The 72,089-nt window shown below is 36.1% G+C and overlaps 1 protein-coding gene across 1 annotated transcript; it reads right to left on the bottom strand.

Moving 5' to 3' along the window:
* Positions 1–17,792: 17,792 nt before the first annotated feature.
* On the bottom strand, positions 17,793–41,137 carry LOC129265159 (hemicentin-1-like). Its single transcript, XM_064105413.1, has 11 exons — positions 40,820–41,137; positions 38,966–39,301; positions 36,363–36,659; positions 35,498–35,770; positions 33,298–33,585; positions 32,259–32,336; positions 31,513–31,647; positions 30,596–30,652; positions 25,422–25,523; positions 21,464–21,546; positions 17,793–20,090 (listed from the first exon to the last, which is right to left on the bottom strand). Exons 1-11 carry the CDS (start codon positions 41,130–41,132, stop codon positions 19,806–19,808), a joined length of 2,247 nt encoding a protein of 748 aa, XP_063961483.1. The 5' UTR covers positions 41,133–41,137; the 3' UTR covers positions 17,793–19,805.
* Between the last annotated feature and the right edge of the window lie 30,952 nt (positions 41,138–72,089).

Here is a 72,089-nt window from a genome sequence, read left to right as displayed (position 1 = left end):
CACACTTGCATACAGGGATGAGGTCGAGGCTGATTCTTCCAAGTCATGAGGCAGCTTGAGAGAACTTCCCATAGATTCTGTACAGTGACTCGGACCAAGGCCAGCAAAATGTTGCCTCGAGGTCAGCATTGACTACATCCCTGCTTGGAATTTAAAAGATCCATTGATCTGTGCACAAAAAAGAACACTGCTCAAGACATTCATTATTGATGGACCTTTTCTTTTTATTTTTCATTGTGTCTTGCTCCAAAGGAATTACTTCTGAGATTCAGTTATATCAAGTTGGTCTGAATCTGCAAAATAAATCAACCAAAAAATACCAATCTCTCTTTTTAATTTGGGTGTGAGGAGAACAAGATGGCGACGTAAATATTGCGGCAAGTTTTCATTCTTTTCATAACATTTTCTTGGTTTTTTTTAATGACTTCTCATTTGAAAATGAAATCAGTGAGTATCGACTAATGTCGTAAATAAATTTGTATCGCATTTACAAAATTTAGGGCTAGAACTTTTAAAGTAGAAATCTTGGGGAGGAAAATTTCAGATCGATCATATCAGCGACCGATCGCATACGATGTTTTGAAATCGGCCGTGAATAATACGTGTGAGGAAAAAGAAACTGGCCCAAAATCACCAATTTCGAGGATAACCAGAGGATGGACACGGAGTGAAATACGGGTGTAGATGAGATATTAAGTCATTCATACCCCTCGTTATATTTTTTTCTTTAATTTTTACGATAAACATGATTGCCATCCCACCTTTGTGACTCGGAATATCCGATCGAGTTCACTGTCCCGATGTTCGGGTAGGTGGAGCGTAGTGTAGCGGTAGTGAAGTGGATTGGAGCCTGCACGAACATTGCCTGAGGTAGAGTGCAGTGTGATGTACGGCCCGTGGTCTATAAGCAACATATATTTACTTGTTAGAGTACTTGTTTTTTAGTGATATAAAGCTTAGTTCTAAGCTAGGGCGGCCCAAATGCGCGTGAGTGGAATCCCAGTTTCTTAACACAGGTAAGTATGGGAGTGTCGCCTAGAGTGACAACTGGGTATACTAGTAGTATGGCAGTGTATCATATTACCAGACACATTTATTTCAGTGCTTTAAAAATGACAACAAGAGAAAACACAATCAAGAAAAATTTTCACTTGCTATTCCAAATATTATGAAAATTATGAATATGATAACATTATTTCATATTTACCAACCGTTTTCTTTGCATCGCACTTGTCGCATACCCCTCTACAAAAAACAGTTATTTTCGTGCGTGACAAATTACATCGTGATTCCGGATGCGCGCCAGACGGGTAAAGATATTCTTCATAATAATGATGTAAGAAAGAATTTGTGTGATTTTTTTCTTCATATATCACATCATGCATAAATTCTGAGTTTTTGTTTGCTTTTTCATATCAAATCTGAGCAGATGTTGGTAATAAATTTGTGTTTGATAACTTATTTTATTTTTTCTTGTTAGCTGCATGTTCCATGGCACTTTCCAATATTATACTAGTTCGTATCGTGGCGCTCATCAAGATGCGCTGTCGATCGTCGACGGCTCTACAAATCTCGCACACGGGTACCTTGAGAGAACTAGCCGTCGACGATCACTCACAATAAACCACACCTCAGGCTCAACATTCGATCGAAGGAGCGGATAAGATTGAAATTCGGCAAATCAGGCCCATATTTCTGTCAGAAAATATATTAATTGTTAATGCAAAACTATTTACTTATATGATATTTTAAGCATTTTCGGTCATTTTAGTTCTAATTTAGAGATAAATAAGGTAAATATTGGATTTTTTCGCCTTTTTTTTGCAATCTTGGTCTATGTATTGCTTTGTGAAATTGAATTGCGGAAGTCTAACGGTACGAAATTGTTTTTCGAACGCAGTATATATGCGCGTCTGGAATCATGATAGTGTCCGGTAATACAATAGACCTTATCGCAAATAGCGTCTGTCGCGTGAGGGCGTCCGTCATCGCAGAAGATCACGGGATGCGAAAGGGGGCAAACGCGGAATCGGCTTTCGGGAAGCCATACAATGCCATATGTTTTGTGTAGTGTCACTCAAAATCCAGGCTTTTTTTTAAGTCTGATTTCTTCGTATTTATATTATTTTGGATACTTTAATGTGGATTTATAGAACAATCTTTGTATCATGATTGCCCAGTGAAAGTATGAACTCAATATTCACCATATTTTCGAAGTTTTCTGGGGCTAAACTTGGGAAGATTTTGTGGGAAAAGTGAGACGGTGATTGCAGGTCAATGCCAATCGACTTTAGAAAAGAGCACGTCGGCGATCCGAATTAGATAGCATATTTTTCCATTAAAGAATATTCATGAGAAGCATAATGTAGACCATATATCTCCATTGAAAATTTTTGTTATTTTGGGGGAAATATAGTCCTTTTTTGCAACTCGGGCTGTTTAGTTTGATCATACAAGTTCCAGGCAGGAAAATTGGGTATGAAAAAAAAAGCTGAAAGGGTTTTGGAAATATCGTTGACAAGACGGTGGGCGAAGCCCACCGGGCGAGTGGCTTGCCGCTCGCTGCTAACGGGTGGGGTCCAGGGGCAACGCCCCAGTGGGGGTCCAGGGGGCAACGCCCCCGGAAGCTCCTGGGTTTTATCAATTTTACAACTCCAAAAACCTGTTTGAGTTGAATGATTGTAATGAAGTATTTATATGGATTTTTTGTCCAAAATTCAATAAAAAAATACTAAAAAATACTAAAAAATCAAGTACCGTAAACCGGGGTGACTTTGGACACCGGGGTGACTTTGGACAGTTTTTAAAAAGAAGATTGCTTCAGCTACATTCCTTTCGCCGTTGATTTTTCTGAAAATATTTAGTTATTTTATGATAAAGGATATGTAAATAATGAAACGAGCCATTTAATTATTCACATATCCCCCTATCATCACCTATCTAAACTGTCCAAAGTCACCCCGGTGTCCAAAGTCACCACGGTTTACGGTAATCAACTTAAGTCATTTATCAATTTAATCAGTCTTACCATAATAAGCTACTTGTCATACTTGTACTTGAGCAATTTGCGCTGAAAGTTTTCTGATATGAAAATTCCATGTCACGTCACAAATCTCTGCGAGCACATTCAGCTTCTTTATTGGTCTTCCACCGGTCCGATATGATATGCGCGCCCGGTCGCTGCATGCCCGGCGCGCCGGGTTGCCCCCAGCGATTGCAAGCACACCACCGCTGCACTGCATGCACAGAAACGTAAAACACACCGCGAAATACACGTGTAGAGTTGAGATGTGCTAGATAAGAGATTCCTGCGCAATCGTTGTAAACGCCGAACGTCATATAACACGTAAGATATGCTAAAACATTTTAGCGCTAAAAATCGGAAATTAAAACGCGGATTTTAGGAGTAAAAAAAATGGAAATTCAGCAAACAAAAAAACGCGGAAATCCGCGGAAACGCAGAGGATTTTCATGCCTGAAGTTCTGGTGCATGAGACAAATCTAAAGCCCAAAATAAGCTAAATAGTGTATATATATATATATATATATATATATATATATATATATATATACATATACATAATATTAAGGACATACAAAATAATAGGCCTATGACATGCAGAATAAAGATGAATAAATCCCTCAATTTAAAACATTTTATGATCCCATATAGGCCCTATCCCTCCAATCTCTCTGTAATTTTATTTTGTCTGAAACTTAGCAGATGATGGATATTTAATTCATATAGATGATATATATTCCATTCTTTTGATAAAAAATCTTATTTCAACATTTACATCTTCAATTAATTTCATCACATTCAGTCACTTCTCTTACAAATCACCTTCCTCATTAATTTCTTTTTTTTAGCTTTATCCTCAATATACTTTCATCTATTCTCATTTTTTTCTATTTCATTCATTATTTTGTCTATGCATGCCAATAATAAAACTTCAGAATGTCCGACCACGATCCTGAATAATATGCAATAATATTATGTAGCCTATCTGTGGAGAGAAAAAGAAAACACAGCTCGGTTTATAGGCCTACTCTGAATAAAATCATGATTGAGATAATTATTTATGAAACATGTATTCTTGACTATCGATTGATATTACAAAAAATATATAACTAGACTAAAGTAATCAAATCTACTGCAGAGTTTGTTTTATTGATCATCATTTTATTATTGCTTGGAATTCCGGGACCAGTTTCCTCCACTGCCTCGCCGACGTACCCCTGGGCCGAGAGTGCATGCCCGCTGTCCGTGCATACAAGCACACTTTGCACAGCAGCTGCACAGCTCAAAATACGCACAGACAGTGCGCGAAAATGAAAGAAAATTGCACTTGTCTTCATAAAATCTGTGGTAATTCTTGCAGCTATATACAGCACATCTATCTCTGCCACCCATGATTAAGAAGAAAAGTGATGTTAGACTCTGGAACAAATATGACGAGGCGTTTACTGGAAGTTAGCAAAATGTTGGCTGCCGGCGTCGATCGTATTTTGATACACTATGGAAATCGTACACTTTATTATCGGCTGCTTGCGCTCGCATGGTCGCATCCGGACAACAGCGGCGCTATTGCTCCCTTTGCGATCCCATGATCCTTTGCGTGAATCTATTTGCGATAAGGTCTATAGGCCTACGGCACTCACACAACATGCGAGGTTAGTATACTAACCTCGCACAACGCATGTGATTTCATAGTGCATTTTGACGTTTTCATTCATCACACGAATGTGAGGGACTATGAAACGCCAAATCTTTCAATATTTTTCCACTATGTTAATCTTGATCGTATGATTTAGTTCATTTTAAAAATGAATTAGAAATTATTGATAAAGGTGTTTTTATCGCTTACCTCCAAATCTCAACCAGGATACTTCGCTCGGTCCGTCCTTAGTCATCCTTCATACTGCGGTGGATTTTACGCAAACAAAAATCGAAATGCGAATTTTTCTTATCGAACATTCTCGATTCAAGTCGTCGGCGCATAATATAATAGGAAATTGTACCAAAAATCAACAGGTTGCATCTCATGTATATACTTAAAGAGGGTCCTATTTGGTCAAAGTCGTGAGAATTGAAATATTGTATAATTCGAACAATAAAAGAGAAATAGTGAGTGACATTATTGAATCTCTCATTTAGATATCAATGAATTGTGCATGTAACTGTTTTGTGATAAATAAGCGAAACTTTAATATGTCATAACTTTCTTATTTTACATCCGATTTTGATGAAGTTTTCAGCGTTAGTCTTGTTTCATAATTCTCTATTTATTCAAACATTTTTTTTCTGGGGTGCACTTGACCTTTAAGAGATTTTCCAATGAAAATACTACATGGAACTTGGAAATACAAATCATAATTTGGTTGAACAAAATGTTTTCTGTTAGAGTATAAAACAGAAGAGGAACATTTCCTTCACGTATTTTTATATCCAAAATATGTTGCCTTAGTATGGAATAATCACAATGACATAAAATGAAAATGGGTAAAGTACCTTCCTAATGATCATTGAGATTTCGCCTATGGAATCGTTGTTTATTAATTTTCAAAGCTTTAAATAGATGAAAATATACATATATATATATATATATATATATGAACAAAATGATAATGTCCCGATTGTTTCGCATTACGTGTGTTAGATTGCGGGCGTTTGTGTGTGTGTAGGAAGCAAGATTTTCGTGTTAATGTTTGCACAAAAAAGGAGGGAAAGGGAAAGGAAAAGGGGAGGGGGAAAGGTAGAGGAGAGAGAGGGAAAAGGAGACCATAAAATAGAAAGAAAACAAAGGAAAGGAAGAGGGGAAAGAAGAGGGAAAGGGAGGGGAAAAGAAAAATGGAAAGAGCGAGAAAACAGTAGGGGAGGGAGAAAGGAAAGAAAAGAAGGGAAAGGAAAAGCGAGAAAGGGAATGGAGGGGGCGGGAAAGGGAGAGAGAGAGAGAATGATGAAGGGGATAGGAAAATGTCAAGTTTGAAGATCTGAATATTAACACTAAAACAAAATTAGACTTCCATGTTTTATTTATAAAAATACCATCTTTTTCATGATTATAAAGGTTCAACGTCCCTGTTCTAGGTCTAACTTCAACATAAATCTACTGGCGCTTTGCGCTTGAATTCTGGATGTCATTCCTTTTTTCAAAAGTATAGGTAATCTGTCGGACTTTTCAAATCCCAAATTTAAATCTTAAGCGCAAATGCCCTCGCATTATTTTTCATTTAGATAGTCCTGTCATCAATATCAAAAATTATAAGTGCGAGCTTCGCGCTGGCATCATTTTTGTAAGTGACAGTTATGATGTTGTTCATATTTTAAAAATGCTTAGAATGTCCATTTGTTGAGGTTTAAATGTCCAAAAGTTCAGCGCTCGCATAATTTGTAAGGTAAATAGGCCTACCCTTTTAATTGTTATACAAAGGTGCAGGGGCGTCGATCCATTTTTCAGATTGGGGGGGGGGCAAAATCATGAATCAACTTTCCAAAGGCGCTCGATCACACAAAACAAACAGACTCAAACACACACACACACACATATGCCTATATGTATATATATATAGATTATATATATATATATATATATATATATACACACACACACACACACACCTCACCAACAAATTAAATTTTTTTTTAAATTAAAATAATAGATGCGAGCGCAAATCGCGAGCTGAAAATTTTGATATTTTGATCTAAAAAAAAAAAGAGTTTAATTTACGTTTTTAATAAAGAACAAGAAATATATCCAACAAAAGATTATTACAAATCGAAGTGGGAGTTCTTTTGAGGTATAGAACTGAAAACGGGACATTCTATTCACCTATTCAATCATGAAAAGTATGGGTTTTTGCTACAGAAATGATGCGAGCGTGAAGCGCAAGCTGAAATTTTTTTTAAATTCTAATCTGAAAACCGGACATTTTGAGCACGATTTAGATGAAGAACGAGTTGTGTATCTCAATCTCGCTTGCTGATTTCTGTGTAACATTACAATCTTATCTTATTTTTTGCACATGCGGAATTATTGGGGGGGGGGCAAAACGATATGTTTGCCCCCCCAATATTTTCATTGGTGGGGCGGTTGCCCCCCCTGCCCCCCCATGATCGACGCCTCTGCAAAGGTGCTTATAAATACAACATCCAGAATGCAGTTCGGAATATTGAAAATAACTGTTGGTCCCGCTATTTCTGCCCGTGCGACAAGCATTTATCATTTTGAATCATGAGATTCACCTTTAAAATATGATGAAAAAGTATCGTTAAGACTGAATTAAGAAAAAAAGAAGCTCACGTTTCACGCTCGCATTTTGATCCGTTAGCTTATGATAATAATGGTGCATGACTTCGTTAATATATTTTAACACACAAATAATAATAGAAAACGAACAAGAATAGAATAGATAGTTACCTATCCCACTCATGAATTCTTATTTAACAGTCCCCAAAACGTCTTTTTTTCGTGTTAGCTTATTTCATATACATATATAGGCCTACATATATATATATATATATATATATATAGGTCTCCTCATCATGGTTATAAAAAGTGCTCAGAATGTTTTATTTTCAAGTCCTTGTATCAGAATTTTCAGCTCGGGCAGCTCTATCGCATTTTGATTACTATCCTGTTGATTTATTTATTTGAACAAAATATTTAAAATGTCCAGCTTTTAGAACAGATATCAAAAAAAGGTATTCACCTTTGATCATAGATGAGGAAGAAGAAAAAGAGCAAAAAAAATAGGAAACGAACTAACGAATTAATGTGCCACAATTTTTCTTCATTTCAAGGCGACTCTTTACATTTCATCATTGCTGATGGCGTTACAAAACAATAGAAAACACCGCTTGACAGCAAAAAAAAAACAAAACAAAAACAGAAAGAGGAAAATAATGCGAAGCGTCTAAAATGCAGCTAGCAGTACAAGCTGCAGAACCGTAAACAAATGTCTTTTGAATAATATCGCGCGTCCTCTTTAGGCAAAAGTTGATATCCACGATGATCCGGCGGCATCTACGTGAAGATCACGAGAAAATGCTTTTTTTTTCTTAAAAAAACAGCAAAGAGAAGTCAACAAACGATCCATATGGTTCGGTAAGTGTCATACTCATAGCACAATTAGAAACTTTAGGTAAACTATAATGGCATAGTTATTTTAGTAAAAAGGGTGTGAAAGATTCGCGTGCACCATGTGCATATGAATCCTTCGCACCCGAGATGCATTGAACCCATGAGTGGGGCTACGGCTACGTGACTATATATGTATTGTGTACTGTGTATGGCCAACACAAAATCAAATGACGTGGGACCGAACTACTTCACTAGGCTAAGTAGTAACGTTTTAAACTCAGTTTTATAGCATTTATTTCCTTAACAATTAACTAAAACTATTGAATCGTACTTACCGAGTGTGAATTAGATAAAATATGAAATCTACATAGAGTACCCCGCAATGAATTGGAACAGATTCTCAGGACACTTTCCATTTTCGTAATCGCCCCTTCTGGAAGTTCGTCGTAAGTGGCGCTAAGGTGGATGCCAACGAACGTAGAGGGCAGCAACACACAAGCGTGTTGCATGCTCTAAGGAAGGTCAACTCCGCTCGAATTTTGTGACCACTTTAAAAAATAAGGTGGGGTTTTGGGAAATTTGTCGAGTTGATTTTTTTTCATTTGTTAATTTCAAATATTTTTTAATGAACAATTATTAGATCGGTTATTCTGGGTATAAATATTAAAAATATTACTTTTATTTTTAAAGAAAATATTTAGCTTAAATAATCATGATTTTGACATTTTTTCTCATTTTGGAATATTAAGCCTGTGACGAGGATACCTCGTATCTCTTATTTTCTTCTGCTGAATTTCGCTGCACCACTAATAAATGCATAGACAACCACCGTAATAATCGAGGTCATTTTTCTGGCCTGGGTGCGCCGAGTCTGGGCCGGTCGCGCAGCTAGCTAGTGACGTTGATGATGCGCTGGGGCTTCAGGCGACTCGTCATAGATCTAGCAACTTAGACAATGCCGTCTAATTTGCCTGGCCTGATTTGAAGTGTAATGGCTTCAGGGCTGATGTTTATCAACGATGATTGTTCAAGGTTAGATTTCAAATTTTAAATGTCATTTGACTTTTAAGTCTATAAATCTGAAATAAAGGCGCTGTATCCCCGAAATCCGGGTCTAAATTTCAACTCTGAGTCCGAGACCATGGCATGGACGGCGAAAAAACAACCCATGCATCGGATGCATTGCATTGGCTGCGCGCTGCGCTGCAGCTGCACTGTGATGATGGGTTCAGCGAAGAGCTCAGAGAAAATAAGGTGGTTATATTCAATCCCGAAATGCTTTGCGAGTGGTCACAAAATCGTCTCGACGCAAATCACCTAATACAGCCGTCTGGTGAAATCGCTGATAACAACAATCACCGATTTGGTAATGATTTTAGTTTCCTGAAACTTATATTTGTAAAGTTTTAAATATCAAAGTATGTTTTTATATGTATGTATATTCCTCAACATATTTTTTAAGTTATCTTTGATATTGTTGTAGTCATATTCTTTCATATTCGTTTTTTGATCGCTACTAATTTGTTGTTGTATTAGATCGGCATTTGATTTCGTTGGCATGAACCAACGAACGTAGAGGGCAGCAACACACAAGCGTGTTGCTCTAAGGAAGGTCAACTCCGCTCAAAGTTTGTGACCACTTTAAAAAATAAGGTGGGGTTTTTGGAAATTTGTCGAGTTGATTTTTTTTCATTTGTTAACTTCAAATATTTTTTAATGAACAATTATTAGATCGGTTATTCTGGGTATAAATATTAAAAATATTACTTTTATTTTTAAAGAAAATATTTAGCTTAAATAATCATGATTTTGACATTTTTCCCCATTTTGGAATATAAGCCTGTGACGAGGATACCTCATATCTCTTATTTTCTTCTGCTGAATTTCGCTGCACCACTAATAAATGCATAGACAACCACCGTAATAATCGAGGTAATTTTTCTGGCCTGGGTGCGCCGAGTCTGGGCCGGTCGCGCAGCTAGCTAGTGACGTTGATGATGCGCTGGGGCTTCAGGCGACTCGTCATAGATCTAGCAACTTAGACAATGACGTCTAATTTGCCTGGCCTGATTTGAAGTGTAATGGCTTCAGGGCTGATGTTTATCAACGATGATTGTTCAAGGTTAGATTTCAAATTTTAAATGTCATTTGACTTTTAAGTCTATAAATCTGAAATAAAGGCGCTGTATCCCCGAAATCCGGGTCTAAATTTCAACTCTGAGTCCGAGACCATGGCATGGACGGCGAAAAAACAACCCATGCATCGGATGCATTGCATTGGCTGCGCGCTGCGCTGCAGCTGCACTGTGATGATGGGTTCAGCGAAGAGCTCATAGAAAATAAGGTGGTTATATTCAATCCCGAAATGCTTTGCGAGTGGTCACAAAATCGTCTCGACGCAAATCACCTAATACAGCCGTCTGGTGAAATCGCTGATAACAACAATCACCGATTTGGTAATGATTTTAGTTTCCTGAAACTTATATTTGTAAAGTTTTAAATATCAAAGTATGTTTTTATATGTATGTATATTCCTCAACATATTTTTTAAGTTATCTTTGATATTGTTGTAGTCATATTCTTTCATATTCGTTTTTTGATCGCTACTAATTTGTTGTTGTATTTGATCGGCATTTGATTTCGTTGGCATGAACAATAAAATACGCGCGCAGCTCAGCTGCATGCGCGTATCGAGTTGACCTTCCTTATAGCAACACGCTTGTGTGTTGCTGCCCTCTACGTTCGTTGGCATGAACAATAAAATACGCGCGCAGCTCAGCTGCATGCGCGTATCGAGTTGACCTTCCTTATAGCAACACGCTTGTGTGTTGCTGCCCTCTACGTTCGTTGGTGGATGCAATATAAGTGCGCGAGTCATACGTAAATAAATTGCCCTAGCTTATTATAGTTCTAGTTCATTTGAACACCTAAGCACCAAACTAGGTATGAAATCGGTTTCGATGGCAACCACGTAAGAAATGAGGCTAAACGAGCAGGGTATCAGAGAAATCCCGGGGAGAAAAAAAAAAAAAAAAAGTTTGGCTTATCCAAACTAATTCAATTATGGTCACCAAAATAACCCGGGACAAAATAATATGAAGCTGCAGAAGCAACTCATTGCTAATGAAAACGTTCTAGTCAGAGAGTGATTGAATACTGGAACTGTCTTCCTACTACTGTAAACTCGGCATCCACACGTTAGTCAGTTGTTTTAAAGACCAGTAAAAGTAATCTCGAAGGAATGATCGGAAGCACTCTGATTGGCAGCCGGTACTTAGTGGAACGCCGCAGGGTACTGTACTCGGCCCACATCTGTTTTTGCTCTATATAAACGATATTCACGATAAAGTTAGGAGTACTACTAAATTATTTGCTGATGACTGTTTGCTGTATCGCCCAATTAAATCAACAAATGACCCAGATATTCTTCAGAAGGACATTGATGAAATGGTCAAATGGTCACAAACCTGGGGAATGAATTTCAACCCCCAGAAATGTGAATCAATGCGTGTTACAAGAAAGAAGAAACCAGGTGAAGCTTCATATGATATCCTCGGTGTCACCTTGGACGAATGCAAGCAGACCAAATACCTCGGAGTTGTAATTCAAAATGATCTCCGATGGAACAGCCAAACTCACCTTGCAACAACAAAAGCAATAGGAGTCCTGAGCTTCCTTAGACGAAATTTCCATCATTGCTCAACTTCTGTCAAAGAGAGACTCTATCTTACCCTTGTTCGACCACATCTGGATTATGCAGTCGCTGCCTGGGACCCTTACACATCCAAAAATATCTCTTCCCTTGAACGAGTCCAGAGACAAGCAGCCCGATTTGTAACAAATACATATGAAAGAGAATCAAGTGTTACCCAACTTCTAAATTCACTCAAATGGAATTCTCTCCAAGAGAGACGCGAAGCACATCGTTTAAGCTGTTTCTTCAAAATGTTACATGGCAAACTTGATATAGACGCCCGAGCGAACACTAAACCTAAACCAAATAGGAACAGACGGGGACATTCCTTCCAGTTTGAGGTACCATCTTCCAGGCTCGATGTGTACAAGAACTCCTTCTTTCCCCGCACAATTGCATCGTGGAATGATCTCCACCCTACCCTGGTATGTCAAACTGACCCAGATAAATTTAAAGCTGCGATTCTAAAAACTCCCTAAATCCACCCTCAACCACCACAACCTCCAGTTAAAATTCCATTAGGAGTATTTTGGAGGAACCACAACCAAGAACCAAGAACCAAGAAAATGGGGACACCGTTGCATGAAAATTGTCAGCACTGAACAAGTTGTCTTTCTCCGACAGTTACCATAGTAACAGTCAGAGGCCAGTGCATTTCAACCAATCAAAACCAAGGATTTCACTGAAATTGTCAGCACTGACAATTTAGTCAGTGCTAGCAACTTTCATGAAACACCCACCTGACCGCGGGGGCTTGTTTCATGAAAGGGTCTTTGGTAGAAGCGCTCTGTCATGTCTATAGTCAGAACGTGATATCGCTATCTGTTTCACGAAGCCAATTTAGGGGATAGAAAGAAGACAGCTCCAGACATATGCAAAATGTTCTTTGCCCACCGCCCGCCACCGTCGGCATCTGAACTATAGAGAAAATGCGTTTACCGCAAGCCACCCGAGCTGACATATCACCTTTTCTTTACATTTTTTGTGTGTGTGTGTCATTCGGATCGATTCTGCGCATGATCAGAAGAAGGTCATTCGCACTAAAAGTGACATGGTGGTTTAATAATAATCACCAACTTTGATGTCTTGATTATATATATATTCTTTTGAATTTTGTTTTTCATAAGATCCACACAAAAAACAACAATGCGCGCGTCCACAAGCGCTTGGTATTTTACAGATGGCCAAGTAGGGCCTACATTGTTATAGCAACTTGTTAATGCATTCGAAGTAAAAAATGCAACAAATACTTTCATAGATTAATTAATTGGTATGCTATTCTAGTCACTTGGTCTAAACAATTTCTGCATCCTGCTATGTAAGGCAATTAGCTTACATTATATCTTTCTTTGAAATCTGCCTATCACAATGTAAAAAATGATAGGCCATTTGACCAAAAGCGGCCATGAGGCAGTACCAAACTGGTCTATTGCACGCTGATGCACTTTATCCGGGATGGCGCTAAGTTTTTAATATATTTGTTTGGGGACAAGCATCACTTTCAGGTCGTCTGATTGCCCGCGGCAAGACGACCCAAAACTAATGTCAATTTAACTTCTTCAGGGTAATAGGTCCAAACAATGTTTTTTTGTATGTTTCCATTTATTTTTCTCCTATTTTTCCCCACCCTTTTCCATTTTTTTCATAATGGTTAGTCGCGTGCATTTAAATGTCCGAAAGTCCACACACACAGCTTCAACACAGGGAACAGTGCATGGTTTTCATGAACGTAATATTGCAGAAATCCGGGTATATCTTTATAACTATTAATAATCTCACACCAGATTGATAATAGTGTCAAAATCTTATCCAATTCCATTAATTTGATGTAAATATTATTACAATTAATTCACTATTTACGTCTCGCTGTTTATTTGAAAGTGTCCATGCATGTTCACAACTCTTGCTATGACAAACGGTCTGAAACCACCCATATTTTCGAGACACTGGCACCTTTGTTTTCCCACTGGAATATCCCTAAGGGTAAAAAAGGTCGAGATTGATTGTCATCTCAATCCTAAATAGATTACCTACAGTTTGATGTATAATACTTTATGACTGGTATAATGGTTACATTTCATTTTTCTCCCAAACTTTGAGATCGAGCAGGCAGAACATGCCATATTTCTGTGTACAACGTCACGTGACTAACGTATGTTAGTTTCCGTTCCTAGACCCTTTTCATTTGAAACAATTTACACAGTCCAAACAAACTTAATTAACGCATTTAATGTTGAAAGTATATAACAATATTCTTGTACTATAAAGCTTTGCGTACTGATATTTATAATAGCTACAGTTTGAGGAAGCAAATATCGAGTCCAAAATTGATTTTGATTTGCAATAGGGTCTGCCTAAGTATACTATATACTAGCAGGCTAGCATCGTCTGCTACGTAAACCAAATGAGCGGACATGACCGAAACTAACCATTATGAACCAAACTCAAAATATCGAAATAGGTTTTAACCTCTCTGAAGTGACCGGCATGCTGTGTAATTAGTTAAAGGGATCGTCCGGGCTGAATTTATTTATAGCGTAATAAATAGAGTAGATATGAGCAAAATGCCGAAAATTTCATCAAAATCGGATAACAAATAAGAATGTTATTGAATTTTAAAAATTGGCAATATTTTTTTTAAACAGTCGTCATGAATATTCATTAGGTGGGCTGATGATGTCACATCCCAACTTGTTCTTTTGTATTTTATTATATGAAATTAGGTTTATTCACATTTTTTCCTCCAAGAACTAGAAAATTGGATTGACAACTGATTTAGTGCATTAGATATTTATTGCTGCAACTTATTTCATTATAAGGGAGACATATTGTTCACATAAGTATGAAATAATGAAAAAAATTATGATTTTATGTAATAACATAAGAAAACGGAAAGTGGAGATGTGAAATCATCAGTCCACCTAATGAATATTCATGACGACTGTTTTTACAAAATATTGCTGAACTTTTAACTTCAATAACTTTATTATTTGTTATCCGATTTTGATGAAATTTTCGGCATTTTGCTCAGTGAATTCTACTCTATGTATTAAGATATAAATATTTTCAGCCCGGACCATCCCTTTCAAGGTTATGAAAACGCATTTAAAGAAAAGAAAATCTATGTATGGTAAAAACAACATGCCTTTATTAAGTTCAGCAAAAACAAATGATTAAAAACTAAGATGTTACTAAACACGCTAAATCATTTATGTATTTTCATTTTGTTTAATAAAAAAAAGTTCAGGTGACGACTACGTAATGCTGACGATACTGTCGATATCAAACAATGTCGCGGACTTGGAAGCCAAAATTGCCTTCGTGAAACGGAAAGCGCTGATTTGTCGCCAATCTTCCTCTCTCGGAAGAATGGTCCTTGGATGTTCCTACGTATCGCTCATCTCGTCATGAAACAGGCCCAGGGGTTCAGTTTTCGCGCTCTTCTAAGACAAGCCAGATTTTCACGGGCAAAAAAAATCTAACAAAACAGATGATTCAGTTTTAAACAGTGACACAGCTGGTCACACCCAGTGGTCAAATCGGTACAATTGATAACAAGAAAGGTAAAACTGTAATTATTCCAACCAAGTCAAACCCTTCTTCAATTTGGCCTCTTGCAATAATTATGATCGATATGTCATCAATGGCTATGAAAAGAAATATCAGACCGTTGTTATTTTCTGTTTTAATATACCAGTAAGACAATAAACCAGATGGAGACCTGTGCTGTCTCCAGGAGAAGAAAAAATAATGCTACAAAGGGCCTATTGCATTAAAGGACAAGTCCACCCCCAACAAAAAGTTGATTTGAATAAAAAGAGAAAAATCCAACAAGCATAACACTGAAAATTTCATCAAAATCGGAGGTAAAATAAGAAAGTTATGACATTTTCAAGTTTCGCTTAATTTCACAAAACAGTTAATGCATATCCTGGCTGGTATGCAACTGAGGAGACTATGACATCATCCACTCGTTATTTCTTTTGTATTTTATTATATGAAATATGAAATATTCTAATTTTCTCCTCATTGTCAAGTGATACAAGGATTAATTCCTCAGTGAACATGTGGAATTAGCATTGTTTAATACTATATGATTCAGTCAAGTTGGTCCTTGTTGTCAAATCTATAAAAAATGAAATATTGTATAATTCAAACAATAAAAAACAAAATAAATAGTGAGTGATGGACATCTTCGACTGACTCACCTAGTTCGCGGCATATCACTGTTTTGTGAAAAATAAGCGAAACTTTAAAATGTCATAACTTTCTTATTCTACATCCGATTTTGATGAAATTTTCAGTACTATGCTAGTTTGATTTTTCTCTATTTATTCAAGTCAGCATTTTCCTGGGATGGACTTGACCTTTGACGTCTCCCCAATCATTTTGAACGCCTTTGATTCCTTTGAAACTTGAATCAACTCTTTTTTCAGGAGAGGCCACTTTGATAGAGGAAAGGGACAAGATCGACCAAGACAACCGCTTAAGGCCTTCCATCTTGTTCTACAGTGCGTATCAAAAAAAAAGTTTACACTTTGAAAAAGCCCTGGGAATTAAAAAATATACAACATGTGGGTAATTTTTTCACATATAATCTTAGGTTTGGGTCTCATCTATCCAATGAAAGTAAAAGTTTTGACAGAATGTTATTACACTTGAGTGAGCACTGTCCATTTTTGTAAAGCTCGCAGAAATCTGTTTGCGCAGAAATGCTCGTTTTCACGCTGTGTCAAGGGGAAAAGGCGAAATCAAATTTACCCTGCGAAACATTTCTCATACATTTCCCTTGCATTTTTAGTCAATTGAAATACAACAGATACATTCAAGCATTTTGTAACAATTTTGCCACCCAAATTGAAATTTCAACACTTAGTAAGCACAACCTTTACCCTTTTTGTGCCAGCTGGATCTGAGGACATAACTAAATCTGAACAAAAGTTTATAATAGACATCTCAAGCATTTTTCAATAAGTTTTTATCATTTAAAGTGGGTTTACATTTCATTTTTCATTTAATACTTGTTTCTCCACCCCTTTTCCAAGCTTGACAATGATTAACAAAATGAAAATCAAGCCTAAGCCATTTCATGTAAATCACAGCTCAGTGTAAAGCAAATATCGCCACGATGGCCTCGGTGTGTGGGGGAGTGGGGTGGGGCGCAATGCACTCTTTGAAGTGTTTTGGGCAAGAAAACAAGTTAAAAAGGTAAAAGATATTTTCAAACCAATTTTACTAGCTAAATTCAACGTGTTCTTCATGATTAAGGTCTACTTTTATTCCCATAACTATTTCAAAGTTCTGCGCAAATAATTTTTCACTAACTTTTCAAAAGTAAGTGGTGCTCACTCAAGCGGAAATATTTTTCGACAGTTATATCGTCACTTGCTTAAATGGATCTGTACCAATGTTAAAATGTGGAAAAATCGTCAGGATATTACAAATGTATAATTTTAAAGGATTTTTTCTAAGTGTAAACTTTTTTTTTGATACGCACTGTATAAAATAAGCATAAGGCAAGGGATATTTCTTCTTCTTTATTCCTTTCCACAAGTCCATTCTCTCTCTCTCATTTTATTAATATCTTTCCTCTGCAAACGCTCACTTAGGGTAAAAAAATACCTTGTTCGATACACACAAGCATTATATATTTTTACACAGAAATTAGTCAATAAGTCTGGTGTAGTCCACACTTCGACTAGATAATTTTGACTTCGACAAAATCTTATGGACAGGTAAAGAAATTACGCATTTTTTGTTGTTAGATATTAAACTTTCTACCTTATTCTCCTTTTTACTTCTTATATCACTCTAAATCCTTTTCTCCTTCTTTTCCCCATCTTTTTTTTTTCTTTTCTTTTCTTCTTCTTCAACAATGATTCTTCTTCCCTAATTCCTCTTGTCAAAGTGAAAATCTAATTAAAATATTTTTTTGAAGGTTTTCATCTTAATCCATTACAGCAAAGGCAATAAGAACTACAAGGTCATGCAAATCTTTTCTTTTCTTTCTATTTAACCTATTTCAAAAATATATATCTATTTTATCTGTACTATTGCGGACATTGATAAATCTGACGGTATGCAAAATATACACAGAATATGTATACAATATATACAAAACCAGACATTTTCAAACAGTTATCTATATGTCTCATTCATTTCCCTCACTGTGTTACCGACATTGCGAACGTATGCAAAATATACACGACTATACATGTACAATATATACAAAATCGAATATTTTTTTCATAACATTTATGTACTTTCTTCACCCCGCTCACTCTTGAACGATGATACTTGTGATAAAACCTTGATATATCACTTTTGGTACTTAAAAGTATTAAGAACAAATTTTGAAGTACCTTAAATGTTTACATAATATTACATAATAACATCGACATGGAATTGCATAGGAAACGTCAATGTCCTCCATTGAATTTTTTTGGTTAAAAAAATTATATTTCACTTCACATTTTCAACAATAAAATTGTTAGTATTGCCTTGGAATTTTCAATGCAAAGACTCTTTAAAACAAAGTTATTTCTTTGGCCTGGGATGTCGGTTACACTGGCGCACAGATGGGGGGGGGGTCGACACCAGTGCCATACGCCTTGTCTGCCCCCCCCCCCCCCAATAAAAAGTTTTAGCTCATTATGAGGACATTTGCTCCTGCGACTATTGCTCCTGGCTTCATTTCGTCTACGTCAACTATTGAAAGGGTTATGGTTAGGGTTGCAAAAGCGTGTTAGGTTAAGTTTAGGGTTATGTTTAGAGTAGGGTATAGTATTAAATCCTGGACTGAAGTAAGTTATTCGAATGGTATTAAGAATTTATAGCGCAACTGGATAAAATGTAAACGAATCCATATGATGTCTGTGTCTAAAAGACCGCTCCTACCTTCTGAAAAACGCGGAAAATATATCAATAATTTAGTAAGAATTACTTACTAATACTTACTAAATGAGCCAGTATTTTCCACAGAGATAAATTATTTCATCGCTTCTGTTATTTTATTATACATTACTAGCTCAAGACTTCAAAGATCCTCATCCATGAGTGTCTGATCATGTAGCCTTATTATATAGCCATAAAATTGCAACAAAAACAACATTTTCAACTACCATTTACAACATTTTCACAACAACATTGGCCAAAAAAAAAACCATATTTGTGTTTTACCTTGCTTCCTGATAATCATATCTTTAAAAAAAATTAAAAACTTATTCCTGCTATAATGGTATGTATACGTCAATTGTGGACGGAGTGCTATAGTTCCATGGGTTAAGTTTTCCTTTAAGAGTGTTTCTTCATAAGAAATCTTCGGTCATGCTTTTACAATGACAGCATATTGCCAGCATTATTATATCTGAAGACTGAACACTCTAAAAATAGTTATGTAAAGAAAGCGGCAGGTTGCAATGGTTGCTTACGTGACTTCAGCAACTGCAGTTGCCAGGGTCCCCTGGGAACGATTTTTAACAGGGGTACTGGTTTAAATTTGACAAGCAAAAAAAAAACAGTTTTCACTACAAACTACAAAATGAAGGCCATTTTGTTCATGAGAAATTTAACAAGCCCAGAAAAGGGTTTTCACATCAAAATGTAGGTCATTTTGGTTACATTTATCATACCAGATTTCCAGGGAGTGCTATACCTATGGAGAATAACACAAGCAGCACCCCTGGTAAATCTTGGAGGTGCTTCAGCACCCCCGCTTCACCGCTGGCAGCTGCTATAACTTCACCCATTAATAAACCTGACATTTTTACACAACCTTTTGTTCAAGAATGAAGCTTATTGAAGGGTGACGTAGATGACTACAGGTTGTTTTACCCCAAAGTTTTCCAGAAATGACAGCGCGCTTTGGAAGAATATCCTCTGCTTCTTGATATATTGTAATACTGTCAAAATATACACTAGCTGATAAATCTACGTCTACACCACGTCGGCCGTTCTTATCTAGAGTCCGGCTAACCTTCTTGAGGGCGGGCTTGAGGGTTGACGAAGATGGCCTCAGATTAAATGTTTTACAGAGAAAGAACCCTCCGGAGTTGACTCTTCTTGAAAAGCTGGACCTCTTCTCTAATGATCGTCTCCGAGCGTCCACCGGGCTGTTGCTCCAGCGTCAACGAGGGCCTCTCCCTCTCACCCGCGTCTCGGCTAAGACTTCTTAGAACAGCCTGCATGGTTTCAGGAGGAACAAACACAGTGGGTATGGTGGGTAATTGTCTGGACTGCACTCGGCGGATGGTGTCGAACCCTCGGGGTGGGGGAGGCACGTCGTAGTAATACCCATCATCTGAATGTACCCTCTGAAATTAAGATTGTGTCAAGATATTAGCGATTACAGAGGGGACAGGCGAGGATCTCCCCCTTCTAAGTTTTTCAATTACTAAACAGATACAATACAAAAATGAGGAGAAAAAGATCGGAAGAGATGAAGAAAAATGCATGAAAGAATACAGGAGAGTTTCAAAAAGAGAGTTCCGTGTCTTATATTGTATTACCCCTGTTATTTAGTTGAGAAAGGTTATGTCCCTTTGGGCTCTCTTTCCCTCGAGCGAGCCGCGCCCCTGAGTAACATTTAACTCGGTTTAACCCAAGTGACATTCGAAAGTATAGACCCACTCCTGTAGATGCACTTTGTTAGTGTCTAAAATCGAAGAAACAGTTTATATCTTAATTCATAGCACTAAATTCTTTCACGAAATAACCTATGTGTGTTTTCAAATAGCCGCTATGAAATGGTTTTCAATTTTTTCTTACTTCATAATATACGTCTACAAATAATGAAGGATGTTTGAGAAAACAGATGCCGAATGTATGGACATGACAATAGAAAGGTGATATCACATGATATAACGAGAGAGTAAATATACTTAATAGTTTTACAGTTGTATCACCCAACCAGAAAGTAATTCCATAATTATTTACTTACTCATATAATTAACTTATTGGATGGTTCAACCAATTTAAAAGGCGTAATTTATTACAATCGCTTATACTAAATGCAAAATAGCACTCCTCTTTTTGGGGGTAAACTGTACATCTGGAGTGAATTGTGCATCTTTCTTCTTTAACATTTTCACTCCAAAATAGGTCAAATTTCACTTTCCAAAGAAGCAAATCTCACTCCAAAATGAGTGAGAATGTCTCACTCCGATCGACCGAGAAGTGTGATCAGGATACAGATCAACTCTTTTGCATTTAGGGAGTAAAGCTTCCTCACTCGATTACTGTTTGTTCACTCTATCCAATACGGCAAAGAGAAATCAACCTTCTGATTGGCCGAAACTATTTTTTGGTCATATGCAAACAACCAATGGAATGGTGACACATTGCGACTCGACGTACTAATATTCTGTTGATACCATGGCACTTAGAGAGTGTTTCATGAAAGGATATGTAGGAAATTTTATCCCAAAAGCCTCATTTCACGAGGACCCCGCCTCGGTAGACCAGCAGCACCATCGGATTGATGCTGCTGAGTAGGGCCATCCTCCCGTTTTCATTTGTCAATTCACATGTATCATTTTATAGCTATTTTTATTTGTTTTTAATGGAAATGAATTAAATTCAATTCAATCCGATTACCGTAGTAACAGCGCTTCTAAGCCAATCAAAATCAAGGATTTTTTTTTCAGATGTGACAACTTGTCGGACAAAAATGTTGATGAAGTCTTACCCTTCTTCTTGGTTGCAATGCATTTGGTATAGCAGTTGGCATTGCACTGACTACCGGTATCGAGTCATATGTGTTCTCTACGCCTGTGATAGATGAAATAAACGTGAAATAATATAAATATTGATAAGATAGTGAATAATTTCACAGTATTAATAACTGAAGTTATAATGCTGGGGGTGACGGAAATTCTTACCCCCCCCCCCCCTCCTCTTGGAAAACATTGATGTTTAGTTTCATATGTAAAGTCTATGACGGATTCTAAGCTTCTTTGAAAAATGTTATTTCGTGAAGACGAACATTTTGTGGAAACATTATCATCAACGTGAAAAAACATGTTAAGGCTGCAATATTAGGATGATCGTTTATATAGGGGAGTGGGTAGAACAACACAGAGAGAGGCAGACAGACAATGTGATACTTTTGATATTCATTTAATTGAGTTGAATATTTTTTAATTCATTACTTTTCCATACTCTTTATTTCACACTAGTCACAGGTTACACGGTGACATTTACATGAATAAAAAAGCCCTATATATCTTTCATGATGACATTTCAATTCTTTTGTATCAGACATATATAGGCTTCATGATGCGTTGAACATTGCGCTGGTTGTGTATATACTTGTATAATATACACACTTAATGTTGGGCAACATACTTAATTAAATCTTAATTTAATTTCTATTGAAAAATAGTATATATATTTAAAGCCTACAATGTGTTGCCCGAATCGTCTAAGTGTTTTTTTTTCACTACATATGTATAATTAATTTTGTTTGCAACGGATACAAATATTTATGTTTTATATATGGTATACAATTTGTTTTTGTTTGATGGAAGTGAAATAAATGAAATGAAATGAATACTGTCCACCGTGTTGGGTAATGTATGTTGGTAAAAAAAATATGTATATTCAAGGTAATTATTATCCAATTGAACAAATTTATTACCCAATTATCAGTTTTTATTACCCAATTTGGACACATTTTAACCGAAAGTTGTGTGGGCAGTATGTTGCCCAGCGATGGTTAAAAATTGGGCCCCTTTTTTGCCCAAACTTTTAAAGAGTGTATCGCATCCTGATAAGGTAACATCATATTCCGATTAAACTTAATTTTGTATATCCTAGTCGTTGTCCGTACGTGCACCCTGTTAAATTTTCTAGGTTATTGCGTGCGGGGGTCCGTTGCAGAAAGTGTTGCAATCAAACGCAACTCTAAAAATCAGGCGCAATTTCATTTGTAACCAATCAACAGCGCCCATTTTGGACTTGCAATTTATTTTTTGACTTGCGTTTAAACGCAACTCTTTCTGCAACGGGCTCCAGATCCGAAAATAGTCCCTGCGTCAAACACTTGGCAATTTTAAAGAACTTACTTACCATCTTCAACATCCCCAATATCTCACAAACAAATGAAATATGGGAATGATTAGCAGTAAGCACTAAGACATTTCTTTCTGAGCACCTCGTCAAATACTAAATCATTATTATTGCTATCATTACACAATACATTATAGACAAAGGGGAAGAGGGGGGGGGGTGAGATATTCAATTAACATCAACGAAATAGTTACATAACTTCAAATCCATATTCTTCATATTACCAGCTAAGAATTAGGTTAATGATTTCATAAAATCCACTTCATGCTATTTATGACATCATTTTCAGTAGATATAAAGTAATAACATTCACGTGAATACAACGTGGAACATCGTCACACCTCTCTTAACATTAATTACATTTTTCATTACGCTGTAATCACGGTAAATTGCAACTTTCGAAATACCAGCATGGGTGTGATGCGAGCCCCAGCATTCATCGAGTAATTTCATGTTCGATGTTGACATTTTCAAGATATTTCCAATATTTACATCAGCGCAGCTTGAAACTCTCATTATTTCCATCATGATTTTTAGCAAAATAGATACATAGATTTCACATTTCAAAATCATCATGCGAAATGCAATTCAAATTAACAAACCAATTCAATACAATGTATATAATCACCCTAACAAAATGTTTGTTGTAAAAGGCAACAACAACAAAATAACTAAAAAAAAATATTGGTGAAGGTTTGAGAAAAAAAATGCATCTAAGATTAAAAAAGAACATATTAGAATTTTAAGTTTTTGATTTCATTTGATTTCATGCGAGTCAGCATATTCTAATTGTTTCAGCCCAAAAACATCGCTTCTTTTGACGAAATATTAAGAAAATGAGGAGCGGCGCAGGTATTTTGGTGTGGGTGGGGGGGGGGGCAAGTCGATCTGTGCTCCTCTTTACCCTCTCTATCTTTTCCTTCCTCTTTATCTTCTTTATTTCCTATTTTTGTAACTTCTTGAAAATGGGGGGGGGGGGGGACAAGCCGACCTTAAAGTTATTAATTAAATTACAGGAATAATATAGCCTTTCATGGGTAATTAATCCATATTTATGCTCCTTTTTCTTCCATCTTCCTCTTATTTCTTTCTTCTTCTTTCATTTCATTTTTTTAATAAGTTGAGCTCTAATAAAAAAACATACAGTCATGGGAGGGGGACCTAAATCTGAACTACAGTGTATAGGGGTAATATATAGTTTTATTACAAATAAATCTATATATGCCCTTCTTTCTGTTTTTTTTCTTTTTATTCCTCTTTTCTTCTCTTATCTTCTGTTTGATAATTTTGTATTCTGATCAATACCTCAGAATTAGTACAGTCATGGGGAGGCGGTCGCCCCCTTCCCCCACCTAGTCTGCAAGCACAGACTCATATTTGATACTTTAACCGATTATACCATGTCTAGAGTGAAGACTATAAATGCCAAAGTCAATGTCAGTACATAGTGAATCTAGTCTCACTATTTCAGACTCTGCATTATGCACTATGTAAAATGCGAAAACAAAGGGTCTGTGCCTGCAGACTATGACCCACCCTGCAACCCCGCCCTGGTTATTAATGCTAAATATAAACGATATAAAAACTTATGATAGTAAAATAAAATAATAATAAAAAAAAAATGGTTCTTGTTACATGTACATGCGCTGACGTACGCATGACGTTAATGAGTCAATGACCTGTCGAATCGAATGGGAATCCGGAAAACATGGATTCCTTCATAAATGGAATTATTTCAGCTGTACCTCAAACGAGACTTTAGAATATCGGAAAAGTATGCAGTTGGATTGGTTTATTCGGACTTCAAATGCTACTTCATACCATTATCATGATTATCACTCCGGGGAGGAAATTGGAAATGTCGAAATGTAACAAAGGCAAAGTCTTATCCTCAGGCTATTTCGCAGTGCTTTTTCACGAGGCTTAGAGATGAATGTGCGCACAGAACAAAAAAAATGTAATTCGCAGTTTGGTCAAATGGAATCGTTATTTAATGTTGATTTTACACCATTCATATATGATTCAATAAACAAGGCATGGTTTTTCCTGATCTCCTCTCATTTCTCGCATGCATTTTTCCCCATTCTCGCATATATGTAATATCAAGTTGATATGAAATATATCCAATATACTGTACATGTAAATTGTCATGATATTGGGTGGAGAGGGGCTTTGTTTTTCTTTTTACACTGAAACATGATAACATTTATTCCAAAGTTTATTGAATAAGTAAAACTAAGTGAGATTATATCAAACTCAGATAACTCTGAAATCATTTGAACTAAACGTAATTTAATCAAACCATGCAAACTTGAACTGAACCAAACCAAAGTCAAATCCGAAACCAACACCAGATCAGAATAGATAAGACTATAGACTAGACGACTAGACTTGATAATAATACACAAGACTAAAAAAAACTGACCTAACCCGAATACACTAACTACAACCCTTTACAATATACACTCTACATTGTATGTACCCTCTACACTATACGCTACACTGCGTTACTCTAAATATTACAACTCAATTTAGGCTTCAACTCAACTCAACTACTACTGTTAATCAAAACTTACTTTGCTGTGAGACGAACTCAAACCGAATAGATGCACCCGATGAAGGGGTAAGTCGTGGACTAGTCGTGTTACTCACTATTTCTTCATTCACAGTTGATATTCCTGCAAAACAACGTAAAACAATGAATGCTTCGATGATACCACGGGCGTACAGCAGGGCATGGTGGGGGGCAATGGACCCCTCAAATTTGTCACGACCAAGACAGAAGGTAAAATGTGATAACATTTCCCGAATATTATGTCAAATCTATCACAAACTTAGATATTTATAAAAAAATATCAATATCAATATTCTTGCTCGCTCGCAGCCTTTTCTGTTCCTTTTTTAAAGACATTTAGCCTCATACGCCATTTTTGGGCAATATTTTTTGGGCTCATTTCATATGGTGTCTTAATAGTTATTCAAGTCGGATATAACAATGATAACAAAATATGCTTGAATAAAAGAAATAGTCATGATAAATTATACGACATCTTTCTTTTATCTGGAAAAGGATAATTTTTCATTTTCATCGCTTCCTTTGTTGAAAATCTGTAAGCCATGCAGAAAGAATTTACATGAAACAGCCACATTCCACTGTCATACTCTTGGTACGGCAATGGCGTACAGAGGGAGGGGAAAAAATAAATAAAATAATAATAATAATAATAATAAAAATTACGACCAAGAAAAAAAAAGACAAGGAAAGGGATAAGGATGTAATATGATATTATTTTCTGAATATTATGTCAAAATAGAGCTCCCTCAATTTTTTGGCTCATTACGCCACAGTGGTACGGTATTGTTTTCCATTCCATAAAATGAAAATGAATTATGCGCTAAAATTCATGGTTATTTGCCAAAACTGTTGACAAATATATTTTTATGATAGCATTTCCATAGAGAGTAAGAGTTCTGATACTCCATATAATCATTATAAAAATGTATAGATTTCTTCGTATTGGGATTAATAATCCAGCGCTTCTTGTGAATGTGTAATAGGTATTGTGACACATTATATACTTGAAACTTATTTTAAGTCAGTTCAGGTTTGTATTATTAATTCCTTATTAACAGTTTCTGCAAGACAGTGTAAAGCAATGTAAAACAAGGAATGCGCCGGTAGTAAAATTCTTACATAATACTTATACTGCCTACCAGTTTACATTTCACTATATAACTGTCTCCATTACAACGAAATTCATTTCAGAGATAACACAACCGAGTGAAAGAAACCACAATTCCTTCGACCTATCAAAAAATATAAATTTTACAATAAAAAGATAAACACAATAAGAATTGTTTAACCTCTAGGTTCGCTTATGAAAATAATTTCATGAGACTGTTATTCAAACTTGACGCAATAACCTCGGATGAAATAAAGATATGATTTGACAATTCTTTTACCAAATCGATTGCGAAGTGAAACTACATTATGACCAATGTGTATTAAGATATGAAGTATCCAGTAAACCATCAGGAATGATATTGTAAAGTTTGTAATGTTAATAAGTACACAGGACAGAACAAAAACAAAAACAAAACAAAAACCAAATACAGGGCAAAGTTTAGGGATTTCAAACCCGAACTTCTCATATGATATGATTCCTTTCCCACCCCACCCCACCCTTTCATGCGACTCACTGTGGCTCACCTTCTCTTCCATGGCGTCTCCTCTGTTTTTATTATAAATCTTTTCAATTTCCAGCTTAAAAATAACTGTTATTATTACATTAATAGATCCCTTGTGTAATTTTCGAACAATCTTTTCTTCCTGAATGAAAATTTGACAAATATGATTGCACATCAACATTATCAATGATTGATAAACAACATTCGGAAATGAATAGTAAGAATAAACATTATTTTGATTGATATGCCAGATTAGGAAGTTTCAGGACCGATATCTTATTTCTTTACTTTCCTCCGTCTTTTCTAATCCCTCCTTTCTTTCACACTTCCTAATGGGACATCGGGAATTAGAAAAGTGGCTAACATCAAGTAAACGGACATTAATCATAACGATATATTTGCCAAGATATAAAAGTTAACGATAATGGCGTTTCTTAATGACCTTGTGACTATTCCCCCCTGGTCACGTACATCACACTATGACCCAGTTACTGGTCATTAGGTCAATAGATGAGTGCTGCCCCCTGAGGTAAAAGATGGAATGATAAATTGCTCACATCTAGGACTCTTAACTTGTAGCCCCGCGATGACGGTTCTTGTCCAAGGTTCATAAATAATCATTAGGGTGTCGTCATAACGTTGGACTTTAAATTTTACCCATGAGGCATCGGGTTTTCTTAGGATATTCTGTCGATTTGCTTCTCTCAAATGGATTAAAATTTTGTGTAGAACGATCTGCATAAAAGTGGCATCCCCGAGATGACGGTTCTTGTCCAAGGTTCATAAATAATCATTCGGGTGTCGTCATGGCGTTGGACTTTAAATTTTACCCATGAGGCATCAGGTTTTCGTAGGATATACTGCCGATTTGCTTCTCTCAAATGGATTAACATTTTGTGTAGAACGATCTGCATAAAAGTGGCATCCCCGAGATGACGGTTCTTGTCCGAGGTTCATATATAATCATTAGGGTGTCGTCATAACGTTGGACTTTAAATTTTACCCATGAGGCATCGGGTTTTCTTAGGATATTCTGTCGATTTGCTTCTCTCAAATGGATTAAAATTTTGTGTAGAACGATCTGCATAAAAGTGGCATCCCCGAGATGACGGTTCTTGTCCAAGGTTCATAAATAATCATTCGGGTGTCGTCATGGCGTTGGACTTTAAATTTTACCCATGAGGCATCAGGTTTTCGTAGGATATACTGCCGATTTGCTTCTCTCAAATGGATTAACATTTTGTGTAGAACGATCTGCATAAAATTGGCATGTGATATCTATTCGCTTCTAGTACGTCAAATGTCTGTTTATCTACTCTCCCACCTTCCCAGTCAATCATTTTCATGTGAAATTATGTAACACTTTATGGGTTTCTTCGAAATAGAATCATGAAAATAAAATCTACTAGTTCCCCACCCCCCACATTTCCTCCTCTGCATTTCCGCTTGTCACTGGCTCTCTGCCCGATCCGTTGATTAATTATATAAATTGTTATATTGTGGACATGGGATCATGCTTTCAGTATTTCCGCGAAGTAGACGTCATTATCATGTTTTGATTGCTAGATATAGCTTCTAAGTGGAGCTCCCTTTGAGGTGACGTTTTCTTGCTCTAGAAACATCCCCGACTGATTAAATGCTCCTTTATCATGTTTATTCGACGCACAAGGGGCGGATGGGGGGTATATTCTAGGTGTCATTCGGATAGGAAAGGTTCATGTGGCTGTTAATGTTGACAGATGTTTATTTGATGTGATTATCTTGATTGTAATGTACATATATATATATATATATATATATATATATAAATATTGTTTTATTTGTTATATAAACATATATCAAAATTTATGGAAGAAAACATATTGTAAATGTTGGAAATGGAAATAAATGAAAAGAAATTAAATGAAATTAAATGTGGAAATGTTTTATAATGACCATGATGACGACGTATTTCATGGTGTACACTCGAGAAAGGGTTTACCTATTATTGGGTAAAATGGGAACATGCATATTGGTTGGGTAAAAAGATACCAAATATTTTGTAAATTTTACGCTAAATTGCTTAAAACATGCATTTAGTCCAATATAAGGTAAAAAAAATACCCAGCAAACATGCACGTTCCCTTTCTACCCAAAATTGGGTGAAATTTTACTCAGTGTTTTTAGAGTGTATCAAAGAGCAGCAAATGATGTAAATGAGAACTTGGACACAAGCGCTCTGTGTCAAAACTACGGTGTCAAAAACTGGCACCAGTTGGTGTCCCTAGAGGATAACACCATAAGTGTTAAATTCATTACCCACAGAGTAAGAACATTACACCGAAGAGTGTTAAAATAACAACCGAATGTATTGGGTCAGATGCATAAAAAAGTAGCAATTGCTTTTTCTATAGGCTTTTGCTTGGCTTTTGCTTAATTCCGTATGCATAAAGCGAGCAAATGCTTTTGCTAGTAAGTTGCGGCAAGGGGTATCGTAGCCTACACGTATATTTTCATCCTCATAAGTACAAATCAAATGTCAAGTATATGAATTTATCAAAAAGAAACAAGTTAGTTTGATCACGTCTCAGGAAAAGATGTTATATTATGAAAGAAGCAGTAATATGTACTGCCACCACACCTTTGCGTTCGAGTCCCGCCTTTTCTGTGAGTCGTGTTCGCGCCAGCGTGACGTCGCTATTCACCGCTAGCAATTGCTTTTTGAAGGAAAGAAAAGGGTTCAAGCACTAGCAAAGGGCATATGAAATAAAGGCTTTAAAGCAATTGCTTGCCAGCAAATTGCTACTTTTTATGCATCTGACCAATGTAGTAACACTATGTAACGACTGGTGCATGGTCTCTCCACTGCTTTTGCAAGCCTATACTATACCAAAAAGCTAGGGAACGAAAATTTGAGCAGTCATTAATTTCAAGATGTATTTTTGTTTCTTTAATATTTATCTTATTGTGCTTTGGGGAGGGGGTATGAAAGATATCCGTTTCAATTATTTGGAGCTGTTAAAGTAATGCGCTGATTGAACTAAACTTTAAACAGTTTAGCTTTCTGACAGGCAAATCATTATTATGTAGAAAATTATTCAGAAGACTCATTCTACTTGTGGGATTTACCATTTTTCATATTTAATTGCATTTTCTATATATAAAAATATACAAGAACTAATTCAAGTCGAAAAATATTGCACAAATATACCAGGCTTTGAGGAAATATATAGCGGGAATTATTATTCCGAGCTTGGGCTAGCGAAATAGTAATGGTCAGTCGGACCTAGGATGAATTATCTCCCTACGTTCAAAATAAACATATGGGGTTTGTTGCAAAAATATTTGCCATAAAAAACTCTGGCAAAAAAGTGTCCAGAGTTTTTCTTTAATGCAGCCGGCTTATGGTATATTCGATTTATATTCCACTTTTAATAATGATACATCTCGATGATCTAATTCTATTTGTTCGTTAGTTCTTTGTTATCCTTCTTGTCATGTCATGATTGCCGCCCCTATCAAAATATCCTCACACCGCCCCTGGTCGTCAGATAATTTATTGTGGAGTTAAAATGTTCCCTACCTGGTACCCCAGCACGTCGTCTTGTCATATCAACGTAGAAACCGTCTCTTCGAACAACTGCATGGGTCAGAAAAAAGAAAAGAAATACCATAATAGCTGAATAAATTAAGTTGTTGCAAACTCAAATATAGTTGAGAGTGGTAATTGATTTGCCATCTCGGTTTGATATTCGAAAATTCTTTTCGAAGCTTTTTTCTCTTCCTGATTCTCCATGCGCCGAAAGTACTATAGAGAGTGGATTCGGCGTTTTATGAATCACATTATCGCAATTATTATTATTTATGATAATATTACAGGCCAAAAACTTAATTAATTCTGCTCGATTGAGTAGGGTAAGAAAAATGTAACACCCTTCCATTTCCTTTTAGGATAGTAATACTTTAAGACAATTCACACGTTTGTGTAAACGAAACCTGATTACTTTATTGATTGATGCAGATTTAATTAACGTACCGTATGTTTCCTCTTTCCTTCTTTCTTTTGTTCTTGCCATGCTTTATTTTTGCATTATAAATTGTAATCGTTTGGGTTTTTTATCTTTGTATGTTTACTTATAATACCGTAAGGGGTCATTTTAATAAGCCATTATGTGCTTTATAATGATCCCCCACTGTTGAATTGAAATGGATTAGGATGATGAAGAAGAAAGGAAGAAGAAAAACTGATAACCGAAAAAGCGATAGAAGAGGGATTAAGAATGAATGAAAGAAAAGAGGGAATCCTTAAAAACGAATGGAGGTAGAGAGACAATCATCTATCTTATTCATGATTTCACACTACCCAGACTCTCAAAATATCATGTTGCGATTCGCCTGAGAAAATACATTCTACCCTATCGTAAATATATCAAGAAAGTGGAGTCATTCAGGTACGAATCTAGGCTAGATATTTGTCTGCTCCGTTTCCCTTTCACTCACGCCAAAATTCGTCCATTTTTAATCGCCTTCTTGTGTACCATAAGACAGCAACAAGCAGGAAGAGGAAACAGGCTGATATCGTGGCAATCAGTAGAGGGCGCTCTATGGGTACTTTTTTACTATCATCTGGATGACCTAGTTCAGAAAAAAGAATGAATTATAATCAAAAACTAATTTGCAAAACAATTACGTTACATATACGTACTGTAGGTCATTTACAAATATTTTGGAAGGACAAGACTTAAATGATGAAGCGAGTAAATTACTTGCATTGTGGGAACTTTTCTATCCCTTAAACCTCTGTGTAATATAGGTAAAATTGTAAAATACGAACTATCAAAGAGCATGGCTTCTATTTGATTTAGTATTCTAACATTGAAATCTAACATCGGTGTATTCAAATCTACGGTTGTATAGCAAAATAATGAGTTTGCCCAAGGATAATTATAAAGTGTGTGTAATGTGGGTTTGTTGAGAGGGTTTTCAGTGTGTGTATGTGCATGGGTGCGGGTGTGAGGGTGGGGGTGTGTTTGTGTTAGGGGGAGAAGGGGTCAATTGTCAGGAGCTAATATGCCTTTTAATTCAATTTCAAACATTTTATTTTCACACTTACCCATAATGATCTAAGGTGGCATATTTCTTTTCAAATTATAATCATTCATTTTATCTGACAAGGAATTCAGACTTCGAATTTGTTAACCAAAAGTTTACTGATATTCCTGCGGGAAATATGATAAGAATATCACCTCCACAAAGTGTAGGTAGGTCCTCTGTCGAAGCGGTAGGCACACTGGAGATTTCTCCATCGTCATCTGAAACTTGCTCTAGATTTAATCAAGGAAAGGATAATTTTATATGTTTAAATAGGCCTACGTCAAAATGGCGTTTGAACGTTATACGAGTTTACATGTCGACTGCTTTCCCCTTACATCCTAAAACGTTCACAGAACTAGCAAGAAATGTTATGTTACCAAAAGCGACACTATGTCAGTTCAAAATTATCAGCGAGGATAAAATATCATAATTTCACTAAAAATCCACTCACTACCGAAAGAACGGAGTCGATGATTTTCGCGTGAACCTATGCACAGATATAGATCTAGTATTCTAAAATAAATGAATGGGAGGAGGTGGGACAGAAAATGAACACGATTTCTTCATAATAAAGGAAATCTAAAAGTTACAATGTGAGGCACAAGGCACAATTCCAACTTTAGGAAGAGTGAGAGTGGTGGGATAAACATTTTGACTCGAATTATATTACGGCTAAAGGATTTCTTTGTTAACATACTTTTTGTTTTAGGACTCATCCATTATTGGAGTTATTAGTTCTATCTTGGCCATGTTGACATGTTTATTTTTCCTTTTGCAATCCTTTATTCCCTCCCTACCACTATCTCGCTATGACGCTTCCTGCCTATTTGCTCTCTCCTTTCGAATTCTACTGTTAATCCGCAATCTGTGTTTTTTACAACTTCGTATGTTGCTTTCATCCTAAACGATTAAGCAAATTACATTTTTATAATAATAATAATGATGTTGATGATGATGATGATAACGATAATAGTGATAATATTAATAATAATGATAATAATAATAATAATAACAATATGTTTATTCATAAGGCGCTAAAGACATACATTGTAGTGTTTAAGCGCTAACAGGTATATTATCTCCCCGTCATCGAATTGAAAAAAATCGTTCCCGCTCACAATATCATCAATAGTTTTTCCCCCATTGATATCAACATAATGAGTTCTTGATTCAGAATTTGTTTGAATTTACCATATCTTATTTCTGTTGTCCATGACGTTCTTCCAACAATATTACTTGCTGAACACATGACGTGGAATGTGAAAGGCAGATCGCCTCGATTTCCAGGTATCTCTAGGATACCTATTATCACAGTCCCAGAAATCAATGTTATTGGTCGAGAGAGATTGGTGACGTAATATTGACTAGTCCATTTGATCACAGGGGGTGGAATTGCCTCTGCAACACACGTTATGTTGACAGATCTCCTCTGTTGGGGAATAATCACGGTTCGCAGTTTAGTTAAAATCACTGGTTCATCTGGAATAGAAAAAAAAATCGATTAAATTGCCGGTAGATTATTTTATGTCATGTGATATTCTTATCCGAAATCATCATTATTATCAGGTACATTGAGATAATAACAGTTTCCATGTCATTGGAAAAAAATGTATTCCGCTTTACAGTCTGATATGAAATGAAAGAGTTTCTTTTTGGATCATCAGATTAGAAAAGAACAATATGTCTAATCTAATCTAGATCTGAAATTCTTACAACTTAGAATTCATGTAAGAAATGAAGGGAAAGAGAAACGAAATAAAACAATTAATAAAAAATATGATTAAGCAGTCAATGGGCAGTTCGACCAACAATACCAAAAACGTCGATCTCGTGCAAAGCCTCCCGCGTCATCTCTTAAACTTAAAGGGGAATTAAACCTTTGGAAGAAGTGGGCTTGTGTGGAAAGAGACAAATCAAAGAAAATTTGATAAAAATCGGACAAATAATGAGAAAGTTATGAGCATTTCAATATTGCGATAACTAATGCTATGGATATCCTTCTCATGGCAATGCGACAAAGATGTATGACGTCACATGTGAGCAACTTTCCCTGTGATGGACTATAAAATACCCCCATAATGTCTTCTTTTCTTCTTTTCTTTATTTTGCTCTTTCTTATGGTGATAAAAATTCTTTATCCACAATGTATTTTTTTTTCAAATCTGTATTACATGCCCTCCTATAGAAAGAATACATGATCTACGATAATAGATGTGATAAAACAGGCAGTTTAAGTGAAATATGTAGAAAAGTAATGGGAAAGTTGCTCGCATGTGACATCACACATCTTGTTGAATTGCCAATTGGAGGATCTACATTATGATAATGATCTAAACTTCAAATTCTCATAACTTTCTTATTATTTATTCCATTTTCTCAAACTATCGTTGATCTATTTGTTTGATTTTTCTGTTTTCACACAAGCTATCTTGGTTCAAAGGTTTAATTTTCCTTTAATGAGTTTGCAAGTGGCACTTACATCTATTCTTAAAGGGATGGTACAGGCTTTAATATATATATATATATATCTAAATAAATAGAGTAAAATGCTGAAAATGTCATCAAAATCGGATAACAAATAACGAAGTTATTGAATTTTAAAGTTTATCAATATGTTATGAAAACAGTTATATGCTCATCGTAATGAATATTCATTAGGTGGGCTGATGATGTCACATCTCCACTTTCCTTTTTCTTATGGTATTACATGAAATCATAAATGTTTCATTTTTTCATACATGTGTAAATGATGTGTCTCCATCATAATGAAATAAGTTGGGGCAATGAATAACTAATGCACTAAATCAATTGTCAATCCAATTGTTTTAGTTTTTGGTAGAACAATTTTGAATAAACCTAATTTCATATAATAAAATACAAAAGAACAAGTGGGGATATGACATCATCAGCCCACATAATGAATATTCATAAAGACATGCCTAGAACTGTTTCACCAGAATAATACAAATCTTTAAAATTCAATAACTTTATTTGTTATCCGATTTTGATCAAATTTTCAGCATTTTGCTCTATGAATTTTACTCTCTTTATTGAGATATAAATATTTCCAGCCTGGACCATCCCTTTAAAAATTACACTTATGAATGAGTCCATGAAAATTACCTGTCTGTTGGTTATCACTCATTTCTTCATCAGTTTTACAAAAGGTTTCAAGATTTCCGGGAAAACTGAAGTAGGATTCAATTACTTCAACAGTCATGACTGTGTATCGTCCTTCACATTATACATGTACTATATGCAAGTATTCATAACGGTATTGGTATTCTACCCTAATCCGGTAAGTTCTAAAGGGTTAACAAGAGTAGGCCTATTGATGTAGGCCTCATTTTCACAGGAATACAGTATTTGTAATTTTTACTTTTGTCCTTACAGAATATGAGAAGTGTAAAACTGCTAATGGAAGGAGCAGAGGAGATCTGGTTTTCAGCAAGGCAACTGTAGCGGCCCGCGTCTTTTCTGGTCGCGTGAGATAGGTGGAGCAAACTCTCATTTTGCTGAAGGGTGTCCTTGATTCTGTGTGTTGGCCTTTCCCAGTAGACATGTGGCGCTGGATTGGCGCCGTGTGCAGTACAGAGAACCGTCAGCGATTCGCCTTCTGTCACAGGGCTCTCCGTCCAATTGACAGTCAGGCTCAGGGGAGGGGCTGCAGTTAGTTGTGATAATGATAGTGATATGATAATAATCATAATAACGTTTTATTTGCCAAGAGCAGCCACTTCAGTTACAAAGCATCTCTACCTGCGCGCTGCAGCGGGTCCTGCATAATTTTATCATAACATATTACAATTTCCCCTCATAGGCCCTTCCAAATGCTGAGCGCCATGCTAGTAGGCAGAAGGTTCCAACTTAAAACGTGTTTGATACGACTCGGCCGTTCATACTCTCAAATAGCTTTAGATAGATTTTTAATTACAATTTCCAGATGAAAAAATAAATCGTACTGGAAACAATATAATTTCGATTGAACAAACGCGATAATCTTTATTCATTATAATTGGTAATGAACTCGTGTCATCATTCTAGTCGCATGAAACATATCTCATGCCATACCTTGGGGAAGATTGGAGAAAGGTTTAACCACAATCTTGATAATAGAACCGAACACGTACATGTAATTGCATACACATTTCTACCAAAAAAATATGGTAATGAGAAAAAACGTCATAAACTACTTTAAATGGTCTTTTTGCATTACGGTAGGTCTGCATGAGATAAAGATATGATGATTAACATACCAAAAACAGTCAATTTAACTGCCTTCTCGACAGTCTTCAATGGCGACGATACTTTGCAGATAATCCCAAGGCCATCGTCCTCTCCATCTACTACCAGCTCAAGGTAACTCGTCACATCGAAACGCCCATGTCTCTCCCGATGATGACTGGTACCAGGATGCTCCATCCCTCCAACATACCATCGGATGACGGCCACAGGGTAGGAGTTTATGGTGGAGCAGGTTAAGATGACGGATCGACGGATGGTAGCGAGGGTAATGTTTGTACCTCCAGTGATCGTTGGAGGGGTAAGAGGAGCTATTCGATCAGAGTTGATGAAAACACAAATATATGTATGATTTAAGACATCACTCCGTAAAATAGAGTGCTTATATATTCTTATGAACATATAGGAGGGATGTTTGTTCTCTTGCTAGTACAACGGTTAATTATTTCGGTTCCGTCACCTTTGCTCCGGCTACAGTTGCTCCAATGCAAATTTCACACATGAATTGATTGATCAACTTCAACCCTGGATTTAACACTACACCTTATCCTAAACCTTACATGAAACCCTATTGCAACCCTAACTAACCATATATTTTAGAGAAAATAAAACCCGTCGTCGAAGCAAATGTCGTGTCACTGTCGGAGTTTATTTTGAACACAAAGTATTGAATGATTCTATTTGATTTCAAAGTGCTTTACTAATTATCGCCCAATATCGGTTCTACCTTGTATTTCAAAAATATTAGAGAAATTGGTTTTTAACAGATTATATAATTTTTTACTTAAACATAATATTTTATATGAAAGTCAATATGGATTTCGCAAGAATTTTTCAACAGATATGGCAGTTATCGAAATACAAGACAGAATAATTAGTGAATTAAATAAAGATAAAAAGGTTATTGGTATTTTCATGGACTTGTCAAAGGCGTTTGACTCCCTCTCACATGATATTCTATTGGACAAACTGAAATACTATGGTATAAGAGGTGTACCTTTTAATTGGTTTAGGTCGTATTTATTGAATAGAGAACAATTTACTGTATATAATACAACTAAATCATCTTTTAGAAATGTAAATACGGGTGTGCCCCAAGGATCCATTCTAGGACCCTTATTATTCTTATTATACATAAATGATATTGTTAATTCTTGCCATGACTCTCATTTTATATTATATGCAGATGACACGTCTGTTCTTCTTGCCTCTCATGAAAATATTGATATCTTAACTGAAATTCTGAATAGAAATCTTGCCCGAATATCTTCTTGGTTCAAATGCAATAAGCTTTCATTAAATAAAAGTAAAACGCAGTGTGTGATTTTTAGAAAGAGGGGTGTGCAATATAATACTTCCAACATTGTTTTAAAAGTAGACGGAACCCGTCTTCAATTATATGACTCTGTGCAATTTCTAGGTGTTATATTGAGTAACACACTCTGTTGGGATGTTCACATTAATTTTATTTGTAATAAGGTTTCTCGTTTTATTGGAGTTCTAAATCGACTCAAATATGACTTGCCAAAACACATTTTATTTACTCTTTATAACGCTTTCATTTTATCACATTTGACCTATTGTAACTCAATATGGGGAAATACATATTCTTGCCATCTACACAAACTGTTTTTATTACAGAAAAAAGCTATACGTATTTGCATGGGATCAGATTATAGAGCACCTACTTCGAAACTATTTAAGTCGTTAAGAACCCTTAAATTACAAGATATTAATAAACTACAGATTGCTTCTTTAATGCAGCGGTATCATACTGGAACCCTTTCTCCTCAATTAATGAATATGTTTTCTTTCAATTGTAATATACATAATCACTATACAAGGTCTTCAAGAAAACTTCACAGATGGAATTACAAGAATGACTTATCTAAATTTTCACTGCGTCACACTGGTCCCACAATATGGAATAGTCTGAATCTTGAACAATTTAATATTACTTTTCATAATATTTTAAAAAGCAATATAAAAATAAACTGATCCAAATTTACTAAGATCCTCATCGTACTATAATTTCCATTAGTTTTGCCTTATGTTTGTTTTTTATGTTTCTGTTTTTGTTTTATTTGTTTTGTTCTTTTGCTACTTGCCGCATCCATATATTACAATTATTTTAAGAATTTATTTATTTTGGGTGTGTGCGTTTTAACAAGCCTTCTCATGGCTTTTTAGTACACTCCTGTTTCCCATTTATTTATCTCTCGTCTTGTTTTTATATTGTTTCAATGATTTGGCAATAATACTTTATCACTTTCGTCTGTATATATTTATGTTTCAATGATATGTTTTAATTGTTATTGTCTCTTTGTTTGTACATTGTATTTTTAATGAATTGGAAATAAATGCTGAATTGAATTGAATTGAATTTCCTTTGATGTTACCTTTCCTTTGATCTCACCACTTCTACATTGACTCCTTTCTTCATCTCGTGCTTTACATTCTAATCTCATGCTTCACATTCCCTCTTCATTGCCATCCTTTCATCTCCTGCTTTGCATTCCTTATACTATAATGTATTTTAAAACTATATCAAAGGGATTGAAATAATGTTTTGTCTAGTATGTGTAAGTTAAGAATAAACAAACATCACTGAATTCACCTACAGTACGAAGGATGACCGAAGAGTTGGCCATTGAGGAACCAGTCCCACGACCACAACATGTCAAGCGTAGATACCCAAGCACAGAAATCCGCCTTATTTTCAGTGTACTGATAGAATCAAAACGACCTCTGTATGTGTGACTGCTGAACGAAACACGCGAAACCTCGAATGTGATTGGTCGACGAGAGAATGACCACGTGATGTTTGCAGCTGGTTTGGCGCCAAACGAGTAACACTTGACAAAAGCGAGGTTGTGTTCCTCAATTGTCACGACATCACCATCTTTAAGGAATTGCCCTCTGTTAAAAGTTATCAAGACCTTTGAAACGGGCACTGGAGGAAATAAAACATAGACACAAATAGTAAGATTTAAAGATTTGATATGGATATATTTCTTAAACCTTTAAGCTTAGTCTTATGAGGAGAAAAAACACTTTTGGGGTAAACTTATTGGAATTAGCTTCCGTCGGAATTAATAAAAGGGCTCGCGTATTGATGAACCATTTTATGGCCACTTAATTGGCATACGCCCTTTTAATGGTGGTCAAAAATACACAAATTATCCTAAAACGAACTATCGACATAATCCCTAATTATCATCAATATGATCGAGGCTCAAAATCCACGAAGCAAACAAAATCAATATCGGAAAGAATATAGTCGCTCATGATATCTTTTAATACGAAACTGGATAGATGATCCCTTTTGATGTCACAATATTAATCATTTTTAAATACCCCGTATTAGTTTCGAACTAAGATAAAGTTGTCACGAGATGTCATTAGTATACCCGAAAGCCCATGAAGATATATTTTCTTTTTATTTGATCAACTTCTTCAGCTAATTTATCAAAGGAAATTTCTATTGGTTTATTAATGGTAGCAAGGATTTCGTATAGCGACCAATCCGATAGGAAGTCATCTTCAAAACTTTGAGCCATTAGTATTTAACAAGTGGACGTAAGATGATAAAAGGTTGGTACCTACAAAAAGTTTCAGATTATTTTGTTTTGCGAGTTACTAAGCAAGGATGGGAAAATCGTCTCGTCGCAACTGCATTTTTGTAACGGGTAGTATTAATAACTTTGTATCTTGTGTTTTGCAAAGTGAAGATCTTTGTAGACTTTTAAAATGATATTTTGGGCTCAAAACTGGCCATTGGACTTTTTTCCCAGGAGCCGTGGAACCGGGGGTGGGGGTCTAGGAGGCTTCAGCCCCCCCCCCCCCATTTTTTTTTCCAAAACCGTGTACAAAAGCGTAAAATTACCCCCTGATTGTGAGCTTTTGCATGGCTAGAATCCCCCTTTAAACCGTTCCGTGGCCCCTGTCTCCACCTGAAGACTTCAGTTGTTCTGAAAGTTTTTTTATGTTTGACCCCTGACACATATTTTTAGTTAAAAAGTTTCGGATCTATTCATAAATTGTATAAATAAATAAATCCACACACGCGCACACAACACACTCGAACACCCTCTCACACTAATCAGACAATACTTACGCGCACATACACACATTATTTTTTGTGTTGTTTGTTTGTTTTGTTTTGTTATTGCTTGATGTCTCTGGATGCCTCATGCCTGTGAAAAATTCGTCATATGTTTGAAAGACCATTTAGACATCCATGATTCTTTTTTTCTCGAATACCAGTTCGTTTTCCTTTGAAAATGATGGGTTTTTTTCTTTTCTCAGTATAGTATCCTACATTAAGAATGGACAACGTGAAAATGAAGAAGCTAGCAAACGTTATGCTTATTAAAAATAAGTTGTTAAATGACATTGAATACACTTTTATTTTTGTGAAATGCAAATTTATCAATTTACTTTGATATACTTGGGAATTGAGTTATCTTACCATTTATATCAAGTGAAACAGTACACCGTTCCACGATCTCACATGTATAGATCCCTTGATCTGCAAGCGAGGCGTAGTAGACTACAAGGTCACCTTGGTACCAATAAGATGTTACCATGTGATATTTCGTGGTCGATACATATGATACGTCATTCTTGTCAACCCCATTCCAATGGGCGACGCGGAGTGGTCCGCCAGATCGTGACGTAAATGTCCATGTGATCGGGGATTTGACGGAAGTTTGGTTGGACCTGGATTTGGCACATGCGCACGAGAGTCTTACACTGGAACCAATCAATGTTGTGACCGTCATTCGTTGCTGAACTGCAAAGGGTACGAAAGAGTACTTTATTGCACTTAAAAAGAAAATATACATAATATCAGCATGGTTTTGATAAATAGAGTAAAACAAAACAACCATAAAATATGAAATTATATACTTTTTTTAATGTTAGAGGTCCTTGAGTTTTAGATCCTGGCAAACTTTCCTGGGATTGTTATAGAAATATAAAGCTATCCCATCAGCCAGGGGCAGTATTCTTAAGACATGATGGACACCACAATTGTCTCAAAGAGCAATGAAGGACACATTTCAAGTGTTAATGAAAATATAAAAACGGTCTTTTTGGTCTTTGTTCTAAAATATTAGAGAGGATTCGATAAGAATGTGAATGGTGGTGAATTGACAGGAAATGAAATAAAATGAAATGAAATGAAAGAGAAATCACGCAATGGAGATTAAATAAAAGGAATAACTTCCTTTTTGACTGACAATGCCCCTTGATCGTGTTGATTTCTTGTGTGACTTTTCATTTAAACAAGTGCCATTAGTCTTTAGTATTTCTCAAGTTTTGAACCGCAATGCCTTGAAGCCTATACTTCAGTTCTATGAAACTGTAATGAAAAACTGAAGGACGAATGTCAAATAAGTGTTATACCTGGCTATGGTTGGTATAATAATGATAAATGTAATAGCGAAAGTAGTAGTAGTAGTAGTAGTAGTAGTAGTAGTAGTAGTAGTAGTAGTAGTAGTAGTAGTAGTAGTAGTAGTAATAATATTAATAATAATAATAATAATAATACTAATGATAATAATAATAATAATAATAATAATAATAATAATAATAATAATGTGCAAAATTAACATAGCGTTTCATACAAATATTTCTAAGCTATCCACATTATGCAGATAATTATTCGAGGCATGGCTACCTCTGAACATATTAAGCATATTTGATTTTTCCCCTGCAATGTTTTATGCTTTGACTATTTTCATAGCATTTATGTAGCAAACCAAGCGGTTGCCTTTACAGTCATAACCTTTAGTTGCTATGGAAAATATGTTGCTGAGCAACTGTTGCTGTAGATGGTCGGTTGGAAACGTTGATTTGGATGGTGTGATTTTATAATCATTGTTTGGAAAGTCAAAACAACTATGGTATATAAGATTAGACAAGACCATAGCCTATACAACCTGGTTGCTATATCAGTAAATTGTCTTCAGAATATTCTATTTGTAAGTGGGATAACACTCTAAATTCAAAATCTTTGCAAAGAAATTCATAAAGAGGCTGATTGATTAACACATGTTTTGTTTGTTCATCTTTTCTATTAGCCTCTTCATTAGTGGCAAATCGGGAAGGCATATCCAGCCGGTGCCCCGCTTTCGAGAGTCAAAAAAAAATTGTGAAAAGTGTCGTGCATATTCAAGTGAAGATTTTTTTTTTTTTTTTTTGCTTGTCAATTTTTTTTTCTGGAAAGAATGCCCATTTTGAAAATCCTGGATCTGCCCCTGATCCTCATGATGAAAACTTTATATAAACACATTTCTCAAATTATCTGGTTAAGTATTTATACAAAAGGTCTACCTTCTCCGGGTTTAATAAACCACAATTTTGTGGTAATGAAATATAAGGTAATTTATTTAAATGTACATTATGTGTGCATTATGATAATATTCAAAAATCGTGTATTATGACAATTGTTGGATGTAATTTATTGTTAATGATAGTTGAAAACGATTGTTCATGCGTTGCAGCCGTGTCCCATTTTTGTTACCTTGTTTAGTTTTAAGAAATGTGTTATGACAGCATTTTAATACCTTCATTAGTATAATTATACAAGTCAATTCATACAAGTATTTCTGTTAGCATTATTACATTACTCTTTAGCCTTAATTGATTATGCAGTAAATAACCATGTGTTATCAGAGGGACAATCCCTCTGATATTCGTTCGGTCATGTTGTTGAAAAAAAAAACAGGAACATCATATGCCTATCATAAGAGGTATACTTACTAGAGAAGAAGGCCATATTAAGGAGAAGCAATGCATATAATCCCATATATCCCATTCTATGTAGTTTTATTCCAATGTAAATACAACTTATGGACACGCTAAATCCAAGCCTAAATCCTTCAGTGACCAGTGTTGCATATACGTGGCAAGCGATATTTAATCCGTAAAATGGCCATTTCCCTTGAAACCAATCCTACATGCGAAACAAACGCACAATGTTTACATTAACTTCCACTTGAAAATGTATTTTATTTTACTTTTACTTCCTTGTATACATGAGCTTTCATATCCAGCAGAGGCGTATACAAGCCAAACAAATTAAGAGGGATGAAGTTGTGAGTGAAGTTGACAATTTCTGAAGTTTCCTCTCGAGAGAGGCTAGGGAACGACATCAAATATCGATTTTTAATACAGAATTGGGAAGGAATTCACATTGGTATATAAAGATGCCTAATGTAGGGAAGGAGCAGTTGGTTAATCATATAATACTGCTAATCAAATACATGATCTTTGTTTATAGTAGGAATAGAAATAAACTTCCCTCACCTCAAGAAATAAAACAAACATTATAGAAAATGAACATGAGGAGAAAAACTAGCAGAAGAGAGGGGGACTTTAGTGCACCATCTCAGAAAATTGGAAATTATCACCAATAGAGATGGCGAGGCAGGCACGGATGTCATGGATTGATGATAGTACAGGGGAATGTGTACTTCGGAGGGTGTGTGTGTGTGGGGGGTTGTGCGGGTGTGGGTGGTGTGTGTGAGGATGTACGTGTTTCGAAGACAGATTAAACTTCTCTCAGACCTTTAGTTAAATTATGTTGCATGTTCATTATGTTTAAACAATTATCAATGATGTATTTCTTTTTATATGAAAAATTAAAATGTTTTGTTTATTGTATCATAATATATGTTTGTTTGTTTCTTGGAGAGAAATAAAATATTACTTAAAAAAAGAATGTTATACTCTGTGCTAAACTTAATCGATATTGCCCCTTTTCTTAAAAAAAAGAACGATATCAGATAAGTAACACTGAGCAAGTTCAGTATTTCAGGTATAAAAAAAAATGATAAAAATTCTAATTAATTTTTTTTAAATCAATGTAGAGGTACCCATTTCTCAGAGTTCGAGGAAATTTCAGCGCCGGATGGATAGATGGATGGATGGATAGATTAATGAATGAATTAATGTATGAATAGAAAAATACATACAAGAATGAACGAATAATTCATTTATCAGTGTTGTGGGCCGCAAAATCGTCCTCGACCTCGTCCTCGAGAACTGAGGTTAATTCTTGACCTTGTCCTCGGCCTAGGACGAAATCATCGGGTCAAGGCCGGTCGAGGCCGGGAGAATTTTAGGTTGTGCAAATGCCAAACCCTGGACGAATATACTCGTCAAACTGCTCGTCATCGCAAAACAAAAGAGTTCAACATCATTAAATTTCAAACGTAACATTTCTCTGGCTGTATTACAATATATTCAAAAGCAAATTGCAGTAATTTGGACAAGTTCTTGAGGATAAGCAGGGGCAATACCATGAATACATTTGAATGTTAATATGAGAAGCTTATATTTGATCCTTGATCGAATGGGTAGCCAATGAAGGTCAGATAAGATAGGGGTGATGTGTTTAAACTTTCCTTTTCGAGTTATAAGTCTTGCAGCAGAATTTTGGATATGTTGTAATCTATTGAGAAGTGATTCCTGTATTCCCAATAATAAACTATTATTATTATCTAAGTGACTTAAGATGAAGGCATGTACTAACTTTTCTGTTGTTTTCCTATCAAGATATTTTCTAATTTTCCAAATTTTGTGTAACCAAATTGCAGCAGCCCTACAAATATTGTTAACATGAAGCCTACATTAAACCAAACAAGGCAAATCGAATAAAGTAACTGAATGGACATTATGTCGGCTTATTTACTTTTCGAAATTCGATACACACGATTTATTTAAAGTCGAAGAATATATCCTCTCAGTCATATTTTTTAATAATTAATTTAGCCTCGGACGAAGGTCTTAATAATCATTAAATATGACAATTTTTGTCAATTATAAATTTTTACTTGAAACCTAGCTCTAGTTTCCATTCTAATGTACTCACTATTTGGAAACAATTAATGATGCTAATGAGGACAGTGATCATCTTTTATTTCTCGTTCGAAGTCATAGGCCTACTATCACAAAAAGCTGTAATAAGAAGAATTATTATTTAGTGCTTTGTTTGTACATGTTTAGGGTTCCCACAGAAATTTGAAAACAGAATTCCATGACTTTTCAATGACTAAATTGATGCTTTCCATGACTCCCCGTGACGTCCCGGGAGTTATTCAGAATTCGGGATGTCACAGAACTGGGAAAAATGGAAATCATGAACACCAATTATAAAAGCGGAGTATGATCACAGTATGAGAGTTGCAAGACGCGACAAACTGGAAAGCTGCCATAGCCAAGAGGTAAATGCAATTCCATGACTTTTCACAAATTTTCCAAGTTCCCTGATTTTTCTCTGACTTTCCATGACCACAAATTTTTCCAGGATTTTCCATGACTCTGGGAACCATGATGTTTGATTCAGCGTATGATAAAAACGGGTTTCGGGTTTGAATTGATTTTGGTGAGCATCTTTCGATGTAAATAACCCTTAGTGCATTCAACAACAGGACCAATGCTTGCGTTTTGAACAACTCAATAGCACTTCGATAGCATCGTTATTATTTTTGGCCTTATATCCATATTTTGTGATATATCATATTGATAACTTATCATTGTCATCATCACCACCACGTTCACCATTATTATGAGCAGAAACAGCAACACCAGCATCATCATCATCATTATAACCATCATCGTAAGCATCATTATCAGCAGCAGCAGCATCGACAACAAATCATTATCATAATCAACATATCCTTTCTCAAATACCTAATGATTGATATAATCATTATCATCATTATTATCACTTTCATCATCGTTATCATTATCATCATCGTCACCAGCACCATTATCATCAACGATCAACATCCTCAAAAACAGCAACAACACCATCGACAACAACATCATAACCATAATAAAATCCTTTTTCTTAGATCTATTGACTGATTTCATCACTATCATCATTATATCCTTTCTACTATCACCATATCACCTTCATAATAAAACCCGATACCGAAACATCTTTGATGGATATTGTTGACCACCAATTAATCACTGAGCTGTCTTATCTCTCTTAGGTCTTGTGCTCCATAATAATGGGGATATGTTTTTGGTTTATTATATTTATCACTCCATGCAGATAATGCCATAACATTTTAAGCGAAGTATCAGGCTTCATAATCGTACGACACTTTTTTATATACGGCGAAGGCCCAAGTTCTCTCATCAAAATATCATTTACATCCTTGTAATAAGCTTGGGTAAAGGGTTGACATGACATTACCACCGTGAGTTCACAATTACCCCCCCCCCCCTCCTAAAGTCTGACGAGGCAAAATAATATGGATTGAAGACTTAATCAGAATAAATTCTTAAAGGTCACACACAACATAGGGAAAATGGTTGCATGTGCTCACTGTACCCCGTACCCCTTATTCCGAAGTCCGATTTGAATCAGACCCGGTCTAACTTTGTGCTAAATTAATTGGAAGCCCCAAATCCCAATATTTGTTAATATCATGTTATATTATGTGTACTATTTTGTTTCCTCTTGCTTTCATGGTGAATTCAAATACTTCAGTTACCAATCACAGAAAATGATAAATTATTTGATTGTCAAATGAGTTCATAAATTGGACATTTTTTTACAGAGATTTTTTGCCACAATTGGCTCGCCATAGTTAAGCCACAACTTTAGACCAAAGTCAAAATTAAATCCGAGTTCAGGAAACGGGCCCTTGGGTAGACATCTTCTGCTCATTACCCTCAATCCCGTCATCAAAGCGCCATTTTTTTAGATGAGTTCCTGTAAGGAAACAGTTATCACGATCAAGTAAAATGAAATGAGTTTCGCACATGAAATTGATTGATAGCATGGTCAGTAGTCAGGAATAAATTCTCACCTCCCCATCCCTAATAGTTGCAGAGTACTATCTGATATTGGATATTTGATATATTTGTTCCGTTTTGATGTCAGAAAGTCATACATCAAAATGGTAACTTTGAATACATAGAAAGCATAAACGATGTAGCACGGTGTTCGAAGAGTACACCCCGGTAGATAACAACATAGAACAGACCTGAAAAGAGAAAGTCAGAGGTAAGATTAAACCGTAAGACTACTATCTAATCCAGGCCTGCCTCGAGGCTAAGGATCTGTACTTGACCTGTGGTCCGTTGCAGAAATAGTTGCGTTTAAACGCAAGTCAAATAATCAATCGCAAGTCCCAAATGCGCGCAGTTGATTGGTTGAAAATAAAGTTATGTATGATTTTTAGAGTTGCGAATGATTGCAACTCTTTCTGCAACGGGCCCCAGGCCTTAATTCAGGAGGTTTGAGGTCCTTGGTCTCGGACACTTGATCTTGCTGCCTTGGCCCCATGAAGTCAGTCTTGGGCCTTGTCCCCGACCTCTGACTGTCAGACTTCAGCCTTTACTCATGACCTCGGACATCAAATCCTTGGTCTACGGTCTGAAATCGTGTACGGTCGTGGGTTCGAATCCCAGCCATGGCGTAATTTCCTTCAGCAAGAAATTTATCAAAATTGTGCTGCACTCGACCCAGGTGAGGTGAAATGGGAACCCGGCAGGATTAATTCCTTGAATGCATGAGCGCTGAGAGGCAGCTCGAGCTAAAGCCGGGGTAATAATAATAATAACAACGCACCTCGGAATAGAATATTTCTAGATAGATGGCGCTATAAATGCCTATTATTATTATTATTATTATTAAATCCTTTGCCTTTGACCTTGGCCTCAGGAAGCAGTAGCGTAATGAACCAAACATTTTGAGGGGCCAGATTTGGCCAATGGAGCAAAATGTTTAGATCCTTTAGATCATTTTAGCGAGAGATCAAAATTTGTTGACCCTTTTAATACAAAAACCTCTTTATTCGTATATATGTTGTCATAATAATCAGACAATAGTAAAATATTTCACCGTTTCCCAGTCCTTCCCTTTTCTCCCTTTCTTCGTTTCATCAAACTTTTTTTTGGGGAGGAGGTATGGTCCCCAAGCCCAGATTCGAACATCGGTTGACGGGAATAAGAATGATTGGGATTGGGATACCCAAGAACATGTCCAAACCTTGCGTCCTTTACGAAAAGCTTTACGTCACATAACTCAAAACTGTATTCAGTGGCCCGTATTCTGAAGTCGGGTTTAACTTAAACTCAGGTTTAAAGTTTTGGTTTAAGTATGGGAAGCCAAAAGTATCAACATTTTTATTAAGTTGTTTGTTTCTTATGTTTACTGTGCTCTTTCCTGATACATAGATGGTGAAGACGATCATCTATTTATACTTCCTACACAATTATGAATGATTTGAGAGCCGAATAAGCTGAAAGTATGATTATGTAATAATTGGCTGTCCATACTTAAACCACAACTTTAAACCTGAGTTTAAGTTAAACCCGACTTCAGAATACGGCCAATGTCGGCTGCTAGACTAGAAAGACCAGAAAGTGAAAATTAGACAATTCGCAAAAATATGAACTGTACAATAAAACACTTGAATAAATCATGCCGGTGTGTCGTTAACAAAGTTGCCAGGGGCAAGTTCTAGTGAATAGTTATTCTTTAATAGGCCATGTTTATAACAGGATAATTGCCAACATCTATACAGTGGAATTTAGAAAGGAAATTTTTGTTCAGACACCAGGGTGGTAGTATGAAAGCTTTATACCACATAGGAACGGTATACGGTGGTTTTACTATTTCTCTAGATCAAGAGTGGTACGTTAGGGGTGTACTTTGTCACCATGTATGTTCAAGCTATGCAAACAATTTTGAGGTATGAAGTGAGTTGAAATTTTGCGTATGATTGATAATTACTAACATTCCACTAAAAGTTTAAAAATTCAACCTAAATTCTGTATTAATCCAGACGGACAGATAGTAGAAATTAGTAGAAATATCTTCCCAGGTCAGAGAATCACAAGTAATGCCAGATACGAAACAGAAATATAAATTGGGCTAAATTTGAAATTGAAAATATGTCATTTATACGTTGCATCCGATTGCATACAGCAGGAATATCTGAAGGACAAAATGCCATAATACTACATGATTAAAATATCAGGGGCGGCGATCCTGGGGGGCGGGGGACAGTTCCCCCTCCACTTTTTGAAGCACTAAAAAGTTCCCTTTTACGCAATGAAAATGCCCCCTCATGAACGTGTACTGTGCCCTTGTCACCTGAGGGGGAATCGTTTTAGGTGTTACCAAGTGCCATTTCTTGTATAAGTGCCAATTTTTAAACAAAAATTTCCCCTCTCGAACGTGTTCTGTGCCCTTTTCACCTGAGAAGAACCCGTTTTATGCCGTTACCAAGTGCCATTTCTCGTATTATTGCCAATCTTTAACAAAAAAATTCCCCCTCTCGAACGTGTTCTGTGCACCCTTTCATAACTAAGAAGGACCCGTTTTATGCCGTTAGCAAGTGCCCTTTCGCCTTCCTATAGGTACCCTTTCACGTATCAGTGCCCGTTTTTACCCAATAAAAGTGCCCCTCTTGAGCTAGTTCTGTATCCCTTTTTCCTAAAAAGGACCCGTTTTATGAGTTAACAAGTGCCCCTTTCAAACAAGAAAACAATATTCTCATTTTTAGATGGTACTATTTATGAAGGAAAACAATTGTAAGAATAATCCTACGTGCCTGAAGTTTCATGAGTCTTGTGAGTGAGGTAGATAAGCAGCTTAATTTTTTTTATACGAAAAGCTAAATATGAAACAAGAGAATCCCTTATTTCTGGTTTTAATCGTTTAAATCTGTTGCAAGCAATTTTAGATCGCAGTAAGGGGTTTCCTGGAAAAAAACATACGGAATTTCTTATTACATCACTCCCTGATGAGAATAAAAATCATTGATCAGTCGAGTTTATATGTCATCATTGGAACGAAAATATACAAAAAAGTAAAGTCCCCTATTGCTCTGAAAGAGAAAAGAGGTCATTGATCACTGGGATGAATTATTACAATTATCAAAGGCAAATAAACATAGATAACGTTCGATCACTTTCTGACTCAGACAAACTAAATCTTTGGAAATATGAATCAAGTGGAATTAGAATAAATCGCTGGGGATAGATTGATAATAATCCCCATAGGATGCAATTATTGCTGTAAATCTTTTTAACGACTGTGTTGGGGGAGTATTGACGACAATGCCGCTCTATTATTTGGATTTTTTTTTCTTTGTGAAGTCGCCCTTCATATATATTTGTCAGAGCCTAATTTGAAACTAATGACTTACGTAAGGATTACAATAATGTGATTGACAACAAATTAACAGTGACTCCACTCGATATTGAACAAAAATAATGAAATCGGATTTTTTTTTATACTGACTCTACATGCTCTTAGCTTCATCTTCTCCTTGAGCTCTTTCATTTTCACTGGAGATTCCCATACCCTCCCCCTTCTCCCCCCCCCCCCCCTCTGCCTCTCTTTCTCTATATCATTGCTCTCTTCCTTTTATATAGCGCATTAATGAAGTTGTTGGAAAATTGTGACTATTTTACAATTACTCATTCATGACCAATCATTTTATTCTAATATTCATAAATCTAGGCCTATTGCTGATGAAGATGTTTTCCTTAAAATTTCTGTCCTATATCTGCATGACATTTTTGCTTTCACAAGATATGATCTCTTTATTATCATCACATGAATTCTAAAGTCATGTTACTATCATTCACCAAACATTGAATAATATCTAGAATTTATAAATGAAGTAGGCCTATAACCTCTAAACTCATGGTAATTATTCCTGAATCTAAGTACCTGTATTACTAAGTTAAATAAAGCAATGGAGTAGAAAACCCGGGCCCAGTTTCACATAAATTTACAATCGATTCCATCACTCTCAACTATGAAAAGTCAACTACATCACTTCAAATAGTTCTCTGAATATGGTGATCGCTCGTGCTTGCACCATTGACATTGTTTCCGATAATCGGGACGTTATTTTGTGTCCCGGTTTTGTGTTCCGTAGTCGAAGTTCATATTTCTCTTAGATTATAATCATGAAGTCGATGGCTTTCTATAGTATAGCTTTCTGTAGGGGAAGGCGGGGTAAGTTGTGACACTTTTTGCTTTTTGCATGTTTGAATTGATATGATTAATAATCTTGTAGAAATAAGTACCTTGCCTTAAAATTTAATTCTTCTGAAATATTTTTCACCTTTATATAACTTTCTACCCCCACACTGAAAGTCATTGTCACCTTTGAAAAAAGAGATGTCAAATGGCTCAACTCGCCCCATCTGTGGGGTAAGTTGAGCCACCTTCTGGGGTAAGTTGAGGCACAAAAAACTTTGTACAAAATGTATGGGGGAAGAACCGGCATGTCAAATTTTTATTTTAAGTCTTTTCACTTGCCAATTCTCTATAAATACAAACATCCTCTAAAAGGAAAAGATCAGTTATGTAAATTTGCTCCATTATGCCTGCATATCGATGGCCTTTTAAGGTTTGTTTTTTATGAAAATAACCATAATAAATACCATGGCTCAACATGACCCATGTTGTCTGGCTCAACTTACCCCATTCCGAACTTAATGCGATAATTTCGCACCCACACATTTCTTACGCATCCATCATGTAGAAGACTATGACAAGAATGAAGATCCATACCTGGGGCCCGTAACACAAAGCTTAGCAATGATCGTAGAACGTTTTTCTACGATTGATTCCATTGACTACAATGTACAATCAATCGTGAAAATCAAGCGTACGATTAATTTCTAACCATTGTGTTATGGGACCCTGGACTAACAACGTATTTCTTTATTATATTTAAAGACGTATGTGTGTAAAAAGCACCTATCTATTTCACACCCTTTTTTACTTTTTTGGCTGAAATCTGTATTTTTCCCTCTAAAAAAGTACTTTTTGTTTCAAAGTTGAAAACGATGTGGTGGTGTAGAATGGGTCATCAATACATGACACCACCACAATGTCTAACTCATTCATTATCGGACTGGGGGTGGTGGCTCAACTTGCCCCTATGCTCAACTTACCCCGCCTTCCCCTATATATATATATATATATGTATAGCACTATTACATGAATACTAATTTATATGTTTATATATGTTTATATTTTTCTTTCTTACCATTTACACTGCTTATTTATCCTTAGAATAAGAGAAGTTCCTGCAGCAGAGTCTCGAGACACCTGTGATCTGACCAGATTGCGTAATCTTACAGGAAATTGGTATTTGGTGTATGGAATCTTACAAATTTCCTTTAATAAAACACACTTTTCCCCTTTTAAACAGACCTATTCTGTTAAATTGCAGAAAAATTCATGTTTTATGAATTTACAGAATGATTCTGTTATCGTTTCCTTCAAAATCTTCTTTTTTCTGTAAAATCGTTTTTTTAACAGTGTAGATAAGAGAGGTATTCCGCCCTTTAGACTAGTAAATGGGAAGGTTGTAACGGGGAAGGGGATGGGTAGAGGGCAGGGGGGGGCACTAACATACAATGGGTTTGATACAGGGGCCTTTGTGTTTTTTGTCTTGCTTCTGGGTTTTGTTTTTTCTTAGGTTTACTTTTGTGTTTTGGTTATGTTTTCTTCTTTGTTATTTTTTTTAACTTCCCCAAATATATATACATGTATATATTTCTATATGTTTGTAGGAATATGTATATACAGTGCGTCCCAGAAAAAACGAAACCGAGATTAAGCGATGATTTATCATAACTTAATCACAAATACAATAGACAAATGACCTATCAATGTAAAGCTTAGAATCTCCTCTTTCATCTGATATTAATTAGATTATTCCCCATTCACGCATGAGTGAGCAAAAACAATTTGAAGAAAGGATACCAAAAACAATAAAAAAGACAATAAAAACATGATGTAAAAAAAATAGCTGACATGATTTGGATGGATTACAAGTAATCGAAAGACCAAATTTCATGAGAATTTGTTGAAAATTGATGAAGTAATTAAAACTGAAAGTTTGTTATCCTGTTATCCAATTGTTGGCATATAATATGCCGTTACCATGGCAACATGATTTCTGACACACAAAATAGGTTTTGGAGCTGGGGGAAGCAATCCAAATTCCGACACCAACGCCAACACCGGACTTGAAATCACCCAATGTGTGTACCAAATTTCTTGTTTAATCACATCTAAAGGCCTGGTCACACCGCCCGAGCGTTTTTGGAGCGGTCGTGGAGCGGAGAGAAAAAATCATCACCGCTCGCTAAGTATTTTTTTAATCTAATGATCATTTTGATCCCATGAAATTATTTTCAGGATCTCATACACACTTTTTAGGCATGTGAGAAGCATAAACCAACATTCACTCTGATCAATCTTAAAGTAACACATAACACAAAGTTTGTATACTTCACATTGTTTAGCGTAATTTTTCTTTTCACAGATAGGTTTTAAGCAGCCAATCAAAATTTGGTATCAAAGTGATGTCATGTGGGCTTTAAATTATGTTCAGTCGATTCTTCGCCCAAAATTACTCTTAATCTACATGTTAAAGTAAATATATAACACGGAAAATAATTTTGGCGCACTTTCAACTCATTCTGGCCCACTGTGCGACGCCCGCATGCGCAGAACTCCGCTCTATCAACGCTCGAGTCACCACTAAACCAACGCTCGCGACCGCTCGCCACCGTTAAACCAACGCTAAAGCTACGCTGGCTTCAGCGGTGCACCGCTAAGGCAACGCCCATGTTTTAGATTTTTCCCCAATTTTGTGAGCGGTGACGAGCGTTGTCGAAATTCGACCCTCTCTCGCTACCGCTCCACGACCGCTCCAACAACGCTCGGGCGGTGCGACCAGGCCTTAAATTAAGCATGGGGCGATTCTAGACTGAAAGTCAAAGTTATTATCACTGTTTGGGGAGGGAGGGGTGGTGCTTGAAAAATATGTACGTTGATATCAATTATAATATCCTATCCTCAAATAAGCAAGGACACTAACTATTATGCTTAGGCCTAGCTCTGCTTATTTCTTAATATAAATATTTACGAGTATTATATTTTTCAAATATTAAAGAATAAACTATAGGCTATCCAATGACACAAAAATTATTTCGAAACTCGATAGCCAAACTCAAAATATCATCAAATTACAAAGGGCATAATTAAAAATATCATCGTAAAAGTACCCTTTTAATAAGTCCCTTCTTGCGGAAAGCCGCCGTTTATGTCGTGATTTATGACATAAAGCTTTATGCAACGGGATTTATGTCAATATTTCTGTTTACGTCATGATTTATGCTATATGACATAAATCGTGACATAAAGCATGACATAAATCAAGACATAATTTTCTATGCAACAGGGCCCAGGACCACGATAATCATTTACCTTTGAACCAAAGATCTTTTCCGGTATGTACTTAAAAAGAAGGGGCCGCGAAAACAGAGGGCTGTGTGGGCTTCAGCACCAGCACCTTTTTTCTGAATTTGAATACGAAAACGTGAATGACCATCTGATTATGATTTGTTTGCATGGTCAGCCGCCCCCTTTCAAAACCGTTCCGCGGTCCCTGAAAAGGAGAGGAAAAAGAAGAAGGAAGCTAGTTCTTATTAAAAGAGTGGAGGGGTCAGGGGGTTTCGAGGGGATGGTGGACCCATCCCAACTGGTATTTTTATCGTTTTTGTTTTCAAGTGCCATTTCTCGTATCATTGCCAATCTTTAACAAAAAATGCCCCCTCTCGAACGTGTTCTGTGCCCCTTTTACCCGAGAAGGACCCGTTTTATATGTGAGCAAGTGCCCCTTTGCCTTCTTGTATAAAGTGCACTGTCTCGAATCAGTGCCCCTTTTTTACCCAAGAAAAGTGCCCCTCACGAACGTGTTCTGTGTCCCTTTTTTCCTGAAAAACGTCCCCTTTTTATGTGTTAACAAGTGCCTCTTTGAAACAAGACAATATTCTATTTTTTAGATGTTACTACTTATGAAGGAAAAAAGCTTGTAAGAATAATCCTACGTGCCTTAAGTTTCATAAGTCATGTGAGTGGGATAGATAGGCAGTGGCGTACAGATGAGGGGCTTGGGGACTGTACCCCCCCCCCAAACAAAAAGAAAATAATAATAATAATAACATAATAAAAATTCACGACCAAAAAAAGAAAAGGAAAGAGAAAAGGTGAAATATGATATTATGTCAATTTTATGTCGTGATCTATGACATAAAGCTTTATTCAACGGGATTTATGTCAATATTTCTGTTTACGTCATGATTTATGCTATATGACATAAATCGTGACATAAATCATGACATAAATCAATACATAATTTTCTATGCAACAGGGCCCAGGACCACGATAATCATTTACCTTTGAACCAAAGATCTTTTCCGGTATGTACTTAAAAAGCAGGGGCCGCGAAAACGGAGGGATGCGGCGGCTTCAGCACCAGCACCTTTTTTCCAAAACCGTGTACGAAAACGTGAATGACCATCTGATTATTATTTTTTGCATGGTCAGCCGCCCCCCCCCCCCTCTTTCAAAACCGTTCCGCGGCCCCTGAAAAGGAAAGGAAAAACAAGAAGGAGGCTAGTTTTGATTAAGAGAGTGGAGGGGTCAGGGGGTTTCGAGGGGATGGTGGACCCATCCCAACTGGTATTTTTATCGTTTTTGTTTTCAAGTGCCATTTGTCGTATCATTGCCAATCTTTAACAAAAATGCCCCCTCTCGAACGTGTTCTGTGCCCCTTTTACCTGAAAAGGACCCGTTTTATATGTGAGCAAGTGCCCCTTTGCCTTCTTGTATAAAGTGCACTGTCTCGAATCAGTGCCCCTTTTTTACCCAAGAAAAGTGCCCCTCACGAACGTGTTCTGTGTCCCTTTTTTCCTGAAAAACGTCCCCTTTTTATGTGTTAACAAGTGCCTCTTTGAAACAAGACAATATTCTATTTTTTAGATGTTACTACTTATGAAGGAAAAAAGCTTGTAAGAATAATCCTACGTGCCTTAAGTTTCATAAGTCATGTGAGTGGGATAGATAGGCAGTGGCGTACAGATGAGGGGCTTGGGGACTGTACCCCCCCCCCCCCGCCACAAACAAAAAGAAAATAATAATAATAATAATAAAATAAAAATTCACGACCAAAAAAGAAAAGGAAAGAGAAAAGGTGAAATATGATATTATGTCAATTTTATGTCGTGATCTATGACATAAAGCTTTATGCAACGGGATTTATGTCAATATTTCTGTTTACGTCATGATTTATGCTATATGACATAAATCATGACATAAATCAATACATAATTTTCTATGCAACAGGGCCCAGGACAACGATAATCATTTACCTTTGAACCAAAGATCTTTTCTGGTATGTACTTAAAAAGCAGGGGCCGCGAAAACGGAGGGATGCGGCGGCTTCAGCACCAGCACCTTTTTTCCAAAACCGTGTACGAAAACGTGAATGACCATCTGATTATTATTTTTTGCATGGTCAGCCGCCCCCCCCCTCTTTCAAAACCGTTCCGCGGCCCCTGAAAAGGAAAGGGAAAGGAAGAAGGAGGCTAGTTTTGATTAAGAGTGGAGGGGTTAGGGTCTCGAGGGGATGGTGGACCCATCCCAACTGGTATTTTTATCGTTTTTGTTTTCTTTATTATTTCAGTTTCTTTTGAATTTCAATTTGTTTTGAAAAAAAGGTTCGTAATTATCATTATCACTTTGTTTTTCATTCTCAATGATCCTTGTACAATTTTGTAATTCTGTGATGATACTTCTTTCAGTGATTGTATGATTAGCTTATGAGACTTATATTGTTGTTTTATATTCTATTTGAGAGAAGACAATAAAACACGTTATAAAACAAAAGATAACAATGAACTTACATTGTTGTTTTATATCTTAATTGAGAGAAGACGATAAAAACATGTTATAAAAGGGGAAAATGTTTTAATAATGCCACCGAAGATCATCAAATAATGTGTCGGCAGAACCTCAAAGACTACTTATATTAAGAAGGGATGATGATTAAGAACAAGACACTACGAAGAAAAGCTTTCTTAAGAGAATATTGTTGTAAACATAAATATTATCGTTTCCACTTCAATGTTTCAATGGCTTCTTGTCGACTTAGCTCCAATGATGTAATTGTAGACCTGAAAGTCATTTTCATAAACCCCACGCTTATAAAATCCTCACACACAATAAAACACACGCAAATACACACCCCCCCCCCCCCCCCTGCACGTAATCATACCCACTCTCGTAAACACGCGTCTACGCGCGCGCACACACACACACACAAGGTACGTATTTAACTCTATGGTCTCAGCATAGAGTTAAATACGTGTTTAGGTTTTAAATAGTGTGGTTCGCTGTCACGATTTATTTAAAAAAAAAAAGATACTTATATTACCAGATGCTTTGATGTCATCCGATAAAACCCTGAGCTTAAATAAGAGAGAGGGGTTTCACACGCTCGCATTTCGCGTCATTTGAATGCTTGATTGTAATGCTGAATTGTAATGACGCTAGAATCATCTTCCGTTCACACAGCTCAGGAGGATTCGGGAATTATGCGGCTTTCCGTTTCGCACCATAAGAAAAGGTGTGATTTCTGTTTGGTACCCCGTCAATCACTCGTGCATTGCTAAAATTTGCCAACAGAGGAGAAAATAGCGGGTTTTCTGCGGAAGTGGTTGAAAGGTCACCCTAATTAGCCTCCGCCCCCAGAATTGAGTTTTGGAGGTCAAAGCATTCACACGGCTGTTTCGCTCCGTCATTCTGGAATATCGTCACTGGAAAACACCTCGAAATCATTTGAATTGCGCACTTCGAATTACGCTATTTTGCATTCACGCGCTCAAACTGCGTCATTCGAATGATCATTCGAATGACGCGATTTGAGCGTGTAAATGCAAAATGGCATAATTTGAATGACGCAGTTTGAGTGTGTGAATACAAAATAGCATTATTTGAAATGCGCAATTCAAATGACGGTATCAAGGTGTTTTCCAGGGATGATATTCGGGAATGACGGAGCGAAACAGCCGTGTGAATGCTTTGACATCCAAAACGTAATTTTGGGGCGGAGCTTACGATGACCTTTCAACCACTTCCGCAGAAAAAAGCGCTGTTTTCTGCTCTGCCGGCCAATTTTGGCTATGCATGAGTACGGAAGCTTGAATTGCCACCTACAAGGCGACTTGTGTAACTCCCCAAGTCGCCTTAATTGTCCTAGCCAGATAACCCGGAAGGCGGCTCGTCAAGGCGCCTTGTCTGAGACGAGAAGGCGAGATGGCGACTTGTACAAAGTCGCCAAGGCGCCTTGTCTGAGACGAGAAGGCGAGATGGCGACTTGTACAAAGTCGCCAAGGCGCCTTGTCTAAGACGAACAGGTGAGAAGGCGACTTGTACAAACTGTCAAAGGCGCCTTGTTTAAGACGAGAAGGCGTGAAGGCGACATGTATAAACTCGCCAAGGCGCCTTGTTTAAGACGAGAAGGCGACTTATACATACTCGCCAAGGTGCACGTGACGCACTATAGGCTATTAAAGCGAGCTACCGCGTTCGACTGCACGTACGGTACTCATAGTCCAGGATAGAAGAGGCAAAACCTTGCTTTCCATATATATTTATTTATTTATTTACCCATGGTAGCCCCATCAGTGGACTAAGCACTGTAAACAAGGAAAAAAAATATGTTTAAAGAGACAAGCAACCTGCAGGACATACACACAGACATACTGAAATACATGTGTGTATGTAGAACAAAAGTCAACATATATATTGCGCAGAAGCAAATCCAGATAAGTTTATATTCCCTATGATCATATGATTATTGATTAATTTTGTGTTTACTTGATTGCTTGTCCCTGGAACCAATCAGATAGGGGTAGTTATTTTTAATTTAGTAGTAGTGTCTCGCTCTCCAATAAGACGTAGCAAAGGATTGCCTCGAGACTGCACTACGGGTAACACTATCCAGCTGATTCCAAAGAATGGCATCACTATGAGACAAGGCATTTTTTCCAGCCTGCGTGCGTACAAGCGGTACCACTACACCATTGTGCACTGAGTTTCTAGTTCTGTACAATATCTACAATGTAAATGGGGACATGTAATTTTGTAAGAATTTGGATTTACTTGACTATGAAATCCATAAAATCATTTTGTATGATAAAGAATTATTTGAAAACATGATTTTTATGAAATATAGCATTTCTTCTGCCAAGTAAGTGATAAATACTGTATTTTGACATTCCAAATAGATGATACAAGCCCTAACTAGATTATGTTACATGCGTATAGGGAATCTATTTTTTTACAAGAGTGAGAATCATAAAATGCATGTAACTGTGATGTATGAGTAAAAATATTGTCTTAAACAAGATCTCTGAATAAATGCATCACATATTGGTCATGGAGGTAATAAGTGTTGTACTTTGAAATTCAAAATGGCTAGAAGTACTATGTACATTGTAATTTGGAACATATAATTTTGACAGAATTTGGCTTTGCTTGACTATAAGTATTGCATATAATTGTGATGTAAGAGTGAAATATTGTCTAAAACCATGGCTCCTAACGAGGTACATCATGTCTGGTGCATTTAAGGTGATAAATGCTGCATTCTGAAATGGAAAATTGCCGCCATGGGCCTTTATTGTATTATGTACAATTTGAATGAGGACAGATAATTTTCACAAAAGGGCATATGGCGGCCATTTTGAATTTTGAAATATAACATTTATCACCTAAATTTTAGATGCTATGATATATTTCGTTAGTAATCATGTTTTCAGACAATATTTCACACACCATTTAGTCAAGCAAAGCCAAAATCTATTAAAATCATTTGTCCCCATTCACATGGTACATAATACTGTTGGTCCTGTAGCGGCCATTTTGACTTTCAAAATACAGTATTTATCACCTACCCGGCAGAAGAACTGGTATATCTTGTTAGAAATTATGCTTTCAGACAATATTTTTATCATAGATCACAATTACGTGCATTTATGGTGCTCACTCGTGTGAAAATTTATTTCCTAGTTCGCATTGTACATAATACAATCAATGTCTATGGCGTCCATTTTGAAAGTCAAAATACAGTATTAAACACAAACTTTAAACCTGAATGATATATTTCGTTGAAAATATGTTTTTAGACAGTATCCACTTATCCATCACAAATAAATGCATTTCAGTGCTCACTCTTGTGATTTCTTTGGTCCTCTTTCTCATTGTACATAATACTGTTGGGGCCTTTGGCAGCCACTTTGAATATCAAAATACAGCATTTATCACATACATGGCATATTAAAAATATATTTCGTTAGCAATTGTGTTTTTAGTCAGTATTCCACTCGTTTTTTTCTTAATAATATGCATTTTAGTGCTCACTCTTGCGATTTTTGTTGGCCCCTTTGCCATAGAAAATAATACTATTTAGGCCAGTGGCAGCTATTTTGAATATTGAATACAACAATTTTCCTATACATGACATGATAAATGATATATCATGTTAGCATTGATGATTATTACTTCGTTCATAGATGACAATTACTTGTAGTTTAGTGATCAATTTTGTGAAAACTTAATTTTCCCTATTCATATTGTACATAATAGGGTATACAGCGGTCTGTGGCGGCCATTTTGAATATCAAGAAATAAATATTTTTTCAAAAAAAAATTCAGAGTATTTCACTCCTGCAACACAATTACATACATTTTATAACAAATTTTTTGGCAATTTTATGATTTTCATGGGTAATATGAATATTTTGGCGGCCATATTGGATTCTGCCAATTTCCGGAAAATGCTCAATGTTACACGAGTGGCATCATTCAGATTCGTAATCAGCACCCTCGCGACGAGAAACCATTAAAAAATATTGTATAAATAAAAAATAAGGTTATGCCTCTTCTATCCTGGACTATGAGTACCTTGCGTGCAGTCGAACGCGGTAGCTCGCTTCAATAGCCTATATTGTGTCACGTGCACCTTGGCGAGTATGTATTAGTCGCCTTCTCGTCTTATACAAGGCGCCTTGGCGAGTTTGTACAACTCGCCTTCTAACCTTTTCGTCTTAAACAAGGCGCCTTGGCAAGTTTGTACAAGTCGCCTTCACGCCTTCTCGTCTTAGACAAGGCGCCTTGGCGACTTTGTACAAGTCGCCATCACGCCTTCACGTCTCAGACAAGGCGCCTTGGCGAGTTTGTACAAGTCACCTTTTCGTCTTAAACAAGGCGCCTTGGCAAGTTTGTACAAGTCGCCTTCACGCCTTCTCGTCTTAGACAAGGTGCCTTGGCGACTTTGTACAAGTCGCCATCTCGCCTTCTCGTCTCAGACAAGGCGCCTTGGCGAGCCGCCTTACGGGCTTTTTGGCTAGAACAAGGCGCCTTGGCGAGTTACACAAGTCGCCTTGTAGGTGGCACTTTTTAGCTTCCGTACATGAGTGATTGATGGGGGTACCAAAAAGAAGCCACACCTCTTCTTATCGGTGCCAAACAAAAAAAATGCAGAATTCGCGAAGCCTGCCTCCCCGCGAAGCCTGCCTCCCCAGAAGAAAATTCACTTTTGAATTCAGCATTCAAATAAATAGCGAGTGTGTTACCTCTTTGTTACATCTTCATGTAATTTCATGAGAGTTTAAAGATATTTTTGTTTATCATGTATGCACAAATGCCAGTAATTCGGTACTGCCAATGTAACCCCCAAAATTGTATTATCTGTATCACATTTATATTTATTTCATATTCATTTATGGAATGATTCACAGTATCGTAGGGTGAATGGGCTAGAGAGTCATTGTTAACAATCGAAAATCTAGCTCACCTTTTCAACCTGATCTCTGTACACATATCCAATATATCACAGTTTACCACCACGTCACATTGTATATTTTTACGCGAAAGTCTGCTTGTATCAACGATAAAAGGCTTTCAATCACCAGACAGAGAATGATCGAGGTGAAAGTAGTCAAGACATCGCCTCACCGAAAGTCCATTATTGTTCTTGTGCTCGCTTATCCCCATGCTAATTACATCTATCCATTTATTTAATCCGGCATATATGAAACTGTTTTCTTTTAATTAAGAAAAACTCGATAACGTCCTAACATTTTTTTTAACGCTTTTTGATGAATTTTTTCAGGGTCATGTTAATTTTTTTTTTCTTTTCATCGAAATGATCCTTCTGCCGGAGTTGATACGACTTTTAACGTTTTCCTTCAAGTATGATTTTATATCAGAGGTTACATCTGATTTCATTAATTATCTTCTAGCGCCGGGAAAAGGAAATGCTATTTAAATTTAAAGTTTCTTAAAGCTCATCTTCAATTTTCAATATCAAAACAATGTCTGAAAAGAAGAATACTTTTTAAAAAAAGGTGATGATAGATGATTGAAAAAATAAATCCGTGTGCGTATGTTTCACGAAGAGTAAACTTAAACGAATTATGTTCAAATTCTCTTGAGAATATATAGATGTGAGAATTAATCCACAAATTCATCTGATCATCGCATGCAGGTCAGCTTACACATGTGTAACCCATACTCATATCAGCTCATGATCAGACCCGGCATTGTTTATAAACAACAAGTCTGAATCATGATCGCAGGAAGTTGGCCAAAATGGCTTTGTTTCGGTGGATATGGTGGAGAATTGGTATAAAAGATGCATAGAGAAAGTGGATAGAAAATACGATGGAAAACACATGCTCGCGTGTACACCCACACGTAGGGAGAGAGAGAGGGGGGTGGGGGTAGTTTGTAAAAGATGTAGAAACCGGAAGTGGGTGTGTTTGTGTGTGTAATATTTGGGTAAAGTTGTGACTATGCAAGAAGGAGAGAGCAAGATAGAGAGACTATATATATATATATAGAGAGAGAGAGAGAGAGAGAGAGATTGAGAAACAGACAGAAAGAGACCATGCGTAAGTTTGTGTGGGTGTGTGCGTGTGTGTGTGTACATATGTGTTTGTGGGGTGCGGGTGTGTAAAAGATAAAAAAGAGAGAGACGAGACATGGTGTGTAACAGATGAGTGAGTGAGCTCGATTCTGTATGTGTGTGTGACTGTAGGGTGTGGGTGCTGGGTGTGTAAGAAAGGGATGTTGATAAGATTCTCAATTTAAATGATTTAAATAATGTTTAAAAAGAGAGGTAAAGAGAACGAAATTGAGCCTATATTGTTGACTTAAAAGTTTAAACCAGCGTTTCGGTTGAAGAATATCACTGTTATCTAATACCGTATGAAAAGCAAATACTATTCTAAAAGGAAAGACGATTTAGAACTTCATCTTAAATATATATTAAATTTTTTTTTTTTTAAGTGATATAACCAGTTGATCAGAACCTTAGCCAAATAGGTTACTCTGTCACCGACTTATTGTTGAATCCACAGTGGGCCTGCAGTCCTTTCGACGAAATTCCGACCAATCTGTGTATCACGGATTTCTTCGAAACAAAATACAACTTCTCTTAATAGCTCAACGCACTTGTCATCGCTTGCCATGTAAAAATGGGTTAGGGTTCGAGCAACGCTTGGAATCACAATCTTTAGGCAAATAAAAATATCACTACAGCGTTTCATTCACTAAACTTCGCACGGTGATGATGGTGATCGTTCAACTTCGTTTACAATTTGTCAAGATGGACATTTCTTGCTAAAACCAAAAGACCAAAAGAACATCACCCCCTTCGATCTATCTCTAAAGCCACAAATTAAATGAAAATACGAATGAAACAATAACCATGAGAGATATTCCTGTAGCCGCTTTTCACCCGAAAGAAAATTATCCCTTCCCCGTATTATTAAGGAGTGTCTTGTAATAATGAAATGCGTCCACACCTGTCACGTTTTTTTTTACATCTTAGAAATTTGAACATAAAATCCTGAATTGCAATTTTACCTAAAAGAAAGATAAATAAAATGCAAATGGCAAACAATTAACAACGACTAAACCAACCCATCTATCACCAAAAGAGACCTGTACTACAAATATGACAACTACAAATACATCTCCTTTTCTTTAGGTAGGCCTACGCCTTGAATTGTAAAGATTTTATTGTAATCTCTATGACATTTATGACCATACTTATTTCCGAAAATGGAAACGTCCTTATTTCCACTCTTATAATAAAAGTTCTCTTCGTGAAGCTATATTTTTTTCAATAAGTAGATACCCTCTTTCCACTTATAATTTTACAGATCTCTATTTACCGTTTGTATTTAGAATCATTGTTGAAAAATAATAATAATAATATAGGTTTATGCGTACGATTCATATGTTCCCGCTAATGCTATCAAATGTAAACTTTGCAATAATTCTATTATATTTTCTGTTGGAAATTTAGAAGTACAAATTCGAATTTAAGGCAAATTCCAAAACCTTGAACTGATTTCCATAAGGTCAGCATGACATTTAAATTTTGTAAAGATTCACATTGCTGTTATAGCAAGGTACGTGACATTAATCACGTTACTTTATTCCGTCATTTTACGCGGAAAGGGTGTTCCAAATCAAATGCATGCCAATAAATTCTATTTGTTAATCTGGATACGTAAATTGATATCAGTTTTACAAAATTTGTGATCGAATTCACTACAAAAGAAGACACGTAAAAACACATAGGGTGCATTTTCAATAACAGAAACTGCATTGTCCAATATAGTATACATACATGACCATTTCCAGCTTCTACGTGAATTTCATATATTTGTCAAAATGAAGAAACAAAAGAAATGTAACAAGGTAATATTAGACTAAATGCTACCGGGAAAAAATGATCTTTTAACCTGCCTCAACAAATGCTAAAGGATGCTCGGTGATGAGATTTTCATTGTTCGTTGCATCGACCAATGAGCGTGCGCGCATTTTTTTTCTTCCTACAGCGTAGCTATAAATTGGCTGATCATTGGAGTTTGCATCCCATTTTCATCTCTGTGAGAATTGAGAACAGAAAACCATCGAAGGACTGAAAAAGACTGGTCCATCTGAAACGAAGAACGAGAGTGGAAAGGAGATTTAGGCAGACAGATCGACGGTACCCCATTCAACGTCGCGGATTCGTACCAACGGATTCAGCGTCGACGACGTAACATTAACCATTGGGAGAGTGGAGGCCAGATTTTTTAACGGTAAGTTAACTAAGTTTTACCAATATTTTTGCTGATTACAATTCTGTACTTCAGTAAAATTTGCAGAGTAATTGTGGTGACGTTGCTGTGTTTTGGTGCTCGAGTATCTGTTTATTATGCAGAATAGTTCTATTTATCTTGGACTATTTTACCATTTTAGATGTTGAGGTTTCCGACATGCTCAACTTTAACTCCTGTCTCCTCGATGGCCGTTGGTACCTAAATCCTCATAGCTCATCTGGTCTTTTTATCCACTGAAAGGTTTTGGATATTTTTTTGGTATATGAGAGTGTAATCATGTATTAGTATGTCGGTCTTATGCTCAGTCACGTACATATTAAATGAAATATTCCCCATACATGGTTGACGGCGCCAAATTATCTTCTAAAGAATGTTCCCTCTCATATGCCAAATTGATTATGAAATAATTTCGTGATTCATGTTACGCAGATGTAATGCGATAATGTGAGGAATTTAAAGGATAAAACACAGATAGTACCTTTGGAGCAGTCAGTTTAAAAAAAAATGTGTTCATTTAATAATATAATGAAGAAGCCTTTTCAATGTTAATGTAAAGTGCGTCCCACAAAAAACGAAACCGAGATTTATCGATGATTTATCATAACTTAATCACAAATACAATATACAAATGACCTACCATTGTAAAGCTTAGCATCTCCTCTTTCATCTGATGTTACTTAGATTATTCCCCATTCACGCATGAGTGAGCGAAAATAATTTGAAGAGGGGATACCAAAGAGTCATTTGGCGGACTGTATCTGGGTTTCAAAAAGAGGACCACAATTTTAAAAAGTTCAATATCTGCTCTTTAATTTGATACCTCAATTACAGAAAATGGTCAAGAAATAACAAAGTTATGGTTATTGAAATGAGGCTTGAATGAAAATTAACTGGAATTCACCTCCGGAGTAGAATTTGAATTCGTGATTGTGATTAACGTTAGTGATTCTAATCCCATTCTAGTTTGGTTTCACACGTGCTAAAATTCGTCGTTAGCCTTTCAATTTGATTTTTTCACTGGAATCCTCATTCAAATTACGGTGTTTTTTTTACAGTGTGAAAGGGCGGAAAGTCACTTTGAGGGGAAAATGAGGAGGGATGAAAGTCACTGGAAAGAGAAAGTGAGGAGAGTAAAACTTCTGAAAGTAGATGCAAGGTCACAAAGAAGGGAGATACACTGCTAGCGATTTCTGAAAGACAAATTAAAGTCAAAATGAATACACAGTGGACAGACCAGGGCCCCGTCTTACAAAGAGTTACGATTGATCTGATCAATCACAACTATGGACGGCCAGCAACCTCAACATCTATTATGCATGTTTGTTCAAAATATTTTCTAACTATGATGTATATTCATGCATTCATTGTTTTCCTGAAAATTCACTGCGCTTCTCTTTGCATGCAAAGTACATTGTGCAAATTTTTCATAGAGAAAAATTATGACACTGATGGATTTCCATAGAGTTACGATTGATTTGATCAATCGTAAATCTTTGTGAGACGGGGCCCAGAAGGGTTCGACCCTGAGCACATTAGATTACAGTAAAGAGGGCTTGGCTGTGTGCAGGTTACTGGGCTAGTTGAACGTGACATTCACAATTGATCTTAGCAAGATATTTTTTACATAAATGATTAGAATGCAATTTAATATAATAAACACTAATTAAAGCATAAGTATGGAAATATGCACCTGATAAGAGAATATCGAAAATCTTAACTGAAATGCGTGACACTATAATAATTACCCCCGGCTGTAGATGAGCCGCCATCATTACCATATCAATACTATTTACGGTTTTAAGTAAAATACAACGCCGTTTACTTTATGGGATTTACAGAAATTGCATAACACCTTTAACAAATATGTATAATTTATTGAAGATTAAAATATTAAAATCATCTTTGTTGATTAAGATTTTAGACATTCTTAAAAGTGCTAAAAAGTAATTCATATATCAAATAGCGTTGTGTAGGAAGTTTAAACAGCATTTTTACTGTGCATTATAGTATCATACCTTTATTCATTTATTTTTCGTTTTCTTTTTATTGTCAAAATAAGAGAACGGCAAAATATTCTCCGCGAAAACGGGAAATGCTTCCTAGCTTCTTTGTTTTAAATGCCACTCCACCTGAGAAATCACGGATTCACACTTTGTCTCGATTCTCGATTAATATTACTCATTCAATTTTGTGGTTGTGTTGACTATTTTTTAACATTAGGTGGGGTTACGCCCCCCCCCCCCCCCCCGTTACATTAAATCTGTGACCATCCACATAAAAAGTTTGGGATTTTATTTGAAAAAATTAATAACCCCCTCCTTTCGTTTCCCCAATTAAATCTCTCCCCCTCTCTTTCTCTCTGTTGTCTCTCCTATATCTCCCCCCTCTCTCTCTCTATCTCTCTGCACATGCATTTTTAAGTGGATGACCACTGGTAAGAGCCATTATCCACAAGGTAAATGACACTATGACACTTATTTGAAGCGATATAGCAAATGTATCGCGAAAGATGATTACGGAATGGCTGTTAATTGCATTTCAGAAAATGCAAAATATTTAGCCCATATTGATACTGTTTATCTACTTATATGTAACAAGGGGATACTTGATTTCGGAGGGCTGAATGCTGCGGTGCGGAGGATGAATTAAAACAAGGCTCCACTAATGAGTGTACTTTATTGGGATATGTCATTATTTGTATTTCTTCAGAAACGTATGGTCTCAGTGAACCTTTCGACAAATATCCAGAACTACAACACCTTTTATCCGCCACAGCCATGGGTTGTCCCATACTCAATCCTCACCCTATATAGTCCTTCTGTCAATTATCAGCCCCCCCCTCCCCTTTGCCTTTCACCTTGTTATGTGTGAGAGGGTGTGTGTGGGTGTGTGTGTCTCTCTCTCTCTCTTTCTCATTCTCTCTATCTTCCTTCCTTTCCGTATATTCTTTTTCTATTTGGGCATGAAGTTTGATGAAAAATAACGTAATACCTTTGATTCAAATGTCATAATTGTGGTACCATGCTTAGATTATTTCTTATCAGTTGTTCCGATGTAAATAATGGCAAATCAATTAGTAAATTCAACCCTTTGTGTTCTTGAAACATCCAACAGTTTCTTTCTGGATATACTTGCTCTTTTTAAATCTTTTATAATGAAGCAGATTAGAGGCTGTACATGTTGACTGTTGACCAATAATTTGGTCATCCATGTTAGAAATGAAATGCGGTTCAGGATGTTGAAACCATTCACTTTATTTTAATGATTACATTCTCCGGTAACGATTTTATTCAATTCATTTCGAACTCGTTAAATGAGCTCATTTTAATTGAACGATATTACGAAATAATTATAATATTTTCTTCTTCTCCATCATAAATTATTACCAAGGCGTGAGATCTTGTATGTACCATGCTCTTATCCTAACGTTGTTCAAAATATGCTAAATCCACCCACATATTATTCCACTCGTGCATTTTCTCCGCGATTAACTAATATCCATAGGCACTGTAAGTGGACCCATAAAAACCAACCGACACTCATTAATGGGGGCGCTAAGATAAATACCTTGAAAATGTATTGACTTTTTGTTTGAAGAACGACCCGAGGGTCTAATGACGCGAGAATGGTGTGTGCATTAGGTAAAGTCTGTTCCAATCGACTCCGCCTATATACTCCTTCAACGCAAATAAAGATGTCAAATGGTTTCCGTTGATGCGGAAATATATATATATATATATATGTATATATATATATATATATATATATATATATATATATATATATATATATATATATATATATATATATATATATATATATATATACGTCTTTCGTTTTGAATAATTCAAACGGACTTTCGAAACTATCGACCTAAATAGATTTATGTGAAATAATGCAGTGCTTACTATATGCCTAAACTGTATGAATGACGTGTCATCTTCACGTAGAATTTACCTCTCCTCACGTCAATAAAATGTACTAAAGATAAACCAGTTTAGATTCGGGGTCTTAACTGGATATACATTTATATTTCATCATATCCTTTTGCAAGATTTCGGAATTCCTCTAGATTATTTTATTTATCAAAAAGGTGAAACAATGTTTGATAAAACAGTTGCTTCCCTGTATTCATTGAATACATCCAAGTCAGAGCCTTTTAGAGGTAAAATATGCTGTTTAACTGAAACGTGAACAAAAACAAATCTCTCTATCAATTCCAGTTACAATGTCATTTTCCATTGAATTTTCAATTGATAGCGAATTTTGTTCCACATTCCCTCCTCTGTCCATCTGTGAGGGGTTTTTTTCTCTCTTTTTATCATCATGTTTGAGAATAATTTACTCATTGTTGCCAAGCTTTATAAAGACGATATACATGTACTTGACATATCACTTTCAATGATTATGTATTTCTAATCTTAATTTCAACAATGACATTAATAAGAATAGGAATATCCTCAAACATTATTGTTTGCAATAGAAAAGAACAACTATAGTTGACAAAGTCTTTACGGAGCCGAATGGATAAAGAATATTGCTGGTGTGAGGAAATTTGATTAATTCAAAATAATTTCCAGAGATATGAATTAAAGCTTCTTAAAAGTAAATGTCAATTTAGTTTTTCAACCTTACGTTCCCGAGTAAAAAAAATCCCAAATTTGGATTTGAGAAAATATTCATTAATAACAAAAAAATAATCAAATCACTTTCGCTTGATGAAACTCCTTTGAAACCCCATTGAAGATAAAACAATCAAAATACCTTATATGGAACGATTGTTTTTTTTTTTCATTAGTTAATCAAAGCCAAGCCTGATTAAAAGTGCAGGTGAACTCACCCCGCACTTCCATACTGTACACCCAATAATTAAGATTAATATGGATTTTCAGACGGAAATAAACTGGCTTTACAAAATTCTAAAAGATACATTACTTTTGCCACGCACTAAATATTTACACCCAAATTCATGTTTTCCTTTATTAACAAGCCAGGGAGGTTCTATTTTTGTTGTGAGTTTTGATGATTGTCTATATAATATATGTACATAATATGTCGCGATAAACAATAAAACATCACCAATATTATCAATTCACAATCAGGGAAACATGAAATTCATATTTTTATCTAATCCAAAATACTGAAATAGAATATTCAATTACCAAAATTTAAGATATAAACTTTAATAGTCATATAGGGTGCTCATTGTTTCCCCCAAATGAGCTGCATGGAACGTAGTATAATAAGTCGGTGATTTGTTTGTACTCGTTGATATTAATCTCATCATTATATTATTGCCGTTGACATGGTTGTCGTTTGACATTTATTAGACCTTCGGATATATTTTATGAGCGTTATATCTTTATTAAATCTCAAATGGGAATTATTTGATGTCGATTTGTTTGAGTTTATTGAGGTGGTATAGTATTTTACTGCAGTGATCATGGTAATGCAATCTTTGACGTCAGACTACTAATGTGTAAAAATACTCTGTACAATGGGAAGGTCAAAGAATAATATTGTTACAGGTTAATAAAATACCATTTAATCTTAATGCTCCACATTACTAATAAAAACGGTACATCAAAATATTAAAAGATTTTTAACATATGTGACGTAATCTGATAATGATTTTATTGACAAAGCGACAAAAGTGCTACTCCTACAGTATATGCATTAACAACCTGTTCGGGGCAATTGATTATTTCTAATTTTTAATTTCAGACGTCTTCGCAGAAGAGAAGGGTTCTGTTGTATGGGGGTTATTTTAAGAGCCACTTAAGATCCAGTTCCAGAGCGAAGTTAGCATTGTTGGCTTAATTCAAATTGTAAACGCGATAAATATAGTAATTGTAGGATCGTAATGTCGTCAGTGACGTCAAACTGTTCTAATTTAACGGAATTATTTTCTGCTAAGTAATTATTACATGTGAATCAAAACGTCATTGACATCACCGTCCTCTTTGATATCTTCGTCTTTTAAAATAATGCGAGTGTTGGCGTATATGGACAAAAATATTTACTTGGTAACATCATGTCAACGTTCATTCATATAATATAAATACTTAAAAAAGTAATCTTCAAGGCAACACTTCTTGACTCCTACCATATAATGAGTTTCTTGATAATAACAAAGGTGATTTTTTCCAGGGAAATCAAAACAGTCGCTCTGCTCTTCAAGGCAACACTGGTTGACTCCTACCATATAATGAGTTTCTTAATTCAGATTCAGATTCATTTATTGTTGATCCATGATAAAATACATAGAAATTTGGCCTCCACTGGCTGTACATACAAATGATATAAAGTATATATACAAACACAAACGACATTTACATTGGGCGAATATATTGAAAGAAAATATACATAAACAATTCAAACATATATTGCAGTACAAAATAGAAGGGAGATGTCAAATAATTTACCCATTAAAGACAAAGAGTGAGAAACGGCTGAGAGTAAACTAAGAGATAGATGGAAGAGACCATGCAAGCAATAAGAGAAAAAATTAGTTGGATAGAAACAAAAGTGGACACAGTGGAGAAGGAAAGTGAGCGAAGAAGATAGAGGGAAATCATAGCAGAGAGAGAGACAGAGAGAGATAGAGAGGGAGAGAAAAAAGCTTAAACGGAATTATAATTAGGCATTACAAAATTGCAGCGAAGATACACAGCTGTATTCATAAGTTAAAAGTAATT

The sequence above is a fragment of the Lytechinus pictus genome, chromosome 1, assembly GCF_037042905.1.
Source record: "Lytechinus pictus isolate F3 Inbred chromosome 1, Lp3.0, whole genome shotgun sequence".
NCBI lineage: Eukaryota > Metazoa > Echinodermata > Echinoidea > Temnopleuroida > Toxopneustidae > Lytechinus > Lytechinus pictus.
This window is presented reverse-complemented; position numbering and strand designations above follow the sequence as displayed.

Coding starts and splice junctions, on each gene's coding strand:
- LOC129265159 (XM_064105413.1), bottom strand. CDS start 41,132: ATGACGGTCACAACATTGATTGGTTCCAGTGTAAGACTCTCGTGCGCA. Junction 35,771..36,362: donor AGTTAAATTGACTGTTTTTG/GTATGTTAATCA, acceptor AACTAACTGCAG/CCCCTCCCCTGAGCCTGACT. Junction 33,586..35,497: donor TTTTACACTTCTCATATTCT/GTAAGGACAAAA, acceptor TTTCTATTCCAG/ATGAACCAGTGATTTTAACT.